At 47.9% G+C, this 69,858-nt stretch overlaps 2 protein-coding genes and 1 non-coding gene across 3 annotated transcripts; all 3 read right to left on the reverse strand.

Annotated features, from left to right (window-relative positions):
- Window positions 1-22,864: 22,864 nt before the first annotated feature.
- On the reverse strand, window positions 22,865-37,582 carry SEC11C (SEC11 homolog C, signal peptidase complex subunit). The gene is made up of 6 exons (XM_066353201.1): window positions 37,391-37,582; window positions 31,800-31,909; window positions 27,308-27,457; window positions 25,326-25,445; window positions 23,657-23,714; window positions 22,865-23,066 (listed from the first exon to the last, which is right to left on the reverse strand). Exons 1-6 carry the CDS (start codon window positions 37,475-37,477, stop codon window positions 23,013-23,015), a joined length of 579 nt encoding a protein of 192 aa, XP_066209298.1. The 5' UTR covers window positions 37,478-37,582; the 3' UTR covers window positions 22,865-23,012.
- Window positions 37,583-62,993: 25,411 nt separating this feature from the next.
- Window positions 62,994-63,069, reverse strand: TRNAT-GGU (transfer RNA threonine (anticodon GGU)). The gene has a single exon. It is a non-coding gene; the product is annotated as a tRNA-Thr (tRNA).
- Window positions 63,070-69,630, reverse strand: LOC136383430 (O-acyltransferase like protein-like). The gene is made up of 5 exons (XM_066353340.1): window positions 69,519-69,630; window positions 67,676-67,805; window positions 66,977-67,163; window positions 63,529-63,671; window positions 63,070-63,232 (listed from the first exon to the last, which is right to left on the reverse strand). The coding sequence occupies exons 1-5, from the start codon at window positions 69,599-69,601 to the stop codon at window positions 63,098-63,100; spliced, it is 678 nt and encodes a 225-aa protein (XP_066209437.1). The 5' UTR covers window positions 69,602-69,630; the 3' UTR covers window positions 63,070-63,097.
- Between the last annotated feature and the right edge of the window lie 228 nt (window positions 69,631-69,858).

Raw genomic sequence — 69,858 nt, forward strand, 5'->3', positions numbered from 1 at the left:
TTTCCCCAGTTTTGTCTTTCCCAACTCGAGTGCCAACATGCACGCAACAGGACCCGCCACATCCCGCCCCCGCCCATGTGTGCTTCCGGTCCCAGCATTTTCGCAGGTGGTCTCCTCCGCTGGACACCCTGCTTCCATCTGCCTGCCCTTCCCCGCCAAGCCCTTCTCACCCCTCGGGAAACCCATGAGTCTCCCCCCCAACCCCCCACCCCCGGCAGCCTGACTCCGAGTTGCACCCTGTCAGAACCTCCCCTCCTTGTGGTCTCAGGTGAGATTGATGTGTCCCCAGGGCCAGTGGACCTGCACCTCGTTGTGGGAGAACAGGTCTCCTCCCCACTTTATCCGGACTCCCGTGTTATTCCTGCTCCGGCATTGTTACTGCCTGGAATGTAGGGCTGCCTCAAGGGCCCATGGGTTGCCAGACCATCTTTACAGACAGGCTCTGACCCACTGGGAAGCCTGTGTGTGACTCAGAGCACCTTGTCCTGGGGGTATGAGGAAGCTTGCGTCCTTTTCCACCATCTCTCACATCTGAGACTCCCAGGCCAGCCCCCACCCCCTGCCCACTGCCTACCCACTCTGCACCCACACTTAAATCCTCCCAGAAGCTGGGTCAGAAACCAGGCCCCAAACCTTCCTTCCTTCTGCACCCAAGATTCCTGGGGACCAAATGTGCGTGTGCGTGTGTGTGCATGTGTGTGTGTCATTGCACGTGTAACGATTACTCCTGTAGTTCTGCATGTACAATCACAAGTACACTGCCCATGTCACTCCCTCTGCTCCTATCTCATTTCTGCCTTTGCCCAGGCATTTCTCAAAGGGCCGCTGCCCCGGCAGCAGAGTGGGCTCATCGGCTCATCGGCATCTCCCTGGGGTCCCCACAGCAGCACAAGGAGAGCAGAGCACAAGAATCCAGCGGTCGATAAGTGCCACCCAGCCACGTGCAGGACCGCCAGCCTGGGGACTGGCAGGTCCCTGCTTACCTGCGAGGTAAGCAGGGTTACAGAAACATAACCCTCGCACAGACAGCACTGAAGTCCACAGGGAAGCCGGGAGAAAGCCGGCAGGAAGCACATCTATTTATCCCACTTAACCTGCTACAAGCTCAATAAGGTGCTGTCCTGTCCCAGACACTGCCCGGGCCGCCTCATTGGTCCCTGCTCTCAGCGGTTTCAGAGACGGCCCACATACGGCTCCCCCCTCTGACAGCGTCTCCAGAGGGTCTATGTCTGGGTATTGATTACCAGCCTGGCAGCTCAATAACTTCCACTTCTTTCCTGTCCATAAACACCATCTGTTTGGGAGAAAACAGTAACACGAAAAGGAGAGTGTGCTCAGCATCTAAAGAAAGGCAAGGGGTGTGTGTGTGTGTGTGTGTGTGTGTGTGTGTGTGTGTGTGTGTGTGTGTGTGAAAAGAGGGGTCCACTTTGGTTCTTCGGTTAGGAACAAGCCCAGAGGGAGACAGATGAGACGGGATTTTCCAAGCAACTGAGATTCCACCAATGAGACAACACTGGGGAGAAGCAACAGCATTGAATTACCTTCAGGGTGACCTTGAGGACTGTCTGTAATCAATGAAGAGGATGATTTTATGTCCGGAGTATGTGGGGCATGCCTTCACGAGTCTCATTCCTCCCAAGCCCATCCAGCCTCCCCCGCACTGTACAGAAGGAATGTTATCTCCAGGAGGCTGCTACCCACCCAGCTGCCCCGCCCCCTGCATCCATGGTCGTACCAGTCAAAGTGCAGGGGTGGAGTTGGAACATATATTGATTTCTCTCCCCTGCCATCATATTTCTACAGGACACTGCTTGGAACACACACTCTTGGGCTCAGTCCTCAGCATTCTGCTTTTCCCAACATCACCAGCAAGCCCATGACAAGAGCAAATAGGTGCCTGTCAAGGGTGTCAGTTACCCAGTTCTAACTGGAGTAGCTACTGCCTCCGATGACAATCATATTTCAAAATACTGTCCCAGCTGGAGCTTGGGATTGAGTCCACTGGGTGTAGGAAAGAGGGATGTAACCTCAATTAGAGGCTATGATGTCACAGCAGTTTTGTAAACCAGACGAAAAGATTTGGGGGACTACTTGCCAACCATTCATGTTAGGCAGTAGTGTCGTGTGGCTTCTAAAGAGAGAAGGCCATTTTAGACTGTGTGTGAATAATGCTAATGCTTCAATTCAGAGTAAGCGGTAGGAGGCAGGGCAAACCAGTTCTTAATGCTGATGAGATTTTGGACCACCGAGAGTCATCTTGGCTCAATAGAAAGGACTGGTGATGAATGTGAAGATCTGGGTTTGCATCCCAATTCTTCCACTGCAGCGTTGGTTGATTTGGGGGGGGGGGGGCGGTCATCCATCCTATAGAGCAGGGGTCGGGAACCTTTTTGGCTGAGAGAGCCATGAACGCCACATTTTAAAGTGTAATTCCGTGAGAGCCCTACAACGACCCATGTACCTCACGCATTATCCAATAAAAATTTGGTGTTGTCCTGGAGGACAGCTGTGATTGGCTCCAGCCACCTGCAACTATGAACATGAGCAGTAGGAAATGAATGGATTGTAATACATGAGAATGTTTTATATTTTTAACGTTATTATTATTATTATTATTATTTGTATTTTTCTGAAGCTGGAAACGGGGAGACAGTCAGACTCCCGCATGCGCCCGGCCGGGATTCACCCGGCACGCCCACCAGGGGCGATGCTCTGCCCACCAAGGGGCGATGCTCTGCCCCTCTGGGGCATCGTGACCAGAGCCACTCTAGCGCCTGGGGCAGAGGCCAAGGAGCCATCCCCAGCACCCGGGCCATCTTTGCTCCAATGGAGCCTCGGCTGCGGGAGGGAAAGAGAGAGACAGAGAGGAAGGAGAGGGGGAGGGGTGGAGAAGCAGATGGGTGCTCCTGTGTGCCCTGGCCGGGAATCGAACCCGGGACCTCTGCATGCCAGGCTGACGCTCTACCACTGAGCCAACCGGCCAGGGCAACGTTATTATTTTTTTATTAAAAATTTGTCTGCGCCCTGGCTGGTTGGCTCAGCGGTAGAGCGTCGGCCTGGCGTGCGGGGGACCCGGGTTCGATTTCCGGCCAGGGCACATAGGAGAAGCGCCCATCTGCTTCTCCACCCCCCCCTCCTTCCTCTCTCTCTCTTCCCCTCCCGCAGCCAAGGCTCCATTGGAGGATAGATGGCCCAGGCGCTGGGGATGGCTCCTTGGCCTCTGCCCCAGGCGCTAGAGTGGCTCTGGTTGTGGCAGAGCGATGCCCCGGAGGGGCAGAGCATCGCCCCCTGGTGGGCAGAGCGTCGCCCCTGGTGGGCATGCCGGGTGGATCCCGGTCGGGCACATGCGGGAGTCTGTCTGACTGTCTCTCTCCGTTTCCAGCTTCAGAAAAATACAAAAATACAAAAAAAAAAAAAAAAAAAGAAAAGATTTGTCTGCGAGCCAGATGGAGCCATCAAAAGAGCCACATCTGGCTCGCGAGCCATAGGTTCCCAACACCTGCTATAGAACCTCAGTTTCCTGATTTGTAGTGCAAGAGTTCTAATGCCTTTGCTGCATGTGCGAAGGGTTGGAGAGAAGCTCAAACAAGCAAAAATATGCCAAAGGGCTATTGGGAGTCAGGATGTCAGGTCCAGTTTTCAGCAGCACGTGGGGAGTAGGAGATGGGTGGGGGGATGGGCTCCTGTGTCCTACAAAGACCACACGTCCCACAGACAGCGTGGAGTACATAAATGGCCCACGGGTTTAGTCACACTTGACTAGCTTTGCTGCTTTATTAGCCTTGCGACCTAAGACTAAGTTACTGGTATTCCCTGAGCCTTGGTTTCCCTGTGTTGTTGAAGATTATGTAAAACCCTGTATATAAAGCACTTGGTGAATATGGTAGATATTCAACAATTGCTAGGTTCTTCCCTTCAGAAGGAATTGAGGATGTGTTACTCGGAATAGGAAAATCTGAAGAGGGACCAGACTGTTGTTTTCAAACATTCCAAAGGTTGTCACGCATAAATGAGTCAACACTTGATGTATTGATTTAGAAGCTAAAAGCAGTTGGGTGAGAATCACTGGGACTTCCATGCAAGAGGAGGTGAGCACTGGCCACGCTGTTCCACAGAGCATGGTCCTGTGAAGGGGTGAGTCCTGTCACCATTAACTGTGAGAGCCAGGGCTCGATTCACTTCCTGTCGGGGACGTGGTAAAAGGCCTCCCTGCTGTGAGCGAGAGGGTGACCAGAAGCTCCCTTTCCTTAGAATTCTATGATCCCTAACATTATGCTCCTTTAATTCCCTCTTGTGTGTTTCACCTGCAGAGATAAAACGTCTAAAAGAGGTCCCTTAGAGAGTTATGAACAGCTACTTCTGTGTACATGTGGCTTTAGGGAATAAACTCCCTTAGCTCTACTTATGGGAGGATTGCAGAGCAGTTTGGGGCGTTCTTCTGCTGCGTGGTCTATGGCAAGGAGAGAAGTGTCTTGTTTCTGTTGAAAAGCTGAAGCCCAGACAGATCAAGTGCCAATGGCCAAAATCAGACTCTGCCATGAGGATCTGGAATAAAATCAACCTTGGTAAAATTGTGATCTAGGCAAAAGTATTTTTTAGTACCACCCCTCCCCCAGTATTTTAATTTACTTTTTAAAACATTTAGAAAAGTACTGAATAATATAATGTATACTTCATGTACCTACCAGGCTGATTGAACAGATATTTATTATATTCTTTATCTCTCTCTCTTTCTCTCTCTCTTTTTTTTTAGGTGAGAGGAGAGGAAACAGTGAGGCAGACTCCCTCATGCGCCCCTACCAGGATCCACCCAGCAACCTATTCTAGGGCTTATGCTCAAGTACCAAGCTATTTTTAGCACCTGAGCCTGATGTGCTCCAAAGCTATCCTCAGCACCTCAGGTCACACTTGAACCAATCAAGCCACTGGCTGTGGGAGAGGAGATACCAAGAAGGGAAAGAGGGAGGAGTAGAGAAGCAGATGGTCGCTTCTCCTGTGTGCTCTGACCAGGAATCGAACCCAGGATGTCCATACACTGGGCTGATGCTCTATCCACTGAGCCACCAGCCAGGGCCTATTATATTCTTTTTATGACAGCCTCCAAGTCATATAACATTATTTCCATTGTACCCCAGTGGCCAGGGTAGTTCCATGTCCCTTGTAAATGCTGACTAAATGCAGAAGAGGCTCTTCCTTATTTGTTCAAATTGTGTGCATGTGGGCTCTCTCTCTGTTTCTCTCTTTCTCAAAATATTAGATTGTATGTGCTCACTTTCTTATTGTGATGGTGTGAGATACCACAACATCTACGTGAGGAGATGAAGTAGGGTGAATGACATAGGCATTTTGTTCTAGTGTTAAGCTGGTATTGACCTTCTGACAATACAATTGAAGGAGGATCATCTGCTTCAGGTGATCCTGGGTCATGCAATCATGACGATGTCAATGGTTTGATGTCAGGGGCAAATGATGTCGATGGTTGGGGAAATTTAACATTTTCAAACTGTGGTTGACTATGAGTAACTAAAACCGCACAAGCAAAACGGCAGGTCAGTGGAGACTACAGGAGTGATATTTTTGGCATAAAGTTTCATAGTATTCTCTAATAATTTTTAAAATCTCTACTGTGTTTGTTTTCATTCCCTGTATTGTTCAGTTTTGTCTCAACTTTATACCTTATTACTTTTTCAGTCTTGCCAGAGATTTTCTATTCCATTGAAAAGAATCATCTTTGATTTTGTTGACCTTCCTTACTATTTCTTTGTTTCCTATTCTAATAGTTTTTTTCTCTTGATTTTTATTATCAAGTTTCTTCTATGTTCTTTGGTTTTCTATGCTCTCCTTTTTCTAGATTCTTAAATTTAAAAATTCATTTCTTTGTCTTCTTTATTTTATTAATTTGAGTATAGGCTATGAATTCATCTCCAAGTGTCATGATCTGTGGTTCTGTTATTGACATCTAAGGACCCTTCTGCCAGGGAACTATCTCTGACCCATGAGTTCTTCAGGAGTGCAGGCTTTCCTTTCCAAGTGTGCTAAAAGTTTTATTTGATTTTTTATTTAATTGCTTTTAATAATAGGAACTTGTTTAAAAATTAGGTCCTAACCTATGATCCTTTTAGGAATGCTTTCTATGTTCTTTAAAGGAGCGTGTATTATCTACTTTTACTGGGTGCAGAACTCTGTATCTCCGATGCCAATTTCTTTTTAGCATGTTGAACAAATATTGCATAGACTGTTCAATGATGCTTTACTTGATCTAGCAATTTCTAATAGAAGCGTGTTAAACCTTCCACTCTGATTGTGGTTAAGTTCATTTCCAATTCTTTTCATTTCTCCTTTATATATTTCAGGTTTGTGTTGAGTGCATACAAGATAGGCTTGCTGTGTCTCATGGATACAGGTGTTTCTTTCCTCTTAGTAATTTCTTTTCTTACGAATTAAATTCTATTTTCTTTGTCAATATTGTAAAAGCTCCAGTAGATTAATATATGCCTTCAATATCATTTCCCATACTTTTCTTTTTAACCTTTCACTGGGCTAGAAACTTTCCGGGTTTGGTTTGTGGTTGTTCATTTGTTTTCGTACAATTTGATGGTCCCTGTCCTTTAATAGACGATCGATTCAATTATATGTATTTTGATTACATTTGCACTTATTTCTACCATCTGGTTTCTCTTGCTTAGCTTTTTACTGATATCAGGTATATCAGCGAGCCAGTCACAGAATCAGACAGCAGTTGAGCTGAGGTCCTACTTGGAAGGGTGTGCCTGTACCCTCCTTCCTTCCTTCCCTCCCAGGCCTGCAGCTGTAAAAACCAGAACCTAGTCAGCTGTTGCTGCCCTGTAACTTTTCACATAGGGAGCCCCACCCCAGCTCTGCTTTAAGGCACAGACCTGGCCTCATTTCCCAGACAAATAGAACCTCCGGTTCCAGTCCCTGTGGCCCCCCAGGGTCTGCAGTCCAGCCCAGCATGGCCTGCCAGGCGCCCGGCAGGCCAAGGCCTGCTCGTGGAGAATGCGGAGGTGATGGTAACGAGTGGCCAAGTCTTCAGAGCGTGAATGATCGGTGCCGCCAATGTCCGACTGTCTCCTCGTTTGGGCAGATGCTCCTGAGACTTGGATGGTGTCACAACAGCTCCAAATAGTACTCCATACCAGGTCTTCCCTCCCTACCCTCAAAATATAGTCTCTTTTTTTCTTTTGAGAGGGAGAGAGAAAAAAGCATCAACTCATTGTTCCATTTAGTTTTGTACCCACTGATTGCTTTTCATTGGTGCCCTGACAGAGGCCCCAACCAGTACCCTAGGGGCCAAGCCAGCACCTTCGGAACCGAGCTGACGACCCAGGATCGAACCCGCTCTGGGCAGACTCTATCCACTGGATCACAGCCATGGCCAAAATATACCCTTCTTATAGATCATTTCTTAGGGCCTTGACCTTTTCTATGCAAAAGTTAATTAGGCTTCCCTAATTCTACCCACACTGCAGCTGTGACAAGTTATCCTTAGGGGAGAAGTGGTCCCAAGTGAGACTTGATGTTTGTACTTGGCTCTGGGTTCCATGAGGGAGAAAATCACTCTTCAAAACCAACTCCGACATCAACAAGACAGATACCTAAGTCGCTATCTTATTTTATTTCATTCACTTATTTCATTTAGATATTTTATTAAATGTATCATAGTTAACAACATTGGCCTTTGCCTATGACCGGGAAATTAAGGGACTGCATTCATTAATTAATGTCTCATTCAGACATTTTGACAAGGATATTCAAGCAAGAGTTTTGGCATTTATGAAAGTCATTGCTACGCCTCAGCAAGTGAAAATGTATATAAATTTCCACGTCGAGGTTTCATTTTCACATATTGCAGGGACCAGGATCAGATTCTATTGAGTACTGACCTTAAATTGTTTCACAAGATAATTATTGTTATACTCAAATTTTAGCTATCATAGATTAGCATCAAGTATGCATGCCACAGACGCCATTCAACTGAGGAGGGCACAGGAGGTTTGCTTCACCGTAGACAGCCCAGAAGTCAGGTTGGTGAGCATTCCACAGGAATTCCAACATTCTCTAGTGTTCTCAGTACTCTTTGCCAGTCACATTTTTTCCCACCAGGACCCCAAAAAAATAAACACAAACTACACTGACTTGAGTTTGGTCTCCCTTTATTTTTCTTCTTGTACCTACATCAGCCAGCAGCAGGCAGGAGAAAAACTCAGATATTTGGACCATTTGCTGACTAAATAGGCTAGTTACCCATCTTTTTACCGAATTTAAAAATGGAGTTGGAGCCAGTGTTTCCAAAGGACGATAAACTAGGGAAATGAGAAGTGTAATATGGTGACACAGCCAGTTGAAACTAACACACTTTTTGCAAATGCCAAGGGACAAATGCAACCGACTTCCGTGCCGGCTTTAAAGATGGTTTCGCAATCAACAATTTACCTCTACGCTCCAGCCTCTAATCCTTTTTATTAATGTTTCCATTTTCTCCTGGTGCAGGAACTCCACTCCATCATTCTTAATATTTCTGCTGTCCATGGGGCTGTCAGCAGTAATTTCCTGGTGGTTAGAGAGGCAAATAGCCTCAGCCTTCCTCCGAGGGTCGCCAAGGCCCCGCCTAATGCCTCTGCCAGGGGACAGGCTTAATGAAGATACGCTGGGAGAATGATGTACCTGAAAAGTCGGCAGCTGAGAAAAGGCAGCATTTGGAGAAGAGGTGAAATCAAAGGAATCCTCCTAGTGGTGACTATCATGGTGATGCTTGTAGCACGGGGGCTGCTGGCTCTTTCCTGTTCAATGACCTGCTGCGTCCAGAGGCCGGTGCTGTGGAAATGGTGAGTGGGATGGTCAAGCGAACTGTTTTGTTTCCATTCATCCAACGAATGTAATATTTACGGAGCACCCACTCTCCACTCCAGGCTTCTTATGTTCGTTGCTTCCTATGCTCTCTCCTGGAGCACTAAGGAAACAGACAGTGGGATGGGCACGTGTGGGGAAGGACAGGTGACAGCAGGTGATTCCGGTAGCTTCGGGTCAGTGTGAGTGTAGGTGGCAGTCTTACACGGGCAGGCACAGTCACAGATGGCGCGACGGCAGAGGGACTATCCTTCTGTGTTGCCCTGAGGTCCTGGTTAATTTTCTGTGGGTGAGCCACATACCTGTTACCTGGCTAGGAGAGGACACGGCATCTCACTGGACTCTAGGCTTAGTGTAGACTCGAGCCCGCAGCCTTGTCTGAGCCAGCTCAGTCTAGGGGTCACGCCCCACCCCAAGCAGGGCTCCAGGTCCCCCTCGTTCCTGGTGCGCTCGCTCACTGAAGCCTCCTAACCCAGCTAGTCTACATTTAAACCCCCCAAACTTGCCAGGGCAGGGCGGAGGGAAGCAGCATTCTAAGGCCTGGCTATGCCAGGTGCAACCAGCAGCATGAGCTCCACCTGGGAAGTTAGTAGAGGACACTCAGGCTCCACCCCAAGCCTCCTGCGTCAGAAGCTGCAGTTTCACAAGAGGCCTAGGTGAGTCCCTATGCAGTTAAGTTTTGAAAAGTACTGATTTAGGGGCATTTGTATGAGTGGAGAGCAAAGTGCCAACCCCCTGCCCTTCATAGATGCCCCCAAGTACCTTCTCAGATATTGCTACTGGCAGTGAGATTTGGTGAGATCACCCAAGGAGGTGAGCTACGAAGGGGGATCTCAGGTAAGGGCACTGCCCCCTGGGGAAGGCAGCGTGCATAGGTCAGGTTCTCAAAATCTGGCAGCTGAACGAGTGGGCTGGGGATGCAAGGATCTCTAGCCCTGGAAATGTCCTTGGCAGAGAGGAGGCTGAAGAATAGTGGACATGCTTCTCCCATGCAGGGACAGGGAAGATGCTCTGCTGTCACGAGGCACAGACCTGGCCGCCCATTAGTGTCAGCTGGGAGCTTTGCAGAACACCATGTCCAGTCCCAGCTGCAGGCTCTCTTTCAAATGGTGTGGGAGGGAGCCCAGGAACTCTGGCGAGTCAAGGTACCCAGGTGACTCTAATGGGTGGCCAGGGTTGAGAACCGCTGATGATGGGAAACTTAGAAATTAACTATAGAAAATTACATTAGAAGACCCCGTGCCTGCTCTAGCTGTTCCCTTCCCACGGCCAGTGCTCTCTTCCGCTAATTTCCCGCTTGGTGCAGGCTGGAAATAGCAGGAGTGGAGGGAGGAAGAACGGTGGCCGCAGAGGGGATGCGGGCTGGAGGAGTTTAGGTCCTGGCTACAGACAGGTTTTATCTGCTGCAAGGGAGACGCATTTCTGACCAGAAAACCCATCACAGTCCTCGGGGGAATCCCCTCCACACAGTTTGTCACTTTTCCTTTTATCTTTGGCTATTTGTTTTGTAAATTTCCTCTTCAATCCTGTGATCTCCAATTTATGTATTACCTGTCAGAGTCCCTGCTGGGAGTCTGGTTTTGGAAGGTCCTGTCAGTTGCCTGAATGATACAAATTCATTACTTTAAATTATTTATTTATTTATTTATTTATTTAACTGATTCGGACTGAAATTTTAAATTAGGCAACCCATCCCAACCCACTTACGTGCATGTGCATATGTGTGTGTACATGTATGTGTGCATTTGCATGTTTGTATCTGTGTGTGCGTATGTGTACATGTGCATGTGTTCATATGTGTGCATGTGCATGTGTGTATATTTGTGTGTGTGCGTATGCATGCACGTGCATGTGTGTACGTGTGTGCACGTGTGTATGTGTGTGCGTATGTGTGTATGCGTATGTGTGTGTGCATATGTGTGCATGTGCATGTGTGTGCACATGTGCATATGTGTATGTGTGTATGTGTATATATGCGTGTGTGTATGTGTATGTGTATGTGCATGTGTGTGCATGTGTACATGTATATGTGCATGCATGTATGTGTGTATGTGCATGTGTGTACGTGTGTGCATGTGTGTGCGTGTGTATGTGTGTATGCGTATGCGTGCATGTGTGTGCATGTGTGCACATGTGCATATGTGTATGTGTATATGTATGTGTGTATGTGTATATGTACATGTGCATGTGTGTGCGTGCATGTGTACGTGTATACGTGCGTGCATGTATGTGTGCATGTGCATGTGTGTGCACGTTTGTGCATGTGCACATGTGTGCAGGTGCATGTATGCATATGTGAGTATGTGTGCATATGTGTGCATGGCGGCAGGGTGGGTGGGTTGCCGGCATTTGCATAAGTCAATGTCCAGTGGGTATGAAAGCAGAGGTTGTGGGTGGCATGTGTCACTGCGCCGGGCACCGCAGAAACTCAGTTAACTGGACCAAGCCCTGATTAATCAAAGCAAATGTGTGATTCAATAAACTTGGGAAATTCACACTCCCCACAGCCCCATTTTTCTAGCTCAGCTCTCAGGGTATCCACCATGAACCGCTTCTATGACACTCCCGAGCACAGTGCAGGCCTGGGGCTTCTGGACAGGTCCAGCTCTCCCCAGAGGTAGACTTAAGCCCCTGTTAGTTACCCCCTTTTTGCATATTGGTTTAGCAGCTATGCCTCCAGGCAGGAGGCCCAAGGGGCTACCTGACAGAAGAGCACTGAGGAATGAAGTAGAAGGGCCCAAGGATTTTCATTTGTTTCAGTTTAGGATTGACTGGGGATAAAACATTAGCCTCCAGTCCAGGAAGTCTCTGTCCAGGGAGAGCTCTGTAAGGGAGGAAACCAGTCTGTGAATTCCTTTCCTCACAACCCCAGCAGAGTTCTAAGAACATAAAGGTCAGGAATACGTGGACACTTACACTAGACCGAGTCTGAGCAGGACCAGCAGGAGGTACACCTTTGACCCCCTCTTCCCTCGCTGTCCCCAACTGCTGTCACAGACCCCACCCCATGTAAGAAAACTTAGAGGGCTCCCTGCCACTGACCTCCGTCCTTCTACGTGGCACCCAGGCTCGTCGGGGCTGGGCACTGAGACTCCGGACCTTACCATAGAGCTTAATTATCAGGACCGGGGACTGAGGCTACTGGTCGTGGGGTCAACATGACTTTGTTTTGAGACATGCTTCTGGGAAGAGAAGGGGCAGAGGCAGCTAAGAGCCAGGGGATAGTCAGCTCTCAGACCCTCCTGCTACTTAATCAAAACTGACAGAAGGAAGCTGCTTTTGTCGGAACCAGGCCTGCTGCCAGAGACCTCAGACGTGCCGTGCCGTAGAAATAGCAAGAACAACAAAGTACAGTATGTCTGAGACTCGGGATCAGGGGTCAAGAAGAAGCTGACCTTGGCTGACCAGGCTCATATACCCAGCATCAAGAAATCTCCAAGTCTCTATAAGAGGAACAGAACTGGGCTTTGCAATCACACGTCCCTGTGACTTGCCTTCCCCTAACAGTGTGACCATCCGGGACCTGCAGGCACTGCTTTCACGGACATTGAGAGGCTTCGAGGAAAAGTTGTTTCAACCCCCTAGTAGATGGGAGAGCGATCATGTCCAGTGTAAGATAAAATGTGTGTAAAACAAGGGCTTGTGCCCTTGCACTCTCATGTCTGTTTTTTGTTGATTAGCAAGAGGGACAGAAAGACAGGAAGGGAGAGAGATGAGAAGCATCAACTTATTGTGGCACCTTAGTTGTTGTTCATTGATTGCTTCTGATACATGCCTTGACCGGGGGTGGGGGAGGGCTCCAGCAAAGCAAGTGACCCCTCACACAAGCCAGCAACCTCAGGCTCAAGCCAGCGACCATGGGGTCATGTCGAGATCCCACATTTAAGCCAGTGACCCTGCACTCCAGCTGATGAGCTCGTGCTCAAGCCAGTGATCTTGGGGTTTCAAACCTGGGACCTCCACATCCCAGCTCGACACTCCATCCACTGCACCACCCCCGGTCAGGCAGCACTCTCGCACTTGAAGAGCTGTCTCAGGAGCAGGCCTGAGTGTGAGTGAGGCTGCTGAGAACTCACCACTGTGGACGTTGATCATGAGCTAAGGGACCTGGCTGTCACCTAAGGAGGAGGCTTGAGGGGCTACCCTTGCCCAGACCTAGTAACAGAGGGTACAAGCGGGCAGCCCAAGCTGCCCCCGAGTCTGCCAGTCGAGAGCATTTCTCTGCAGCACCCAAACTGTGGGCGGCCTGAGAGAAAAGGGGGAGGTGACACTGCCTCTTTCCTGGAGCCTCTCCATGTTGCAACTTTGTCCCTAGGTCCCTGGGCCAATGTCCAAAGGGCCTCTGGGCATTGCTATTCTGGAGTCATTCCAAGCCACTGACTGAAGGGTGAAGCATCCCCCAGAATATCCAGCCAAGTCACACAAACGTCCTGAAGGCCACCCTATCCCTGGCCTATGCCCTTCCCATCTGAGCAAACAGGCAGAGTCTGCATGGTCAGCACAGTCAGTGTGTCCATCGGGCAGTGACTGAGCATGGCAGCAGAGCTCTGGGCTGTCCTCAGGGAACACAAAACATGACCCTGTCATGTGCTCTGACCTTAGCAGCTAATAGTTTTGCAAGAGGAAGAAAGCCACTGAAAAGGAAGTCAGGTGCAGGTACATGAATGCGTAGGGACCACCAGCATTCAGAAGACAGTAGGATGAGAAGCAGCATTCTTTTGTATGTACAGAGTCTATCAAATGTGTTCATCCGCATCATCTCGTTGTGTCCTCATCACACCCCTATCATCTGGAAGAACAGGGTGTGCAATGATGGTAATAACCGATGTCTCTTGTGTTTTGCTATGAGTGTTGGTGGAAAGTAGAGCCCTCCTCCCAAAGATAGAAGCTGAAAATGGAGAAATTCACTTTCTCGGCCTCCCTTGCAGCAGGGCACAATCATGAGACCTAAACTCAGTCAATTGCATGTGATCTATCTGGATACTTTGCCTGTGGAGAAGCAGAGACGGAGAGAGTGGCCAAGTCAGCCACTGTCATGTCCAGAGCTGCTGTGGCAGCATCCATCATCCAGGGTCTTGGTTACTGGCGAGAGTAGCTGAGTCTGCGAGCCAAGGTGGTTGACCTCGTATACTCAGAGGTCTGTTCTGTTCTGGGGTTTGTTTTTCCTTTGAGGTCCTTGAAAGTTAACCTCCCTTTGCTCGTCACTGTCTGAGCCTGGATCTCCAGCTTCCGTGGTAGTTTCATGAGCTACCAAACTATGCCCCAGAGAACTGCTTTTCTGCTGGAAGGAGAATCAGTCTGTATTTGCAGTGTAGACTGGACAGATACATTGCGTAACATTTGACAAGTGAAAAAGATATTAAATGGCAATAAAAGTAGGATTAAAAAATAATATGTACTTTGAGCCTAAATGGGACAAGATTTATCTTCCCGCTTTAAGCAAGTGGAAAACTGGATAAAACGGAGCGAAGGATGACTTTCACACAGCAGACAGTGGGCCATGTGAGCCGAGTCCCCGAGAGAAGAGTGCCCGCGAGCCCGGCGGCTGCTGGCTGCTGGAGGGCACCCTTTCCAGGCCACGGAGAACACTTTTTCAGGAGAACCACCTTATTCAACTTAGTTTTTAAATAGCCAAGATGACTCATGATGACTTCTAAGGCGGTGGCCGCCTCACTCCTGGTGGCTGGGGGGGGGGCTAACAAGCAAGCACTTTAAACACTGGAACTTTCTGTGTACATGTAAGGAAGCTCTTTCATGGGTCTTTGCTCAGTTTTAAAACGTTTCACAGAGGTTTATTCACTTAGCCATGAAAAATCAGAAAGGATAAAACATATCCAGTATGAAAAGGTGAAAAATGATCTTTTAATGCAGTTTTTTCATTTTTAGGTCCTTTTGGGTTGAGTTGGCAAGGCATCTATCTGGCCTGTGTGCAGTGCATGAAGCAAGACTGTGGGCCAAAGCTCTGCCCTGGCAGGGCTCAAAGCGTCCCACTGTAGGATGATTTGTGAAGCTGGAGACTCAGCAGGCTCTGCATGGGTCTTTAATCCACTGCCGAGATCCAGCTGACGGCTCTCCGTGTTCCCAGGTAGGAGCTCTAAATGACAGCCTGATTCTGTTATGATCGGTTTCTTCCTTAGTGAGAAGTCAAAGTCAATCTCTCTGCCTTTAAACCCCCTGATCTAATCCAGAGCCCTCGAAATTGATAACAAGGAGGGAGGGGGAGGTACGCCCAAGCACAGCAGAGAGACCGGATGCTATGCAGGATATCAAGCATGTCAGCACAAAACAGAAAAATAACAGCAGAGGCTCCCGGCGACTCTCAGGGGAGGCAGAGGCGGTGCAGACGTTTCTGAGCCAGTGCACAGACCAGAGGACGTAAGAAATCACCCTGAGAGTTCAGAGAAGGCAAAAGAATTCTTCCTCAGAGATAGGCGTGAGGAATAAAAGTTAGAAAGGAATATGACAATGGAAGGTTGTATGTTGTTTTCCAAATATAAATATCTGGTAGAAATCCTGTAGTATGGATATTAATAAAATAATTTAAAATATTATATGGAGAGGCAAAAAAGAAAAAAAAATCTAGAATAGCGAAGTCAGTATTGAAGCAGAACAAAGTTAAAGGACTGACACTCCCGATTTCAAGAGTGACTGTAAAGCCCTGGCCGGGTAGGTCAGTTGGTTGGAATGTCACCCCGACATGCCAAGGTTGCAGGTTCGATCCCCTGTCAGGGCACATACAAGAGTCAGCCAATGGACGCACAGATACGAACAACAAGAAATTGACGTGTCTTTCCCTTCCTCTCTCTCTCTCTAAAAAATTAAAATAATTTTTTTAAAGAAAGACTTACTATAAAGTTACAGTAATCAAGCCATGGAGCGCTGATGAGAGAACAGCCAAACAGACCAATGGAGAGAGTGGACAGCCCAGACACAGGCTCCTGATGAGAGGACAGCCAAACAGACCAATGGAGAGAGTGGGCAGCCCAGAAGCAGGCTCCTGATGAGAGGACAGCCAAACAGACCAATGGAGAGAGTGGGCAGCCCAGACACAGGCTCCTGATGAGAGGACAGCCAAACAGACCAGTGGAGAGAGTGGACAGCCCAGCAACAGGCTCCTGATGAGAGGACAGCCAAACAGACCAATGGAGAGAGTGAATAGCCAGACACAGGCTCCTGATGAGAGGACAGCCAGACAGACCAATGGAGCAGAGTGGACAGCCCAGACACAGGCTCCTGATGAGAGGACAGCCAAACAGACCAATGGAGAGAGTGGGCAGCCCAGACACAGGCTCCTGATGAGAGGACAGCCAAACAGACCAATGGAGAGAATGGACAGCCAGAAACAGGCTCCTGATGAGAGGACAGCCAAACAGACCAATGGAGAGAGTGGGCAGCCCAGACACAGGCTCCTGATGAGAGGACAGCCAAACAGACCAGTGGAGAGAGTGGACAGCCCAGAAACAGGCTCCTGATGAGAGGACAGCCAGACAGACCAATGGAGCAGAGTGAATAGCCCAGCAACAGGCTCCTGATGAGAGGACAGCCAAACAGACCAGTGGAGAGAGTGGACAGCCCAGACACAGGCTCCTGATGAGAGGACAGCCAAACAGACCAATGGAGAGAGTGGACAGCCCAGACACAGGCTCCTGATGAGAGGACAGCCAAACAGACCAGTGGAGCAGAGTGGACAGCCCAGACACAGGCTCCTGATGAGAGGACAGCCAAACAGACCAGTGGAGAGAGTGGGCAGCCCAGAAGCAGGCTCCTGATCAGAGGACAGCCAGACAGACCAATGGAGAGAGTGGACAGCCCAGACACAGGCTCCTGATGAGAGGACAGCCAAACAGACCAATGGAGAGAGTGGACAGCCCAGAAACAGGCTCCTGATGAGAGGACAGCCAGACAGACCAATGGAGCAGAGTGAATAGCCCAGCAACAGGCTCCTGATGAGAGGACAGCCAAACAGACCAGTGGAGCAGAGTGGACAGCCCAGACACAGGCTCCTGATGAGAGGACAGCCAAACAGACCAGTGGAGAAAGTGGACAGCCCAGACACAGGCTCCTGATGAGAGGACAGCCAAACAGACCAATGGAGAGAGTGGACAGCCCAGACACAGGCTCCTGATGAGAGGACAGCCAAACAGACCAGTGGAGCAGAGTGGACAGCCCAGACACAGGCTCCTGATGAGAGGACAGCCAAACAGACCAGTGGAGAGAGTGGGCAGCCCAGAAGCAGGCTCCTGATGAGAGGACAGCCAAACAGACCAGTGGAGAGAGTGGGCAGCCCAGACACAGGCCCCTGATGAGAGGACAGCCAAACAGACCAATGGAGAGAGTGAACAGCCCAGACACAGGCTCCTGATGAGAGGACAGCCAAACAGACCAATGGAGAGTGTGGGCAGCCCAGAAACAGGCTCCTGATGAGAGGACAGCCAAACAGACCAATGGAGAGAGTGGGCAGCCCAGACACAGGCTCCTGATGAGAGGACAGCCAAACAGACCAGTGGAGCAGAGTGGGCAGCCCAGACACAGGCTCCTGATGAGAGGACAGTCAAACAGACCAGTGGAGAGAGTGGGCAGCCCAGAAACAGGCTCCTGATCAGAGGACAGCCAAACAGACCAATGGAGAGAGTGGGCAGCCCAGAAACAGGCTCCTGATGAGAGGACAGCCAAACAGACCAATGGAGAGAGTGGGCAGCCCAGACACAGGCTCCTGATGAGAGGACAGCCAAACAGACCAGTGGAGCAGAGTGGGCAGCCCAGACACAGGCTCCTGATGAGAGGACAAACAGACCAGTGGAGAGAGTGGGCAGCCCAGAAACAGGCTCCGTAAATACAGTCTGCTGATCTTTGACCAGGGAGCAAAGGCAATATAATGGAGTGAAGACAATGTTTTCAAGACAACTGGTGTTAAAACAACTGAACAGCCACATGTAAAAATGTAAATCTAGACATAGGCCTTTCATCCTCTATAAAAATTAACTCAAAACGGAGCAGAAGCCTAAATGTAAAATGCAAAACTATAAAAGTCCTAGAAGATACCATAGGAGAAAAGTCTAGATGACCTTGGGTATGGCAATGTCCTTTTTAGATACAACAACAAAGGCATAATTCATGAAAGGAATAATTGATAAACAGGCTTAACATTTAAAACTTCTGCTCAGTGAAAGATAAGGTCAAGAGAAATGGACAAGCCACACTGGGAGAAAATATTTGCAAAAGATATATCTGATAAGGAGCTGTTGTAAAATAAACAAAGAACTTTTAAAACTCAATAATAAAAACATAAACAACCTGATTTTAAAATGGGCCAAAGACCCTGACAGACTCCTCACCAAAGAAGATATATAAATGACAAATAAGTTATGAAAAGGTGTTCCACACTGTGTCATCGGGAAACACAAATGAAAACAACAGTAAGATGCTGCTATCCATGTACTAAAATGGCCACAATCTGGGCCACCAACAACCCCAAGTGCTGACAAGGAGGTGGGGCTACAGGAGCTTTCACTGCTGGTGGGAGTGCACCGTGCGTGGTGCAGCCACTTTGGGGGACACTGTGGTGGTTTTGTACAGAGCTAAATGTACCTTTACCATATGACCCTTAGTGTTTACCCAAATGAATTGAAAATTTGTCCACACAAAAACTGCACATGGATGTTTATAGAAGCTTTATGCATTAGCAAAAACTTGGAAGCAACCAAAATATTCTTCAGTAGGTGAATATGATATATTCGTATAATGGAGTATTAATTAAGTGCTAACAAGAAATAGAGGGACCGTAAAGGCACACCACTAACTGAGAGAAAGCATCTGCAGAGGCTGCGTGTTGGGTGGTTCCCGGTATATGACATTCTAGAAGAGACAAATCTGTGGAGAAGTCATTGCCAGACATGGGTGTAGGGGGTGAACAGACAGAGGAGATTCTTAGGGCAGTGAAACGACTCTGTGTGATACTATGATGGTGGGTACATGTCATTATTCATTTGTCCAAACCCATAGAGCGTACAATACCGAGAGGGAACCCTGACGTAAACTAGGGACTTTGGGTGGTAATGATGTGTTATTAAGGCCCCTAAATTGTAACACATATGCTGTGGTGCTGCAAGGTGTTGACAGTGGGGAATATCAGGGTTGATACATGTCCTTCTGGTGACGGGGAGTGTGTGGGTGCTTCTGGTACTTTAAATTCGATTTTGCTGTGAATGTGAAACTGCTCTAAAAAATAGTCTATTAAAAAAAATCCCTTGCCATTTGGCTAAAGCTAACCACATGCGGGGGAACCATCACCCTGACAAGAAGCACGTGGTGCACAGTGTCAGGCTGGGAGAGGCAGCCCCGGGACAAGCCCACAACAGGCTTCAGCGCAGATAGCGCGGAGAGGATGCTTCCCGGGCCCACGCCGGCACAGAGCCCACGCAGAGGCGAGGCCAAGTGTAAAGGGATTTCCGCTTTCTGACATCACCCCGAAGCTTCATGTGATGGAAAGCAGACTCTCAGGGGGGAAATGTCCCTGTCATCGATATGACTGCAACAACGTAGGGTAGCAGATTGAAAATTCAGAGAAAACTTAAGTACAATATATCTTCATGGCCAAAGAATGTTCCAGAGGATTGACAGGTTTGAAAAATAAATTCTAAGTATTCAAACTCAAGTGCTCTTGGGGAAGAAAGGGTAACACTCTTTGATTAAAACTGAGCACCTAATACATTCTTGACCTGCCTTGACACTAATTATGAAGCCAAGGCAATGGTGTTGAGTTAGCTAGAGACATTTCTGGTAGGTGTGTGGCGCGGGGGGGGTTGCTTACACCTCGGCGTGATTCCCGATTCCTGCTGGACCCCTGTGCCAGCGTGGGCCCGGAGCAGCTCTCCGGGCTGTGTGGGAAAGCCTTCTGTGGAAGGGTTTTCTCGGGGCTTCCTCTCCCTCTGCCGTGGGAACAGGAAACCTGCCAAACCAAGACTGGGGCTGGGTGGGTCTCTGCCTGGAATCGCAGGGTGAGAGTTAGCTGAGCATCACATGACGAGGCAGGTCCCCCAGCAGAAACCAGACGGCCATCAGTGGAGATGTTAGCATCAGTTCCGTGTGTGGAAAAGGGTGGAGAGGGGGCGGCACCTGGATGCGGCGTGTTTGTCATTCTTTTCTCTTGGGCCATCTGAAAATGATTTCAGGAAAAGGAGAAAAAAGATACGAACACTCAAGCATCCTAATCAATTTACTCCCGACCAATTCAGATGTAGCTGTTTCTTGGTGGTTGGCCACCCTGGTGGCCTTGTCACCTGGGGAGTTCTGACAGGGTGCAGGTGTTCAGTTAGGGGGCCCGCTGTCCCTGACTGAAAGGTTCTCAGACCTTGCTTACTTGAACCAGTCAGATCTCCTTTTCTTTACAATGCTTCGTTCACCGGGCTTAGCTAGGGACAGTGGCAGATCCCAGCAGTCTGGCAGTTGTAGAGAGAGAGAGAGAGAGAGAGAGAGAAAGAGAGAGAGAGAGAGTGTGTGTGTGTGTGTGTGTGTGTGTGTGTGTGTGTGTGTTGAAGCTGTGCTTGTCCATGTTTGTCTAGTATTTGCATAAGACCCACACATTCATTGTCAAAGGGCAAAGGGCAGCACTCCGACCTGTAGGCTGGAAGTTGGAGGCTCCAGCACCAACCCTTTAAAAAAACTGAAGTCGATTCCCTCAGTAGAAACTTCCCAGTTTTTGATGGAACCCTAACCCGACCTTGAACACAGTACAGCCAACACCGCTGACCTCCTCCCTAAGTGTCCTGCCCTAACACGGTGCAGCCTTCGCAAGCTGGAATGCGGGCTGTCTGTCCCTACACGGGAGGGTCTTGACATCCTTGCCTCATCCTTACCCTTTATCTTCTCGCTCCTCCGTGGGTATCGCACGTTCAGCCAGTGCTCACCAAACACCATCTGCTCCGAGGCTTCTCAGCCGCTGTGCAGGGGAAGGGTGGCCACCCTGCCACGGGAGGAATGTCACAGGCGCCCCCGGGAGCGCCCAGGGAGAGGGGCCACCCGATGAGGGGACAGCAGCAGCTGGCTGTGTGGTGCTGACGGTCCGCCCAGGTTAAGTGAGGCCTGGTTTTCAATCTGTCCAGGCACCAAGGCTACAGCTGGGCGCCCAGCTGAGCGAGGTCTGGCGCAGCGTGAACACCCGTCACTCACTGCGTAGGGACCTCCAGGACCAAGGAGCCTAAGGAGCAGGCGCTTCCAAAGCAGCCACCATTAAATAGCACCAGCTGAGCCACATTAGGGCTAACAGGAGTCTCTGTAAAGGTTATTTCAGGATGTTAGGCATGTAAAAAAAAATGTTAGGCACATTGACAGAATTACCAAGAAGCTTCACCATGTTAAGAGCTTCTTAGATGTTTACCTTAACCAACGACAGAACCCCAGGAGGATGATAAAATAATCGTTTTGACCCAAGATTTTTAAACTCCGTTTTTAGTGAAGGGAAGAAAAATCTGTTTTTCTTAAGAAAAGCGTTTATTAAAGGGCACAAGAGAATTATGTTTTTAGAAGTATCCTGTCAATTTTTTCCTTTCACTTTGCTGATTTCAACAGGATGAGGGCCATTATTGTTGCAATAGCCTGTCTTAGGAGAGAGAAAGGATGACCCGGCAAGCCGCCTCCCGCGGGTCACTCCTGCTGGTCCTTAACCAAATCAGGAGCTCCCTCCTGAAGCCCCCACACAGGTGTTTAAGGGGCGCAGTTCACACTGGAAACGAAAACACGCAACAATGAGTAATGTTTATGGAGCATGTCCTACACGCATGTCAAGCACCGTGCTATGAGGACTCAGTGAGTTACCTACTTCTTACTCAGGACAACCAGGCAGGAAGTGTCCTTCTTGTCCTCCATCTGAGCCTGCGGGAAGCCACTACTTGCTCAAGGCCCCATAGGTGATTAAGTGACATTTAGGGATTCTAAACTTCTTAGATCAGGATTGCACAAACCCCAAAGAGGGAGGCAGATCTGTAAGTTCTGACTGAAAGGATGTTGCCACCACATTGTTCAGTGACAAGGGACTATTTCTGTACAACTGAAGAGTGTGTCTGGAGCACGGCGGCCTCCTCCGTGGTCCTCTAATGCTCTGCTATGCACGGCATGGTCTGGGACAGCAGCCCGACATTCCCTGGGCACGCGTCAGGAACAGAACTGCGTCAGGAACAGAATGCAGCCCGGCCCGCCTCTGAGTCCCCACTGCCTGAGGCTCAAGGACATCCCCTTCGTGGGGGGCCTCACCCCTGCTGGACGGTTCTTCCCCAAGGTTTCCACGCCTCCTTCCTCTCAATTCTCTGAGCCTTGCTTAACGTCCCACCCCCCGCAGGGCCTTCCCTGAACCCTGGGAAAAGCCTCTATCCACTCACTCTGTTTTATCTTCCCTCAAAGCAACTCCTGAAATCATGGGTCAGTTTATTAGCTGCTCCACCCACTTGGCTGCAAACTCCATCCATCAGGGCTGGGCCTTTGCAGCCTTAGCCCCGCAGCAGAGGCTGGGACGTAAGTGCCTGACACATACTTTAATGAAGGACTATGTGTGAGGCAAATCCATCAGACGCGGAGAGGCCTGGGAGCCCGGGGAAAGGGACAAGCCCCTTCTACCTTTCTGCAACTGTCCAAAGGAGTGTGCACTGTTTTATAAATTACTAAACACTTTCAAATAATGTATCCAACCATTTCAATTGATATCAACCCACAAAAACAAAGCAGATTACACCTTTCCTTCTAAAAGCAGTTTCAGGCTTTACTAATGATCAGAGTCTGCCTGAATAAATAAGAAACCACTCTTTTCGAGGGCCTGTTCATTTCCCCATGAAATGCTACTATATCATTGCAAAGAACTTTATTTTAGAACTTCAGATATCACAACTCCATCGCGGGAACAGTGCACCGTCCCCACTAGCAGACCTCCCCCTCGGTTTAGAGTGACAACCACAAGTGGCAGGTAGACTGAGCAGATTCAAATCAGAGCCCACAAAAGAAAACAGTCTTTACTGATGAATCATTTATTGTGACAAGACACAAACGTCGCCACATTGTTTCCCTTGTACACAGAAAGTGGAACATTTCAAATATATTAGTTTTCCTCTCTTTCAATAGAATTCATTTCAACCTGGTCCCGGGAACTGCTTCTCACCTTAGGATTCACGCTTTAGTAGCACATAGGCGCCCATTACAGCCAAAAGGGCATACTGTAAAGAAAACAGAATGGAAAATTACCGCGAGGTCTACAGGCAAATCTGGTTTGTAAATGTGTTCAGATGACGTCTGTTCAGTCCTGGACCGAGGACAGAATCAAAAGGTGACCTCTTCCCCCATGCCTTGTTCTCCACGTTGCTGTTTAATGCCACACTGTGGTTAAAATCCCAAAAGTACATCAAAGGACTAAGGACCAAACCCCAGCAAACACTGCTAATGCACACTGCTCAGTCCTGTGTGGGCTGCCTATTGTTTTTCAAGTGGTTTTTAAAAAATAACGCCATTTTCACTGACATTGGGAAATTAGCATTACTGCATTGTACCACTTTCTTTGTTTCTTTACATACTTCTGTAATAAAAAGCAGCAAACATATGTGCCGTCTTAGAACATAACACTATGAACATAAAAGATAAAAGTAGCTGCTTTAACTATACAATTGAAATGATTATGTTCATTTGCAGTTATTGACAAATACGCTGCAGAAAAAGGAGCTAGCAAACCGTTTTAAACAAGCTGTGTCTTTATAGCTGCAATTAAAAGCTACAATTAAAAAAAAATACAGACACACATATAAATTCTTACCTTGAATTTTGGGTAGTCATTCATTATTATGGTGACCATGCCAACATACGGTAAAAACCTAAATTGTGAGATAAAAATCCAGAAATATCAGGATTGTGTGTCACATGATAGCAACCTTTGAAAACACTACACATCAGCCTTAGGAAGCAGGTCTTCCTGGGGCTGTCAGGGCAGGCGTCACTCCTGTCTCAAAGGCTTCCTGAGGTAACAGCGTCCGAGCGGACAGCAGGACCAGGTCTGAAGCAGGCACGTGGCTTCGGCTACAAGCACTACTTGTCTCCACCTGCTGCGTTCACCATAACAGGATTCAGACAGCTGAGCCACTGGTACAAATGGAATGGGCAAGTTCCATCAACCTACTTCTTCATTTTTTTAGTGCCAAAGTGAGATTCAGTGGTCTCTCTAAAAGGTATTGTTATAGAAAGCATTTAAAGCACACAGTAATTAGCTTCATCTAGAATCACCATACTTTTCATTCCACAGTGCTTTTCAGATGTAACAAATGTCTGAAAGTATACTAGGCAGTGAATACAAATAAATGGGAATCTCAGAACTTACACCCAAACACGATTACGATCCCAGACAGAGAAGGGTCAGAGCACAGGCTAGCAGATGGTTAGGCTGACAAAATTAACGTCACTAATGGGGAACAAGGTAACACGGCCTTAGCGCCACCCCACACCCTGTCTTCTTTAAATCAGTGGCTTCAACCTCCCACTTAGACAAAGCCTTCACCAGAGTTTCTAAAAATACAGAACTGATGACCAGCTGGAAGCCTCTCATCTCCCTGCACATATTCAAGTGAAATTCAATAGAGTAAAAATGGTTAAAGGTGAGCAGAGAGAAAAAGGGGTAGAAAGAGGCCTTCAGCTACAGTCTGATGAATAACCAGTGCGCTCAGCCTTACCCAGCTGGAGGGATTTAGAAATGATTTTTTAAAAGGCATTTCTAACAAGGGTTAAACATAGAAGGGTCACCAAGAGAGGAAGAGTTGCCTCTTTTTGGTTCTCTGATAAAAGGATATAATCTCTGCTGTCAATCAGAAGCAGAACTCGTTGCTGGAACAATTATGCAAAGATAAATATTAAAAGACTTATCACGGAACTGTTTTTAATAGTGAAAAACAGGAAATCATTTCAATATCAACCACAAGAGGATTAGTTAAATAAGTCATGATTTTCAGGGGAATAGCATATAGCCATTTAAAAAGATACAGATGTAGCTTTGATACTGAAAGCTATTTCCAACTTCCTGTTAGGTAAAAAATAAAATTCTTCTATGTAAAGTTATCTATTACATGTGCCTATACATCTGCATAGGTACAGGAAATATCTAGAATATTCACCAAAGTGTTAAACAGTGGTTATCTCTGAAAGGATTTCTTGTCATTGTTATTTAAGACCTGCAAATAACTAATCTCCAGGTGAGGATTTATTTCAAAAGTAGACTCAAACGCGTGCCACAGATAATATACTTGCATTCAGCTCTAGATCTCAGGTCCTTGGTCAGTTCTGAGCTTTACTGCATTATCACAATATAAACTAGAACTACTCACTGCTCTCCTGACAGACACTCTTTATAATGTATGATTCTATTATCTCAGTTTCTTTGTTTCTAATTATGTTTCTGGTTTCCGAATCTTCTATGTAACTTAGAAATGAGTGCTCACCCTCTGGCTCTTCCCACCACATCCTTCTTCTCCAGCCAGTTCTGGCCTTCTTTGTACAAGCCTCTGTCGTCAACTTCATTATTATCTCCTTTGGTCAGGAATTTGATGTCTCCATTATCTCTGGAAATAAAAGAATGTCTTTTCAAAAATTATTTTCAGCACAGCACCCTGAGAAAAAGATTAGTTTATCTAACACTTTATAACCAGAGATGGGCATTTAGAAAAGCAGTCTAAGATAACCTGATCTTTCCTGGTCTAAGATGATTGCTTTCAGATAATCATTCAACTAAAGCACAAGTCTAATGACAATTTTATAGACTTAAATTCTAAAACACTCAAGTTACCCTGACAACCAAAAAGCACAGCAAAGCACAAGGGCAGCAGTAAAACAGCCATTAGCTTCCAGCATTTCCCTCCTTCTCAGTCCAGCTTGTTAACATGGATTACATTCCTCTCCACTCGAGACATGAACTTGATCGCAGATCACACATTTGAGCACAAGGTAAGTCAAATGCAAGTGTTCTTTGATCTCCCCTCAGCTAACTTTGCCTTGTTAAATGCAGAATGTGTTCATGCATTTTTCCTTCACCAGGAGGTAAGTGGTAAAAGCCAGTTTGCAGAGAAACAGCAATCCCAAATGGCATGACACCAGCGTGTTGAAGAGACATGAGGGATCCATCTCAAACATTCTAAACTGGTGCTTACGGAGCCTTGACACTAGAAAAACAACATTACAGCATTACAAAGCTATTAAAGAACGTCTTCTTTCAATAGACAAATGAAAAAAATGCACTATAATCATCTGATAAAAGCTTAAAAGTCTACAAAGATTTGAAACCATGCCAAAAGGACTAAGCTGATTTGCAGGCACAGTTATAAAGGTAACCAAGAGGATAAAAATCTGGGTGGTCTCACAATTCATGCAAATTATAGCAAGTCATTATTTCCTCCACTCTGAACAGCCACTCATCTTCAGAAATTATTTTTAAATCAGGTGAGAGCGCTGTCACATTATGACAGCTTATTTCTTCATCAGTAAGTTAACAAGTAGACATCAAATAATATTAGTGTATTAACAAATTGAAACAGAGTAATTCTCCTGTTTAGAGTAAAAAGAAGTGAATATTTCTAAGTGTGAACCTCTTTGGGAAACCTGGAAGCAGAGAATGGAATGGGACGCTAAATACCAGAAATGTACAAAGAATTACGGAGCACATACACCCAAGATGAGTAGTAATGTCCTATTAAAAACACAAATATACAAACTAAATTTAATTCCATAACTGGTGCAAGTATAAATGCTACACTAAGCCTGCATAAGAGTAAATGAATAACCACATATAGAAAATGTAACAGTTCCACTAACCACATGACTGTAGTATCTCATGGGAACTTAATGCATTTGAGCTACAAGTAATTGTTCCAGGTGCTCAAAGAGTGTCTTTACAAGTCATCATGGGAGTTTAAAGGCGAGGCAAGGCCAGGCCATCTGTGGGGTGGGGTAGAATAGAATTAATGCAGAGTATGCAAGGACCCCATCATGAGATGAGTTGGGAAAAGGAATTTTCATCCATCCAAGGCTAATACTACTGTTGAGAATGCCACTTGATCCAAAGTGACATAAACAAACAGGTAGCTTTCTATATTTCAGAAAATAATTGTCATATCAAAATAATCCTCAATTATAATGGGATTAGATTTTCTTTGGAACCCCTTCAAATAATATTATGTCATAGTACATTCCACCTCACTATTTTCAAGTTCTTTAACGAATGTCAGTTCATTTAATTCTCATAATTTCAGTGGGTAAAGTATTATCATTCCCATCTTACAGACTAAGTTAAGTAGCAGGTCCAACGTCACCCCACTAACCAGTGCCAAAACTAGACACATAAGCCAGTGCTTCTGTACTTTCTAATCAACAATTAAAACAGTCTTCCAAAAAGTTTACAAACACCAAAACAGAAGTAAAACCTCTTTACTTTTCATGAACTTTGATGACTCTGTGAACTATTGGAATGTCTCGTCCTTCGACCTTAAACACAACGATTTCACCGGCTCTAATAGGGTCTTCCCGGAAATTAGTGAGGAACAGAAGGTCGCCCCTGTGAAAGGCTGGCTCCATACTGCCACTAGAAGGAGACACAAAGACACATCCAAATTACCCTAGGGTCACAAGGTGAGCATTACAATTCATAGTAAATATAATAACTAACACATAAGTTAGAGTTTCCACTTTCATCAATAGGTCTATGATGTATAACAGGTCTATGAACAATAGGCCCACTAGATCTACAAACTATAAAACAAGCCACCGTGTTTCCTTCTGACTGTGCAAGGTGTTGCCATTAAGTGAGAAAGGGGACGATTTCTTCTTAGATTTAAGTCTGAGAAAGGCAGAAGCAGGCCATTCTGTAGTATGTGTTAGATGGAAAAAGAACCAAGAATAATGTGGACCCCTTGACATAAAAGCTGCTGATTTAGCCTTTAGAGTCCATATCTACAAACACATTGCTATTTTCATTCAGAACTGCAGACTGCAAGCTGGTTAAGAGTCAAGAGGAATTAGTCCGTTTTATGATGCATCCCCAGCACCTAGGACATGATGTACTTGCTCAAGGAATGAGACAAACAAATGAATGCACTTAGGAGGATGAGCTTTCACCAGCCAAGCTGAGAGTTGGGACAAATTCAAATCCAAGTCTTTTGACTCCTGCAGCATCTCCTTTGACCATATTCTATAGAATGCCCAAATGCCCAATTCTCACCAATATTTTTGGAGGTCAATAAATGATCCCACAATACCAGTTTAAACCCATGCCAAACATCTTTGCTGGCTTCAAAATCAATTGTAAGCTAGTGGAAGCTGGAATTATCAAAATAGAATTCATTGTATATATGCTCATGCTTTGTTTAATGAATGAGAAAATGAATCAGACCTAGACATATGGCTATCCAGGGGTTGTGCAACCAATGAGGAATGAGTTTGCTGAGGGCTGGAAGGGAGAGAATGAACCACGTTGGTGAAGAAATCAGGAGTTTTTAAGGAAAGTGTGGGTTCACAATGAAAGCATCTCATGAAGCTGGTCCCTGTCACACCTTTACACTGAATGCAGCATGGAGAAGTGCACTGAAGACTGGCCTGTCATTAAGTACCTGCTAATGGGTTCATTTTTTTTTTCTTTTGTATTTTTCTGAAGCTAGAAACGGGGAGAGACAGTCAGACAGACTCCCGCATGCACCCGACCGGGATCCACCTGGTACGCCCACCAGGGGACGACGCTCTGCCCACCAGGGGGCGATGCTCTGCCCCTTCGGGGCGTCACTCCTTCGTGACCAGAGCCACTCCAGCGCCCGGGGCAGAGGCCAAGGAGCCATCCCCAGCGCCTGGGCCATCTTTGCTCCAATAGAGCCTCGGCTGCGGGAGGGGAAGAGAGAGACAGAGAGGAAGGAGAGGGGGAGGGGTGGAGAAGCAGATGGGCGCTTCCCCTATGTGCCCTGGCCGGGAATCGAACCCGGGACCTCTGCACGCCAGGCCGACGCTCTACCACTGAGCCAACCGGCCAGGGCCTAATGGGTTCATTTTTAAGTGACACTGACTGTGGTAATAGATCTAGCAATCAAAAAGATCTGAAAAAAAGGTAGAAAGGACTAGAAATATAAATGACTATGGGGTAAGAGAAAAAAATCATCTAGTACAAACAGATCTGGGTTGTTTTTGTGCCCCAGCATTGAAGTTTATTTTGTCTTCTGAAAATAAAACATAACGGCTTGAGGGTTTTGTCTTCTTTTAAAGAATAATGACTATGCTCGCTTCAGCAGCATATATTAAAGAATAATGACTAAAATGCTTAAGATAATTTCTTCATCTACTGCTTCATCTTCCCTCTTTCAACAGAATTCATGGAGATACACCACAGGGAGATGTTTTTAGAAAGCCACCTCCGTCTGCAATAACAATGAAGAGTTGCATCTAGAGAAAGGGCACCCAGACAGGTCAGAGGATGGGCCTCAGAGGCAGGGCGAGTGCTCTGCAGTCTCATGTCATTATAGTGTCCCAAAAGAAAAGCAGGTCTTTGAAATGCCTCATTAATATCAACTCACATGTGCTTTCCTCAGCGGCCAGGCATTCCCCCAAGGTCAGTGTTCCCCAAGGTCACACGTCTCTCGTGATGCCAGCAGCTTATGTTAACAAACTACATTGCTTTAGAATTGTAAGGGATGCTTTTTTTAAAAGTCCCTACATACGGCCATTTCACAATTTCTGCGTACAAGTGTGCAGGTGTTTGATTTAAGAAGGGCCACAACATCTCGAATCTATCCCTGGCTCTGCCAAAGTGACTGAGATGCAAGTGACCCAGCCTCTCTGGGCCTCAGGCTCCCCATCTGTTAAGTGAGAGGGCCTCTCTAAATCTGAGGCTTTTAGTCAAAGCAAGTACCACATGATTTCACTTAAATGTGCAATCTAATGAATAAAATAAACAAACCAACAAAATAGAAACAGGCTCATAGATATGAAGAACAGACTGAGAGCTCTTAAAGGGAAGGTTGGGGAAGAGGGGTGAAATTTATGAAGAGGCCCTGGCCAGGTGGCTCAGTTGGTTAGAGCGTCGTCCCAACATGCTGAGGTTGTGGATTTGAACACAGCTAAGAGCACATACAATAATCAACCAATGACAGCATGAATAAGTGGAACAACAAATCAATGTTTTTCTCTCTGTGTCTGTCTCTCTCTTCCTTCCTCTCTCTCTAAAATTCAATTTAAAAAAAAGTGGAGGCCCTGGCCAGCTGGCTCTGGCGTAGAGCATTGGCCCAGCGTGTGGAAGTCCCAAGTTTGATTCCCGGCCAGGGCAGACAGGAGAAGCGCCCATCTGCTTCTCCACCCCCTTCTCCTTCCTCTCTATCTCTCTCTTCCCCTCCCACAGCCAAGGCTCCATTGGAGCAAAGTTGGCCTGGGCACTGAGGATGGCTCTATGGCCTCCACCTTAGGCACTAGAATGGCTTGGATTGCAATGGAGCAATGCCCCAGATGGACAGAGCATCACCCCCTAGTGGGCATGCTGGGTGGATCCTGGTCCGGCGCATGCAGAAGTCTGTCTCTCTACCTCCCCACTTCTTACTTCAGAAAAAATACAAAAAAAAAGTGGAGATTAAGGAAAATCAGAAAACCTCATAGGCAGACAACAGAGGATGACCAGAGGAAAATGGGGTGGAAGGAAGTACAAGAGGGTACAGGCAGATAAATGGTGACAGAAAGAAACCTGACTTCGGGTGGTGACCACACAATACAATACACAGATGATGTATTATAGAATTGTACCTCTGAAACCTACATAATTTTATTAAGCAATGTCATCCCAATAAATTCAACTGAGATAAATAAAATTTGAGGTTTTTAATTTCTTCTTTCTTTTAAAAGCCATAAAATCCATCCTTCCAATGAAATCTTACCAGGAATTCTAACATGACACGTAAAGTACAGCTATCAAAACAGAAGCAAGGCCAAGGGGCCCCTGTTCCCTCCTAACCTACCCCCAGACCCTAGGGCACTCCTGGAGCACAGCGTGAATGCCAGTGGCTCAGGGGTCCCTACACTTTCCTAAGGCCCCTGAGTCTATGAAATGCCGTATCCCTGGAAGAGGGCCCCTGGGCCAGCCACAAAAGGGCAGCCGGGTGAAGCTGGGGCCACAGGGGAAACCCATGACATGGGGTGGGGACCCGTAGAAGGAAGGGCACTGGCTTAGGGGCCCAGAACCTGCATGCTGGTCTCAGCCGCTGCAAGGGCCAGCTGTGACCCTGCCCAAGTCACAGCTGTGACCCGCCATGCCTGGACAACAGCGGGGCTCCATTCCCACCCACCGGAAGGCTGTGATCTTGGACACATCGCACAAACAGCGTCCAGAACCGACACACCCGAGGGCTCCCAAACCTGGGTATTCAGTTTCAGATTGATTGTTAATTTCCCCCCTTGGATGATTTTATGGCTATATAACTTAACTAAAGTGTGAACCCTTCTAAAATAAACACGTGCTCTATGAGAGCCATAGCCTGGGACCAGAGCAGCCCCTACAACAGTACTGCAGAAGCCGCTCAAGAACATCCCAGCCACCGAGCTAGGCACTGGGCTGCTCACCTATCTGGCACAAGGAAAACCAAGTGCCCACTTCAGATGGCCTCTGTTTAAAGATCAGCTTGTACACAAACAGTGCATTGACAGCATTTCGTTAAACTCGTTCAGGTGGATGAGAACCCTAAGATACAAAAGCACAATGTTTGCACGGGAACATTCGCATCAACAGGATAACAGCTCTAAAATGGCTGTCGGAAAACAGGAGATTTTCAACAAAAGCCAGAAAAGGAAAAATATTCTCAAACATATAGCAATAAAGACGCATGCGCTTCCAGCACTGAGTCCTGGCGGCCGCGCAGGCCTCGCCGGCAGCGACACCGGGCAGCAGCAGCCCGCGGACCCACCTCAGCACCACCACGATCGGGCTCTCGCTGCCGGTGAGGACGATCAGGCCCTTCCAGATCATCAGCGCCGAAGACACGATCATGGCGAAATTCAGGACCTGGTAATAGAGCTGGAACGAGAAGGCCAGACAGGAAGTGAAAACCAATGGCGGGGCGGACACTAAGCCTAACTTTAAGATAAAAAATGCAAAGCTGTGATGACATGAGCCTTATTCACACAAACCACCAAACTGGGTAGCACTGCCACTTTGGTCCCTGGGATAAGCCTTCCATGCCCGCCTCTCCCTCAGTGAGAGAAAGGGAAAGAAGCCAGAGCACGCAGGGGACCTGTTCTGCTAAGGCCTCGCTAAGACTCGGCTTCCTTCTCCAGGGTTTCCTTCGACCCCGGCAGGGCCCGGCCACTCAGGCCCAGCGCCTGGGACTCGACTCGAGCGGAGCGCAGGGCTGACCCGCGCGCCCAGCGCGCAGTGGGGGGCCACCCGGAACCACTCCGCAGCCCGGGCGAGGAGCCCCCAGAGGAGGCATCGGAGCCCCACAGGACCTAGCAGTGCGGCTCTTCTCTATCTCAAAGCACGCTTGAAAACTCAACAAAAACTTCACACACATGGATGCTTAGATGTTCCAAGAATGGAAAGTCACGTAAATCAATATATAATCCTAAACTGACCTCGCTCTACCTTAGACCTCTTGAGTTATGAGCCACAGGACTTGTCCTTGTCCTCACATGCTTTAGCACCAGGCTCTTCCTTGCTGACAAATGCCTGCCACGCCACCCACGCCTGGGGACTATGGGGAAGTGCAACACGTGCCCCTGTCACGAAACCGTGGAGCTGTGGATGCATTGACCGAGATGTCACCATCCTCCAAGGATCTACAGGGACAAAAGCCACTGTGGCTAGTACTGCCAGAAATGCAAGCCCCTTAGGGCATCTGCGCTTACTGTCCTCTGGATGGCTCCTCGCTCCAGTACCGGCGCTGGTACCGGCCTCAAACTTCCTCTTCACAATGCCTGCGGCTGCCCAGGGCAATGTGAACAGCCACGTGGACGGCCCACCCGACAGTCTGGCCTCTGGACTCCGGGGCCTCCTAATCTCCAACGACCTTTTCCCTCCACCTGAGCCACCCACTCTCAGCAACATACCTGCTCCATCTCCGGGTCCCTAACCCCTCTACCTGGCCACATGTGCCTGTCCAAGGGCTCACCTGCACAGCAGGGCTAGGGTTCTTTCCGGACCCCTCCCTTCACTGTGGCTCTCCACCACGAGCATGCAGGCCCTCGCAGCCGCAGCTGTCTGCACGCCCCTCCGAGAGGCCTGGCAGCCCTACTCTGGTACTTCCAGGAAATAAACCCCCACACCCCCACCCGGGAGAGAAAGTCCTCTGAGCAGAGTGGGGAGGACGCCCAGGGACCTGTTTCTCAGCCTTTTCACCGACTGAACTGATTTCAGCTCCGCTTCCCTTCACCCTCAGTTCCAGAGACATAGGTACTGCCAATGTGTGAGCCCTCGAGGATGCGGTGGCGCAAACTCTGACGTTATTCCTCAGTTTCCCCCACTGCTGACTTAGGATCCTGGCTTTTTCTGGCTGTCAGTTACCATTCTTTCATCTGTGTCCTAGCTTCTACTTGTTGATTGATCTGGTTTCCTTTCCTGGTTACTTATCTTGGAGCAAAAAAAAAAAAAAAAGTAAAAGCTTAAAACTATTAATTTTCCAGAGAAGAAATACAAGTGGTGAATAAACATTTAAAGGGTTCAAACCAAATCCTGCCCCGCCCCCTTTTTCATGCTAAGACTCAGTTCTTGAGAGGCGGGGATACTGGGTTGACCTAACCATTCAGAAAGCAATTGAGTATCAAGAAGTTTCTCTTGGCCCAGTAATTCTACTCCTCTGAATTCAGTGTAAGAGGAAGGCAGATAGCGGACTATGGCCCAAGGTATTTGTCGCAGGCTTATTTCTCACAACAGGGAAAAGGAAATAAATGAGCAACAACAGAGAAATGATGAGTAAATAACTGCAGGTGACTGCACTACTTAAATCAACGCACAGCAACTTTTAAGGACAAGACAAATACTTAAGATATGTTAAGTGAAAAATGTAGGCTGTAGTGGGATCGCCACAAACTATAAAACAGTTTAGAAAATGCACACATGCAGATGCCCCAAGATGCTAACAGGGCTATCTCGGCGCAGTGCAATTATAAACGATTAGAGTTGAGTTTCTTCTTTCAACTATTCTCTATTTTTTTAAAATTCCTATCATGATCATGGATTAATTCCAAAACTGGGTGGGAGGGGGTGTTTAAAGGAAGTGCAATTTGACCAGATATTATACAGTATTGAAATAATCATTTTGAAAAGTATGACACAGCATAGACACGCATTTGATGTGATGCTGAGCTCAAACCTGTCTCCTGCTAACATTACACCTATGTGGAATGATGCAATTCGAGGTGATTAGGAAGGATATGACTGAAGGAGGAGACATAAAAAGTGAATTAAAATAACTGAAGATATTTTGATGTAATAAATGAAAACAGGAAAATAAATGTAATTCAAACTTAAAGTTGCACACCGTCTTTAAAAACACTGGCTATTGTGTCAAGAGAAAATTATGAAACTATCATTAAGTTCCCAGGAGAGCAGAAGAGGAAACGGGGGTCCTAAGCGGATATGTTAAAGTATTGGGCAAAGTGCTGATTTTAAAGTAAACTCGGTCTAGTCACATCAAACTGAAGCTGTTCTTCACTGTGGTTCACTCAAAAACTTCTCCACCAGCTCTGTGTGACTTGAAGGATTTGATAAATAAACTTTGTTTCACTATGAAGTTGCAGATCTGATTAGAAAAGCCCCAAGCTGTGGTTTTAAACAAAGACTGTCATTTTTAGAGAGGTTTTCAAACCATCAGGCTGCACCCTGAAAAGAGCACATTATAAAACTTTGCTTTTACTTAATAAAGACTGGATACTAAGTATGTGTTTTCCACTATGATTTCCTATGCTAGAAATATTCATTGACGGGAAGTAAAACCAACTTTAAAAAAAACTTCCTTTAAGATATCTATTTGCTAAAGAAATGGGCAATCATACAAAAACCTAAAAAGCTAACTGCAAAAGCACAGATCACACTTCCAACAGCCTGTCTCTAAGGGACCTGCCAATCTGAGTCTGGGATCAGAATCCTGGAACCTAGAAACATAATTTTGATTGAACTACTGACAAGCTGACTTGAATAAGAAGGTGCTTTTGCTATTCATCTTTGCCTACCAACTTTGTATGCTCGGCACTTAATAACCCAGCAGAGTTTAGAAGCAAGCCCACACTCAGTCTTTGTCAACCAAAGATGAAATAAACAATGTCTGAGGGTTTTAAACAAACATTTGAGACCAGATATTCTGGCTGACAGAGCAGCAGAAATGCCAGTAGCTGTATTTCTTCCTCTCTTCCTCACTGCAGAAACAAAGAGTCCTTGTGTTTGCAATGTGGCTCTTGCCTTAATTAAGAGCAAGCAGGGGCAGCAGAAAAAGCAGATCTCACTTCCAGGACTGGTGGAGCATGCCTGCCTGACAAGGTGTCACAGCACACTATTTTGGAGAGAAAGAGAAAAAGAAACAGTCAAAAAGACAAAGCTTAAAAAGTAAAAAAGTACCATGAGGCAGCAGATTTGAGCTCCCGAATATTAATTAGGTTAGAAGACTAGCAAAACATAGGCAATGCAACAGCTACTAATAGGCCTTATCATGGACAGTGCAAATACACAGAGCTTTCAAAATGGCTTAGGAATTGATACATTCAAGCCTTCTCTGAGAGTCTGCAGTTATGACCATCAGTCATAATTTAGAGACACTTTTAAAACCAGGCCAATTAAGTCTAGATGTTTAAATAAAGCTCTGTTTCCTGGAGGATTTTCTTGAGGACAGTATCAATGCCCAGACATTAGCTGTCTGTTTTTCAAGCCCGTGATAATCACTGCCACAACTCATCTGAATCACAGACACTCCTAGGAGCTCATCAGCTATGCACACCTAGAAACAACCTGATTTTCCTAAACACAGTTCTTGAAATTCAAGTCACCAAGCTCTCCCATGTTACTGCACTAGTCTGGAATTCCACGTGGGGAAAAACAAACAAACAAATCATATGCCTAAAGGATTAAGCTATGCCCTGCCATGGGCACTGCCTCACTCCTCAATACAATAGGGCAAATGAAACAGGATGCCATCAAAATCATGAGAATTAATACCATTTCCAAAGACAATCACAAGTTCCTACTAGGAAAGTTGCATTTTTCTTAGCACACTTTATTATTAGTATCAATAGAAGCATTAGCATCCATTAATATCCATCATGGTGTTTGTGCCCTACAGGTCTTCTAGATCAGTGGTCCCCAACCCCCGGGCCGCAGACCGGTACCGGTCCAGAGAAAGAATAAATAACTTACATTATTTCCATTTTATTTATATTTAAGTCTGAACGATGTTTTATTTTTAAAAAATGACCAGATTTCCTCTGTTACATCCGTCTAAGACTCACTCTTGATGTTTGTCTCGGTCACGTGATACATTTATCCGTCCCACCCTAAAGGCCGGTCAGTGAAAATATTTTCTGACATTAAACCGGCCTGTGGCCCAAAAAAGGTTGGAGACCACTGCTCTAGATTCTCTATCTAGAAACTTACAAAATCTCATTTTGCTTCCCTTCTAGTCCCTACTCCTTTTGCTTTATATTGAAAAGAAGACCCAAAAGAGTGAGCTAGACCAAGAGCTGACTAAGAAGAGGGCGAGAAGGAATTTTTCCTCTGAGGTCACAGAATAATGAGGAATCAGCCCCAGCTGCGAAAGACCCCACACTAACTGCCTCCTACATTCAAGATGCAACCAGACGGCAAATTCTGAGAAAGAAGTTAGAGGTACCCGACACTAAGATAATACTGTAAGTCAACTGTACTTCCATTTTTAAAAAATAAAGAAGTTACAGACTCCCTTCTGGAGCACTGATTCAGTCCACGATGATGAACACCAACCACCACTTAGCTCTCCGGGCACAAGGGACTTTGTTTAGTCCCATCGCATGGGCAGAAACCACTTTCCAGGATGGGCAGTAGTTGCTCAGGGAGGCACTACCGTGCAGCTCCCCTGTTAGAAAGCCTCTCCTTCCGCGTGCCTTCCATCGGCAAGCTGCACTCCTCTGGGCGTCAGGCCTCAGGAGCCCCGCCAGAAAACCGGTTCCCCCTTCCGCCGGGTGGCCCTTTAAATACTTGAGGACAGCTGTCACTCACAACCGAGTCAACTTTCCTCGCTTTCTCAACCACGTCTGACATCCATAGGACTGGATTCCGTTCTCTTTCCTCTCCCAGCCACCCTCCCCTAATTGGACTCTTGTCAGTGCAAGAGAGCACACCCAAGTGCCCACACGTGGGTCGGTGCGGACTCGAACCCAGGGCCTATGAGAACGTGGCGCGGGAGTCGCGTGGCGCTGTCCATGCCGCAGCCCCAACCCGAATGACTCCCCCTAATCACAGCCAGCCGGGGTCTCGGTCCCGGTCCCGGTCCCGGTCCCGGCCCCCGGGCGCGCCCCCCACGCGAGCCACCGTTACCTGGCGCTTGTTCATCTTTCTCAAGTCCCCGAAGATGTCCAAGCCGGACGTGGGGAGACGCGTCCCCACAGCGCCCCCACGCACCATGCCGGGGTCTCGGGGCCAAGGGGGGCCCGCGAGCTCGTGGAGTCACTGACAGCTGCGGAGCACCGGACGGGCCCCCGCCCACCAGCCCCGCGTCCTTGCCGGACACGTGAGCAGCGATTCGCTCAGGCATCTGGGAATCGCAGTCTCGCGAGTCTTGGCCACCAGTGAATCTGGAAGGAACCGTGAGGAAGAAAACTACGACTCCCAGAACTCCGCGGGGCAAGAGCCTCGTCCAGTGAAGACCCACTGCTCCTGGGGAGGGCAGCGATGGGGCTTAGGAGCTTGTCCGGCCCTTCTAAGGGATTCTAGGGGAGCAGGTGATCCTGTATTTCTCAGAGGTAACTCGGGGAAGTGACTACTCAAGAGGAACAGAATTCCCCAAGACTCTGGTCAGGCGCCAAGAGGACACCTAAAGATTCCTCGCGTTTACCTAGCCGTGTATCTTGGCCATTGGATGACTGCACAAGGAAGGCGGGGCTTCTACCCTGGGGCGGGCTCTGCTTAATTAGGGAGGAGCCTAAAGATGGGCATGGTGGGTGGGCAGAGCTTGAAAGAGGTGGGACTTTTGTAGCCTCTGGGTTCTGTGCTCTTCAAGGATAGTAGGATTTGAATGTAAGGGAGCAGGAGGATACAAAGATGTAGCCCAGGGGTCAGGAACCTTTTTTACTGAGAGAGCCATGAACGCCACAAATTTTAAAATGTAATTCCGTGAGAGCCATACAATGACCCGTGTACGTTAGGCATTATCCAATAAAAATTTGGTGTTGTCCTGGAGGACAGCTGTGATTGGCTCCAGCCACCTGCAACCATGAACGTGAGTGGTAGGAAATGAATGTATTGTAATACACGAGAATGTTTTATATTTTTAACATTATTTTTTTTATTAAATATTTGTGAGCCAGATGCAGCCATCAAAAGAGCCACATCTGGCTCGTGAGCCATAGGTTCCCGACTCCTGATGTAGCCTCTTGATCATAGCTGTGTCACATAGGATATTAACTGAATGAAGAAAAATCAATTAATTTCATACACGAGGAAATAGAGACCCAGAAAAATTAAATGACATGGCCAAGGTTAAGTGGCAGAGTCTGGAATAAAATTCAAATTTTAAAATTTGTAAATCATAGATTATTACAATCCTGATGCTAGATTATCTTTAGTTCATTCATTCACTCATTTTGCATTATTTATGTACAAATCTTTTTGGATCATCTATTATGCACCTGGCCCTGTTCTAGGCACCTGAGAAACATCAGTGAACAAAACATGCAAAGACCCTTGCCCTCAGAAAGCTTACATCCTAGCAGGAGGAGACACAGTAAATTATACACTACCTATAGGAAATAAGAAAAGGCAGGTAAGAGAAATAAGGAGCTCTGGAGAAGGGGGCAGGTTGCAAGTTAAAATAACCCAGAAGCTGACTTACCATGAAGCTAATGAAAAGTGATATTTGAGATGCTTCATTTCCAAAGGCCCCTTACAAAGGCTTGAAGAAAAACGGTCATGTGGTTTTGCAAAACTTTAAAACAAGATATTTGAATCACAATTGGTTGAGTCCTGTTTCTTTGCATTCCAACTTCCTTTCCATCATACATACCTTCCCTCATGTTGGACGGACAGGGGGCATTTTGAAAACTCAGCTAAATGAAATTTGAGTTTAGGGGTACATTTCGATGGTTTACTGGATATATGTATGTGGTTCATGATTGTTTCCTGACATCCGTGTAGGAATAGCTTCTGAGAATACTGTCACCCACTGTGCCCATTTACCGGATATCCTGGCAGGAAGTTACACTGGGGGTGGTTTCCTGATATGAGGGTGCCCTAGAGCACCTGGCCTAGCAAGTATGTGGGTAATGAAGGAAAAAAAAGGTTTTAAAATTATGGAGCCAAAAGCTAATCTATGTAAGAATTCTTTCAAACCTGAGATGTATAAAATCAAAAGTGGAAGACACGTTCTCTTCAGTCCTTCAAAATAAACACAGTGATAATTAAAATTAACACTAATAGTTGCTTGAATTATTACAGGCAGTAGTGAAGGTGTGTTCAGATTCTGGATATATTTTGAAGATTGAGTCCTTGAGATTTTTGAAGGATGCATATAGGGATGAGTGAAGAAAGGAACTTAAAGCTGACTCCAGGGTTTTTAGCCTGAGAAACTAGAAAGATAGAGTCGTCTCCTCAGCTGAGACAAGGAAAGCTAGGGGCGGGGCAGGTTTGTGGGAGAAAGTAAGAGTCCACATTGCCGTGGCCAGAAAGCCAGGGTCCCACGTGTTCACAGCCCAGTATCCTCAGGTCACATCCTTCAGACTGCCTCCGTGCTCCTGCTTAGGCTGAGCACTGTGTAAGGGGGGATGCAGAAAGATGTAGGGTGGGAATCCCCATGAACTGTCCAGCGTGGAATGGTTGATTAACTTGCATGAGCCCTTCTCCTCATCCATAAACTAAACTATTTTGGTGACAGCCCTTTTGGAAGACAGTTTGTCTGTTTCTTACCAAAGAAAGCCTACTTGTACCATACGATCCGGCAGTCATGCTCCATTGTATGCACCCAGAGGAGCTGGAAACTTATGTCCACAAACCTGCACATAATGTTTATAGCAGTTCTCTTCATATTTGCCAAAACTTGAAAGCAGCCAAGGTGTCATTCAGTAGCTGAATGGACAAACTCTGGCACAACCAGACCATGGAACATTATTCAGTGCTAAAAAGAAATGAGCTGTCACTGTTCACAGTGGCCAAGACATGGAAACAACCAAAAAGCCCTTCAATAGAAGACTGGATAAAGAAGATGTGGCACATATACACTATGGAATACTACTCAGCCATAAGAAACGATGACATCAGATCATTTACAGCAAAATGGTGGGATCTTGATAACATTATAAGGAGTGAAATAAGTAAATCAGAAAAAAACAAGAACTACATGATTCCATACATTGGTGGAACATAAAAATGAGACTAAGAGACATGGACAAGAGTGTGGTGGTTACCAGGGGTGGGGGGAGGGAGGACAGGGGGAGAGTTAGGGGGAGGGGGAGGGGCACAGAGAACTAGATAGAGGGTGGCGAAGGACAATCTGACTTTGGGCGAGGGGTATGCAACATAATTTAATGACAAAATAACCTAGACATGTTTTCTTTGAATATATGTACCCTGATTTATTAATGTCATCCCATTACCATTAATAAAAATTTATTTAAAAAAAAATAAAAATAAAAATAAAAAAATAAAAGGAAAAAAAAAAAAAGAAATGAGCTGTCAAAATATGAAAAAATATGAAGAAAACTTTAAAGCATATTACTAAATGAGAGGAACCAATTTGAAAGGCTAGATGCTGCATTACTCCAACTCTGTGACATCCTGGAAAAGACAACTGTGGGAATAGTAAAAACTTCAGTGGTTGCCAGGGGTACTGGGAGGGATGAACGGGCAGGGCGCAGAGGATTTTTAGGGCAGTGACACTACTCTGGGTGGAAACATGTCAGAACCTACGGAATCTACAACACCAGCAGTGAACCCTAATGTGCACTAAGGGTTACAATAATGTGTTCATTTAGGCTCATCAGTGATAACAAATGTACCACTCTGGTAGGGGATGCTGATTATAAGAAGCCTATACCTGGCTAGGGCAGGGGGTATATGAGAAATCTCTATTTTCCACTCAGTTTTGCTGTGAACCAAACCTCCTCTAAAGAATAATAAAATAAAGATTATTTTAAATTAAAAAAAACTATATTGGCAGTATCTGACCTGTTTGTCATAACAACCACCACTATAACTGTGCCCACCAAAGTAGGGGCTGACAGTGGTCAAGGAGTAGATGAAGTCTTAGCTCAAGCCTGACTCACAGCGGACGAGTAGGCATATGGACTCATCTGTGGTTTTATCTCAGTTCTTGGATATCTATTTCGAATAGAAATACTTGTCATACTCAGAATCCCCACATTCTCTCTCTCATCTGTAAGTAAGAGCCATTAGAGTAGAAGGAGCTAACTAGAAGTCCTTACAATGCACCTCCTTACCTAGGGAGTACACCAGAAGCAATAGCCCTCACTGGGAGAATGACAGAGAAATAACTTTTCAGTGTTACACAATTAACGAAAGCTGGAGGCGGCAAAGAAAAACCCTTAAATTGTTTTTTATTATTGCACTAGGTTTTAAGGCATTACATTTAAAATAATGGTCAGATATTTAAATCTTGTCAACCCAAAGTAAAGTGGAGAATTTGTCCCACGTTTCCAACAAAATCATCTGTGTGTTTCAGTCGTGGGTGATTTTAGAGCCTGAATCACCAGCTATTGGGCAATTTCTCTATTTAGAATCATAACAGCTAATACTTCAAAGGGATCCAGAACCCACCTGGGCCAAATTTCTACCCATGGCTGGCATCTCTGCGGAAAGATTGGACGATCAGAAAGCCTCTGTTGAAACATTACTGAATGGCTCCTAGATTTTCCAGCAAAAATAGAGCAGGGACACCACTTATCAAAATTTATGCTCAACAACTGTTTAAATTGCACTTCCTTCACATTAGTCCCTTAAAAACCAGAAAAGGGGCTTATTTTATGGAGAAAAAACAAAAGCAGAAGCCGCCACACACCATCTGCCATCCTTCCAGCCTCACACCCCAGCCGCAGGGCAGGCTCCTCTCAGCAGCCACACATCCCCTCCGACGAGGCGAGGCGGCATGGCCGGTGTGATCTCGGAGATTCCTTGCGCACCAGTTGTGGATGCTGCTGGGTCCCCAGTTTTGTCCGTTTGACTTGTTCTTTCAGAGGAAGTCATTAAAGTTAAGTCTTAATGGACCACCAAGCACCCCAAGAGTCGCCAGCCCCACCCTTGACAGAGGCTCAGCCTTCCTCTGTTCTCATCTCTCCATCTCAAATCTGTGATCTCAAACACAGAGTCTGAGCTCCTATTGGCCTGTTTCCACCAAAGACCTAGGCACAGGGTTTAATGAGTATTGGTTCTACTACCAACATCTAGGGAGACCCAGTTTAGCTAGCACCATAAATCAAGCCTTTCTCTGCCTAGGTCTTGATCAGTCCGCAATTGTCTTTGATTTATTGTGTATCTTGAACCAAAAGACAGTATTGCATTATTTCTCCTTTTTCGTGGAGAAATAAACATATTAATCTCCCAAATGTAATTCCCTAAACACAGGTTGACACCGCGTACCCTATCTTCATAATTCCCAGGCAATCCCGCTCCCTTCAAGTGAGATAATCAGTAAGAAAACTTTAAGAAATCATCCACAGGACAATTGCCTTGCTTATTGATTGACTTACATGCTCCACAGTTGAAGCTGTAAGCAGGCAGCCATGATGACCATACAGTATAACAGGTGGATGGAGTAGTCCGTAATGAAAGGTATACGCTCTGGTTTAGAAACCCCACCTGGGTAGCCTCTGTTAGTAGGGAGAGGAATTGCTCAGAGCTGATACCAGCTAACATCTTTGCATGCTTATTTTATATCAGTTAAGTGCCCTTTTCTATTTATTATCAATCTCATTCTTACAAAAAATCAATTTTAAAGACAAAGAGAAATGAGTCTCAGAGCTGCTAAGTAGCTTGTCTAATGTCACAGAGCTAACGGGAGCCAGAGCCGGAACTTGAACGCAGCTCTGCCGAAGCCAATGTCACACTCTCACCCACTACCCTGCAGTCTCCCCTGGGTTCTTTTCTGCCCTTCGAACCCCCCCCCAAAAAAAAAACAACAACTGCATGAGCAGACACGAGGCCAGGTGGGAGTTTCAACTTCCACTTTCTAAGCTCAAGTTGCTGCCTGCAGACGGATGGTGTTAGAAATGGTCAGGTCACAGACACTGTGGAGTCTCAGGGATCCTCGTCACTTGTGCTTGATGAAGAGGGTAGGACTCATTCTTACACGGAGCACAGACAGGAAGACATCTGATGGATGAGTCGGAATTCGGTCAGTCTTCGTAGGAACGCTGGAACCTGGCTCCCTGGGTAGGAGTCAGTCGTGCAGGCTCAGATCTGAGTCATCAGCACCTGCCTAATGCTGCCAGACACCAGCTTTCTGAGTCACTCTCTGCCTTCGCTGTCTTTTGCATCTGTGGCAGGCTATGCCTCAGGAGAACTGCATTCTTACCCAGGGTGGAAATTGGGGCTGCCTCCCCTGCCCCCTCAGTCTGTGTCCCGCTGCCTAAGTGCTCTTGTCAAAATAAGCCATTTCTCCAACTAGCACCCTCTTCTATTTCAGCTGGCTCTAATCACCTCACTTTGTCTTACAGTTGTGACAAGCAGCCACATGGAGTCTTATGCTAAGGAAAGTGTCAAGAATAGGAGAAAGAGAGAGAGAGAGAGAGAAGAGAGAGAGAGAAGGAGGAAGAAAGGAAGGAAAGGAAGGAGTGAGGAAGAGAGGGAGGGAAGGAGGGAAGGAGGGAGGGAAGGAGGGAGGGAGGGAGGGAGGGAGGGAGGGAGGGAGGGAGGGGACATTTATTGACCAAAGACATTCATTTCATTGTATGTCCTATCATGAGACAGTCAAGAGCTTTTAAAATTCGGCTTCTAAGTTTAACTGAATGCTCTACTTGAAAAAAAAAAGGCTAGGGAGACATTTCTTACATTTGCTATAAGCTGTGGCTCAATACTTTCTTCAAGAGTTTGATAGAGCCTGACCAGGCAGTGGCGCAGTGGATAGAGTGTCAGACTGGGACATGAAGGACCCAGGTTCAAAACCCCAAAGTCACCAGCTTGAGCGGAGGTTCATCAGCTTGAGCGCCAGGTTGAGCATGGGATCATAGACATAGACGTGACCCCATGGTCGCTGGCTTGAGCCCAGGGTTGCTGGCTTGAGCAAGGGGTCACTCAGTCTGCTGTAGCCGCTCTAGTCAAGGCACATATGACAAAGCAATCAATGAACAACTAAGGAGACTAAGGAGCCGCAACAAAGAATTGATGCCTCTCATCTCTCTCCCTTCCTGTCTGTCTGTCCCTATCCCTCTCTCTGTCTCTCTCTCTCTCTCTGTCTCTCTCTCTCTGTCTCTCTCACAAAAAAAAAAGAGTTTGATAGACAAAAAAAGGAGCCCCTGTGGCGCTGGGTACCCTGGAACAAGACTCCTCCTGGCTGTGCCCCCACATAGCAGTGTCACCTTGAACTACCTTTTCCTTGAGCCTCAGTTTCCTCTTCTGTAGAAACAAAATCGTGACCTGGAATGTTCTGTGGCAAGAATAAATTTTATAGTCACGGCAAAAATGTAAACCATACTGTTGTATAATTTAAAACAGTGATGTTAGAGCCCCTCCTGCCTGGTTTGCCACAACTTAATATATTCAATTCCAGTTTTAAAACTGGGTCAACTTGAGATTATTTAAAAGCTCTCTCACCCCCTCCTTCTCCTCCCCAGATCCCCGATGGCAGCCCAGTTGAGGGGGGCACATCCTGACTTCCCCGGCCACGTCGGCATCTGCTTTTCCTTCTTGGTCCGCCTCACTCGGGCTCCATCCAGCATCCTTGGAAAGGTAGCCTCTCTGATCTGGTCCTGAGATGTGGCCTCATCCACTGCTCCATCATTGGCTCTGTCCTCACTGCCCACAGGGAAGTACCTTGAGTCCTGCTATGGCCCCCGGTCTGCACAGCCACATGCACCGCTGGCCGTCCAACCTCAAGTCCCAGATTCTGTGAGTCTACCAGTCCTCCCTCTTTCCGTCATTTCTTGGACCAAAATTTCCTGAGTGTTCTATTCCCAGGTGAGTTTTGGTGCGGTCACCTCATATTATTTGTCTTTAAAACCCTCCACTCATCTCTATTCCATGGTCCTACCACCCCTGTGGCCCCGGGGACACTGGCAAGGCACTCAGGGGTCCAGATGATGCATCTCTGCTCTGAAGCAGTCAACCTTAAAAAGAATGTATCTTTACATCTGGCTCTACCTTCAAGACCCAGCTCAAAGGAAGGATGCAAAGACAGCCCTTGTAATCTCCACCAATTCTCTTCTAACTGTCCTCTCCACACCCTAGCTTAGAGTGTCGAAGGGAGATCAAAGATAACTTGGTAATGCCAGATAGTGTCCCCTTCAGATCTTTGGTTTTACATCTGAACAGTACCTTTGATCTTAGAAATCAAAAATGTATCACCATAGTCTGAGACTCTGAAGTGACCCCTTATTCTGCTAAGTGGGTAATTCGTGTTTGGTTGTCTATGCTGGGGCAAGGACAGAAGCTTGGGCACAAAGGAAGAGGTTAAAAAGTAGGACATAGGGAGGTGGAGCAACTCTATTAGTACTATATATGCCCATGCTATGGCTGAATGACTTGACCCTGCTAAATGCAAATGCTAAGTTTAAAATCAAGGGTTTGCTGTTCTTAAAGAAACTACATATATATATATATTGAATTCTCACTACTTGCATTGTTCTAGGACCTGAGAGACTTCAACAGTGCACAAAACAGATAAGGTTCTTGCTTATATGAGATTTTATTCTAGTAGGAAGAAAGACAATAATCAAATAAACAAATAAATAATTAGAAATGTTTTAGAAATTGTTAATACTATTTATAATGATGAGGAGCCACCTGTGCCATCTAAATCTTGGGAAGATTTAGAACCTGAGTTCATGTCTACAGCTACCCCACAGGATAGCTGTAGGGTCCTCAGACCCTATGGCAGGTCCTGGGAGACAGTACAGGACAGGAGAGACCTGTCCAGAGTCCCACATGGTGAAGGAGAGAGCTATGGTACAAGCAAGCCCTCAGCTTCAGGGCCAACGTCTAAGAACGGGGTATGGAGACAGGTAGGAGCTAAGGAAGGCAGGAGCAGGTTGGCCAACCATGTACAAGAGCAGCCGCCATGTTCCAACAGGATCCTGATCGCAGTCACGGGTCCTGGCAAAGAAGCCCAACCACACAGGGCCAATCAAACCATCCAGTCCAGGGGTGGGCACCTAATGCAGCTTGCATGGTGAGTCTTTCCCTCAGCGTCTGTGGCTGCCTGCAGTTACATGTCGCCGTAACCAGAGAAGAGACCACGTGTTTGTAGAAAAGAGGGAGAGGAGAACCAGATGGGACGCAGAGAGCCGAACAGAGACAGGAGCTGGAGAGGGAGCCCTGACCATGCTGGAGCTCCAGTTCCAGAGGGTCCAGGAATGACCCGCTCCTGTCCTGAGTTCCATCGGACCCCTGGCATCTTTATAGTCAAGTCCCCTTCGGGTTTAAGCTGGATAAAGCTAGGTTTCTGTCACCGGCTACCGGTAAAGTCTCAGTCAGTGCAGAACACCCTTCAGCAGCATAGGTGGACTTGATGGGGGGCTAGGGGGCTGGCTTCAGCTACAGGAGAAATTCACAGGCTGCAGCCCTTCTTCTGTCCTTACCGCCCTGACCCTTCCCCACACAGAGGCCATCTGCGCCTAGGTAAGAGGAGCCTAGGCTGCTGCCGACAAAGGCTCAAGCGCCAACTTGCTCAGAGGCTAGTAAATTGGTCACAGAACAGATGTTGCACAAAATGTAACTTAACTTCATTAGCAATTTTGATTTGCCAAGATTTGTCTTTGCCAGCCCATTGGGGTTTTCTGTTTGTTAGAATTGAACAAGACCCCGGGGAGTCCTGGCACCAGTCACAGGGCACCTGGCACATTGCTGCTTCAAGTCCCGCTGGTAGGGAGGAAGCACAGTGAGCCCCACAGCACTGGGCCCCTCCCTGTCCTCACGGGGCGGGCTCTGCACAGGTGCGGCTGATTAATGAGCAGCAGCCCTTCCAGACCGGGCTACTCACCCCTCCCTCCTGCAGAACCCGTCCTCCCCCTCCTACCCCATCCTGGCCCCCCTTTGGGCCCTGCAAGAAGCCACAAGTGCAGGTGACAGGAGCACACAGGCATTGCCCTGGTCCAGCAAGGCCCTGGGTAGCAAAACGTAATGAATATGCAACTGCTGAAAAAGTCAGTTGGAAGGACTTCCATTTTAATCAATATGGCAAAATAGATATTCAGAGATGTCTCTTTCACTTCAGCCTACTGAGCTTTTTTTCTTTTTCTTTTTCTTTTTTTTAATTTAAAGCACAGTTGACCATCATGAAAATAAAGGAATTCCTCAGAGACCAGAAATGGCAATAGAGCTTGAACTCAGGGGGCAAGCAATACTACTCTGCTGGTGTTTTTTCATGCCTGCTAGTCTACCAACCTGGATTTTAATGGGCCACATGCACAGGAGATGGGAATACCCAATATGCTCTTCCAAAGGTTTAAAAAAACACAATCTTGTTCAAATTCGTAGGGAGCATGTGTCAAAGTTTTATGTAACTCGTTAATGAGAGAACCCGCAGAATGATGCAGACAGTTTAAGGGAAAATAACCAGAAACTTGATTAGATACAAAGAGAGATAGAAAAAATTTTGGATTATGGTTCCTAAATGATATATTTTTAAATGGCTTAATATTCTGCAGGAGGAAAAAAAAGACATAACTTTTAGAATTGTCTTTTCTACCAACAAAAATCATTTGCATTCTGTATCTCACCAGCAACTGTTTTCTACAAACTATTATCTAACGTTCTAGATCATAGGTTTCTGGGCACTAATCAATAGGAAACAATGTTCCCTTCCTCTTAGCTAGAGTCACATCACCTGTCGGAAGTCTATTAGAGCGTCCTTTAAAATGACAATGAAGTTAGGCCTTTAACTGGTGGGTTTGTCATACCAGACAAAGTGACACCGATTCTCAAATACATCTCTAACTGTGTGTCCGGCCATTGACAAGGACGAGGTAGAAGTCATCAGAAAAGCCTCTCCTATCCTAAGACAGCAGCCTCGCTCTTAGACCGGCATCTGCGGGCGTAGGGCGCCTTCCTCTGAACAAGGGAGACCCTCTGTACTGGGAGCAAGGACCTACGCCCACTCATGCTCTCAGAATTTGATGAGCAGATCTTCCTGGGTGCCTCTGATCAGCTGAACTTTATTTTCATTTGCAAAATAATATATATTCCATCATTTCATTTGCCTTGCTGGTGAGAGGTCTCTGTACCGAGACGGCCTTCCAGCTACTCACCCAGCATATGCAGCAAGCCTGTTCTAGGTCTGGTTGCCTTCACGAGCCTGCCGGGATCGGCAGCAGTGTGTTCCTGAACTGACGCACTGCGGTTCATCGGGATCGAAGTTCGTAATCAGCCAAGTCCAGCAGGTGAAAAGTGGGGACGGAGCCCTATTTGCAATTACCTGTTTGTGCAGAAACCCTGTGGGCGTGTGTGCAGAGCACTGGTCTTGGAGACAGTCCCCAAGCACCCACTGCACTTCCTGCTGGGTCTCGGCACACGCGGCAGCCACTGGGTGTCTTCTTCCCGCCTCTTCTACCTCCTGCGCCAGGAAGACAGAAGGTACAGAAAACAAAGCCTTGAGGACAATGAACCCAGGACTGTCTCCCCCCATTCCCAGTGCTGCCTCTGAAACACTCAGAATCACATTATTTTTTTAAGTGAGAGAGAAAGATAGAGAGTCAGAGAGGAAATAGATAGGGACAGATGGGAAAGGAGAAATGAGAGGCATCAATTCTTCATTGCAGCTCCTTAGTTGTTCATTGATTGCTTTCTCATATGTGCCTTGATGGGGGGGGGGGCTACAGCAGAGCAAGTGACCCCTTGCTCAAGCCAGCGACCTTGGGGTCAAGCCAGCAACCATGGGTCATGTTTATGGTCCTACACTCAACCCAGTGACCCATCACTCAAGCTGGTGAGACTCCGCTCAAGTGAGATTGAGCCCTTGTTCAAGCCAGCAACCTCAGAGCTTGAACCTGGTCCCTCTGTGTCCCAGTTCGATACTCTATCCACTGCGCCACCGCCTGGTCAGGCCAAACTCTCAGTCTTATATGTGTGCTTAGAACTTTCCTGCCCAGCAGGCTGGTGGCATACCCTGGCCTCACAGTCTAAAGCAGGGGCATTGGAGTCAGCCAATGGCAGGTGTATTGGTCGGCCGGAGTGACCTTACCCAAGTACCACAAACTGGGGTACATTTATTGTCACACCGTTCTGGAGGCTAGAAGTCCAAGATCAAAGTGTTGGCAGGGTTGGCTCCTCTGAGGACTCTGGGAGAATCTGCCCATGCCTCTCTCCTGGCTCCTGGAGGTTCGCTGGCCATCTTTGGTGTTCCTCGGCTTCTCTCTTGTGCCTATCTGTGTCCAAATTTGCCTTTTTTTGTAAGGACACCAGTCCTGTCGGATTCAGTGACCCACCCAAATTCAGCATGACTTCATCCTAACTAATTACATCTGTGATGTCAAAATAAAGTCACATTCTGCGGTACTGGGGTTAAGACTTCAAGATACGAAATTTGGGCCTGACCCGTGGTGGCACAGTGGATAAAGTGTTGACCTGGAACGCTGAGGTCGTCAGCTTGAAACCCTGCACTTATCTGGTCAAGGCACATATGGGAGTTGATGCTTCCTGTTCTTCTGCCCCCCTTCTCTTTCTCTCTTCGTCTAAAAATGAATAAATAAATAAATCTGAAGTTGAAGAACCACCACTATATTTATATTAAAAAATATGAAATTTGGAGGGGACACAACTTAGCCCAGGCGAGTGACTGGACAAGTATCTCTACCTCTCAGATCCTCAGCGTTTTATCTCTAAAGTTAGGAGAATAAGCTTACCTTGCGGGGACCTGTGAGAAGTGAACCAGCGTTGTGCCCGTCACACAAAGGTCAGTCGAGTTTTCTTCAAATAATAGCAGGACTCCAAATGTCCTATGCCATTGCATCCAGGTCAGTTTGGCCCTTAATGGTTTTATCAACCAGGTTATACTTCTGTTTAGAAAAAAAGGTCTACTTTAAAAATAAAGACACACTGAAGTAAGCCAAGCAGCACATTGGACTGTGAAGAGTCCTACACAGAGATCAGAAGCACAGGGCCCGACCTCATGCTGGGCGGGGTACTCGCGGTGGTACTCACTGGCAGGAAACCCCTGAACTCCAGTGCGCTCAAGTGAGAAATGGGATAGCCACCCACAAGCAAAATAATTGATGCAAAAGCCTTCTATGAAATGTATACTGTGAAAAAGAATGTAACAGGCTGTCTAGCCACACTCTGCGTTCAGAAATAGGAGAGGGATTCAGTCTACGTTCACACCGGTTCTCTCCCATTCGTCAGCTGCATGTCTTATTGATCCTAACACTCTTCTGCTCCCTTGTTTCATGCTGATTTACAGGGCAGGGCTAGACCTGAGTTGCCTGTCTCTCTCATTATACCTCATGCCACCAAGAAATCAATATAACTGTTTCAGGAAAGATCAAAAGTTTTTAGAGTCTGCCCCACAGCAATAAACCAAGCCAAGTGCTGGGGACCTGCTGTTCAACTCGGCTGTAAGTCTCAGGAAAAGTGAGAACAGGAGGCCGAGGGAGAGAGAAATCAATATCAGGAGAGGTCAGGACCCCTAATACAGGCTTTGTGACTCGTTCAGCAGGGGTTCCGGGGGCTGTTAGATTTGTGACCGCCAATCATTCAAACTTCTTCCTGCCCAGAGCATCCATGAAACCCCAAAGACCCTCCAGGGATAAACTCTTTTGGTCAGAAACACCAACCCAGTTCCATCCATCAGATGTGTTTTTAGTGATGCCCCAGGTGAAGCGGGACCTACAGGAGCCTGGGGAGGAAGGGGCCGAGGCAGATCGGTCTTCCGGACCCCACGGTCCGGCATCGGAGGGACGCGCTTGTACAAGAAATCGGCTGGGCTGATGAGAAGCCGGACTGCGAATCCCTCTTAGGCCTTCAGAGTCCCCTGCCACCCACAGATGTCTCTCCCCACGCCACGTCTGCACTGGCTCGCAGGCACTAGACCTGGCTCCTTCCAGGACGGGATTCGCCACTGCTGGGGCTCCAGCTCCCCGCCGATTGCTGACGTGTCCTTCCCGACCACGCCCCCCCCTTCACTCTCCACTCTCTGTCAGCCTGTCTACACGTTTGACCTCAGCTCTGTGCCTGTCCCTAGCGTCAGCATTCCGGGTCAGTGCAGAGATTCTGGAGAGACTGTTTCCTGAGCAATGCGGTGACCCAGCGCAGATGAACAACCAGGACTCCACAGGAATGAGGAGCTGTGAGGCCAACTGGGCGGAAAGCGGAGATAAGCCCAGAGAAGAATGTGGACTTGGACAGGAGGGCCGGGCAGCCAGGGCTTGAGACATATACAGTGGGAATCGTGGATAAGCAGGGGGCCAGCCAGAGTTCCCTGAGGCTTCGGGAGACGCAGGGCAGGAAACCAGGGAGTAGTCTGGTCACACTCCAACACGATGTCACGCACACTGTCCTAGACTAGACACATGACCCTGGAAGCGAAAATCAAGAGGACCTTGATCCTAAGGCAAATGTCTAGCCCAAGAGAAGAACTTTCTAGAATTCTTTCTCAGGGATGGGTCAAGACAATGGAGACAGGAGGTGGGTAACTGCACCCTCCCTGGACAAGAAGACCTGGGAAAGGTGTGGACACCAGCCTTCACCTGCTGCCCTCCATTCTGGACCGTTCAGCCAGGCCACGTGGGTGGGGAGGGGAACAGTCTCATGTGTGCCCTGAGCCTTGCTCCGAATGGGACCTCTCAGCCACCCAGGGGCCCCAGCCACTTCTGTGTCATCTCTCTCTGGCCCCCCACAGCTCACTGGCTGGCTTTTTAGGAAGAGGCTTTGCCGGCACATGTCAGTGATGAGAAGTGTGCAAAAGAGACCCCGGGACCTGATGGGCAGGATGAACGAAGGGAAGTATCATCACCCTCAAGAAGCAGGTCACACACTGACCCTCCCAACTGAAAACACAAGCCCAGGGACGGCTCACCCTGGAACAGTGCCTTCTCCTGTCCCAGCCGCACGCCCAGGCCGAGTCCCGCTGGCCTGGCATCTGGGCTGCCCACAGCGGCTGCCCCCACGTGGCCCTCGGCTCTTCTGTCCCACAGGCGTGCCTGGTGGGTTCAACTGCAGCCACCCACAGTGTTGGGGGCCATCCAACAACAGAGTGTCAGAAATCTGCCTGCGACCCAGGGGGGGCTGCGGGCCCAACAGGAACTGCCCTCCACAGCCCCGCGCTTAGACCCTGAGACCGGGCCCTCATGTGGGAGAGGGGCCGGCGCAGCCCTTCTGTGTCTGAGCCCACAGCGGAGCTGTAGTGGGGGCGGGAAGGCGAATTCACAATGTGGCAGCTGTTTCTGCCTCCCCTTTCAAAGTGCACTGCAAAAACAATAGACTTCGTGGATGCAACATGTTCTGTTTCGATGCCAAGGCTTGCTGTCGACTCATGGAGAGACAGGAATGGTGTCCACAGAGCCAACTTTGCGTTTCCGTGTTCTGAATAGCAGCCATCTCCTGGACAGCGATTTCACTTTCATTTTTAAGTTTGTTCAACACAGCGCCTCTTTCGGTCTCAGAGAGCCGAGCCGTTGGACAATGTTATGTATTGAATTGTGTCCCTTCTTCCCCCCATCCCCCAGATTCCTATGTTGAAGCCTTAACCCCAATACCTCCAAGTGTGGACTTATTTGGAAAGAGAGACCTTAGAAAAATAATTAGTTAAGCCTGACCAGTGTTGGCACAGTGGATAAAGCATTGACCTGGGACGCTGGGGACTCAGGTTCAAAACCCTGAAGTTGCTGGCTTGAGCACGGGCTCATCCAACTTGAGCTTGAGTGTGGGATCATCAGCATGATCTCATTGTCACTGGCTTGAGCCTAAGGGTCGCTGGCTTGAAGCCCAAGGTCACTGGCTTAAGTCCTGGGATAGCTGGCTTGAAGGGGGCAAGGGTCACCAGCTCAGCTGGAGCCCCAGGTCAAGTCACATATGAGAGGCAATAATGAACAATGGAAGTGGCGCAACTACAAGTTGATGCTTCTCATCTCTCTCCCTTCCTGTCTGTCTCTGACTCTCTCTGTCTCTCTCATTAAAAATAATAACAACAATAATAATAATAATAATTAGTTAAGATAAATCACACTGGAATTGGGTGGGCCCCTTATCCAACAGGACTGCAGTCCTCATAGACAGGAGAAACTCACACACAGACACACATAGGAAGAGCATGTGAGAAGGCAGAGGTCACGATGAGACAGCGGAAGCCCAGGAACACCGGAGACGGCCAATGGACCTCAGAATCCAGGTGAGAGTCGTGAGTCAATTCTCCCTCGCAGCCTTCATAGGGAAGCAACCCTCCCAACACCTTGATCTTGAACTTCTAGCCTCCAGAGCTGTGAAAGAACAAATGTCTATTCTAAGAGACATGGACAAGTGTGTGGTGGTTACCAGGGGTGGGGGGAGGGAGGACAGGGGGAGAGTTAGGGGGAGGGGGAGGGGCACAGAGAACTAGATAGAGGGTGGCGAAGGACAATCTGACTTTGGGCGAGGGGTATGCAACATAATTTAATGACAAGGTAACCTAGACATGTTTTCTTTGAATATATGTACCCTGATTTATTAATGTCATCCCATTACCATTAATAAAAATTTATTTAAAAAAAAAAAAAAAGAACAAATGTCTATTGTATAAGCCTCCCAGTCTGTGGGAGTTAGTTAGAGTGGCCCCACAAAGCTAATACAAAAGGCACTGACATATGCAGGAACAATGAAAGTCTAGTTGAAGGAAGCTCTTCAGTGCCATCTGATGCGTTATAGATTCTGGGTATTGAGAGGGGGTGAAGAGTCCGTGATTCAGGAGAAGAATATTTCACCTTCCTGAAATGTACTGTGTCCCTGGAGAAACAAGGTAGGCATTCAGGGGTCAAGGCTTGGGGCTTTAACCAAATTCCAATCTCCGGTCTTTTTTTAAAAAAAAAAAATAGCATCATAGATATGGTGATCTCAAGTCTCACAATTCTGGTTCCCAATTCCTTCCTACCGGCAGGCTAAATCCCCTGGCCCAAGAACCAATGGTCAGCCGTCTGAGATCAGGGAGGGTCCCCAGGGCTGCTCTCTGACAGCCTTCCCTTATTCCCACTCTCCTTAGGGACCTTCGCAGGGAAGGGACAGTTTAAGTGCATTTAGCATGTCTACAGCAGGGCAAGCCCCAAGAGCCTGGTCACCCACTGGGCGCTGGCACTGAGCCCTGGAGAGCTCTCTGCAGGAGGAAGTGAGGGTGGGTGACGTTCCTGTAGCCAGGGGCAGGTAGCAAGTGGAGTACAGCTGCCCTATGGGCCACAAGCTCTGCTCTTCTGTTGCACCACTGCCTTGAGCATCTTTGTTCTCAGAGCCTACACTTTACTGCCCTCAGGACTGCCTTCTGCTCTGTGCTTGAGTACTGAGTAGGGCCCAGGAGCAGCTGGCCTTGGTTCAAACCCTTCTCTATCAGTACTAGCTGTGTGACCTTCGGCAAGTTACTTAACCTCTCTGAGTCTCACTTTCCCCAGCCATATTATGGAAATAAGAGTAGTGACTCTGGGTTGGGTTAAGTAAAATAAACCATCTAAAGGAATTAGCCCATCTTCAGGTCCCTGGCCGGTCCTTAGTCCATGTTAACTCCTTCGTAAGCTCACTTCCACAACTGAGAAAGGTATCACCCTGTTTGTTCCTCTCCCCTCTGGGAATCGCCGCCATCTTGTTTAACCAAACCCACTCCCCCTGTTCACAGCAGCAAGCAAAGCTTTCTCTTGTTGCTGTGATGGACCACAGCAAACCGCATTAGAAGTGGGTCATTAGATACTGACGACACCCATTCCTAAATAAATTGTGCGTCCCTGTCCCCCACCGAAGGGAACCGCGCAGGTCCCTGCAGTTGGAGAACTGCGTGGCTTGTTCCCCTGCATGTGCAGAGAGCACTGTCACACTTTAACAAGATATGGCATACCCGTAATGAGAGGACACTGGTTGACCGGGAAACACTGGGAAATTGTATTCTTCCAAAGCTAGTTTGCATCTGAATTTGGGAGATACAGAGTTAACTGAGACAGATGAAATCAGTGTTACTGAATTCATAAGCAGCCAGCATATCTCTGCCCACACGGCCAGCTGTCGGCTGGCTCGGCCTCAGCTGTATGTAACAAACACGTCTGTCTCTCCCGGCGGAATTGGGAGATACCAAGCACTTACGTATATTGGCATATAAGTTAAATAAATAGATGTGGGTTTCTTGTCAACTATTTTAAAGGACTTTTTTTTAGGTAGCAACTTTAATTGAATTTCCCCAAACAAACACGTTTCTGTTGCTCACAGGTGACTGGCTGCAGGACGGTTCCCTTCCACACCTGTGAGGGCACCATCAAGTGTCTCGGCCATGTCCCACCCCAGGCTGCAGGGACAGGGGAGAGCATCCCCGGTGGTGGCACGCACCACTCCTGCTCACTCTCTATTGGACGGAGCCTGGTCACATGGCTACACCTGCAAGGGAGGCCGGGAAATGGCATCCAGCTGGGTGGCCATGCGCCTATCAGGATGAATGACGCTGGTGGACATATAGCAGTCTCTCTCACAAAGAAGGAAAAGGTAACAAGATGGGGAGGGAAGAGGATTAAAGAGTGAGAAAGAAATGAGAATAGAGAAGAGAGAATTATGGGTGGAAGAAAAAACTCCACGTGCCAAGGGAGAGCCCAGGGCTTGGACTCCGGGCCGTGCCTGCAGCATTGGAGCCTGTCACTGGTTGTTATTCCGGGGTTTGGGGGGCGGAGTGTCTGTGACTGCGGGGGGGAAGGGCCCTTCTTGGGTTCCCTGGCCTTACCAGTCCGCACGGCAGGTTCACCTTGCAGCTTCCGAGTGTGAGTTCATGCTTCAGACTTTTAAAAATGGTTTTCCTTTTGTTCCCTCTCATTTGACCTATCTGATGAAATAATTTGGCCGGACAGCCTGAACGGAAACAGTGAGGGGACAGGCGTGAAGGACGCGGGGTCTCCTGAGAGCTTGACAGTATAATGCTCACTCCCTTCCCTTGATGCGGTGGCTGAATGTCTTCACAAGGTTCTTAGAGATGTCACCTGTCCTTTATGACAGAATACCGAGGCAGGAAGAGCCACATTAACAGGCAGTAGCAGTGAGGCCCAGCCACGAGGACCACAGGCCGGAATGGAGCCCAGCTCCACTGCTGACTGGCTGTGTGACCAGAGGGGTTCAGGCCACTCCTCTGAACCCTGTGTCCCCCTTCACTGCTGACTGGCTGTGTGACCAGAGGGGTTCAGGCCACTCCTCTGAACCCTGTGTCCCCCAACTACAAAGTGGGGACATCAGTACTATGGACTTCCGCAGGTTGTTTAGTACCCACTTCAGAGGGTTGCTATAAGGATTAAATGAGAGAATCCTGTCTGGCCCGTGGTAAGCACTTTATAAATAGGGAAACTGAGGCTCGACTGGCTTGTTTCACGATTCAAAATCAGGACTTCAGCTTCCAACTCTACTGCAGCTCGAGGCGTAGGTTTTGTGGACTCCCACGAGACAGGCAAGTGGCTTGCTGGATGAAACGAAGATTAACTCAAGCTTCTGAAACAGCACAAACTCTGCGAGTTGGAGAAGGAAACTCAAGGCGTGGCGACAGCGGACCACCAGGAAGATCGCGGAGGGCTGAGAGAAGAGAGCGGAGCGGAGGGAGACGGAGGACTGGCAAACCCGCCCAGGCCCCGAGGCTCTCCTCTCCCAGGCAAGGAAACCGAGGCCGAGGCAGTCACATGCAACCCCAGCAGCGAGAGCTGCGGGAATCTGGCAGGACCCCCGTGTGAAGGAGAACGTGCTCGTTGTGGGGGAGGGGCCGATGGGACACACCTGCGACAGCTGGAGCCTCCCGAGCTCGCGGTGACATTTTCAGGAAGCACTCCGGACTCTGGCCTCCAGCTGCCCCCTGTCAGATGGGCACCCCTCCTCTCTTTCGTTTTGTTTTCATCTTTCTAGGTCCAGGAGACAGATAACCTTTCAATAATCTGAAATCCCAATAAAAAGCAACTCTCTCCGTAAAGTACACAGTGTTGGGGAAGGCTTTCATACCGAGTAGACGTGGATGATTTTCACCAGTCCTGCATTTCTCTGTGTGCTCTGGACGCAGGGAGCGGACTGGCGTCCGCTAAGAGAAAGATCACACCATGAGAGATGGTATTAAGTTGCTGATAACACCCACAGTTCCCTCACACACCAGGCAGGGGAGGGGAAGCTCTTCCACACTATGTATGCTCTCTGTTTTTACTGTTTTCTATAGTCTTGCTCTCATCATCTCCCTAATTCACGTCAAGCTTCAGCTGGCTTTGCAACCATGAACATTTCCACTTAGATACCAATTGATACATCTGACACTTGAGCCTGCACTGGAATTATCTGAGGGCCACTGAAACAGAGAGATGGCTGGGTCCCCCTGCCCCCACCCCCACCCCTGAGTTTCTGATGCTGGAGTTCTGGGGTAGAAACTGAGAGTCCGCATTTCCAACAAGGTCCAGGGGCTGCTGCTGGTCAAGGGGCCACCCTGGAGAGAAGGACTTGCTCAGATAAACTCCGCGGGCTCTGTCTCAGCCAGTGTCTCCCAGTCCCTCTGCGCTGGTGTCTCCCTGTGGTTCCAGCATCACCGATGTTGCGGCATTCCATGCGACACCCAAAGAAGCACCGAGGAAGCTTCCAAAGAGACTGTGGCAGCCAGCCCAGAGAGCAGAGCCATGCCAGGTGGCACGGGGTCTTGAGCACTGAGTCCCAAAGTGACCCCAGGAGGCACTCAGACCTTCCCTCACTCCCGGAGGGGGTGTGGGTCCCATGTCTTTCCTGAGGTCTGTGCTGTCTCTGGCTCCCCACAGCCGGAGACCCCCAGAGCAGCCTAGAGCTGGCCTTTCTCCTGGCTGTCCTCTGACCCAGGGATTCCAGCACACTCCAAAGAGATCTCCGTCGCCAAGGACGGAGGTCCAGCGTTGTCCCTCAACTTGGGTGCGGGTGGCATTTGTCCCGTGCATTGGGTGTTAAAGATCCAAGAACTTTGAGGTCAAATCCGACAGGTAGTCCTCATCTTAACAACTGAAAAATAAATGAAACATAAGATTCGTTTCAAGTTCCTCAGAAAGAAGGCAGTGAGAATTACTGCAAAGATGTTGTTTTCAGTTGAAAATAACATACTCGATGAGAAATCATAGTTATATTTCCAAAAGAATTAAGTGGAAACCTGTTCTGGTCCTCATGACCATCCAAATTTCCTCGTGGGCTGGCCATTTAAGAGGAGGGAACCATGAATCCTTTGACTCTTGTAATTCACAGTTCAACAAGTGCACAGTTTTTCTAGGAAGCTTCAGGGGCATTTCAACAAGGCAATGGAGACCTGCACTGGCCTGGCAAGTGCTGCCCTCTTGTGGCCACCTGAATATATGCAGCTAACACTTTCTGGAGTCTGTACATCTTTTCGTTCAGATCAAAGGGAACCGAGCCCAGAAACTGACTTCTCCCAGCCAAAGGGGAAAGGTGAGGGAGGTTTGCCACACTCACATGTTTCCACAGGATAGAAACTGTTGCTTTGATGGCTGTCTGCTTCAGCGATGTTCTGCGCACAGAGGAAGTAAGAGAAACTGTCCAGACAGGTAATATTGATATTTCTAGACTTTGTTAAAGAGAAAACTTGGGAAGAAAGAAAGAGAACAGGTTTGTATATATGAATATGTATTTATGCATGCATGTATGCATGTATAGATGGACACATATGCCTACATACGTTGCACGTGCCTAAGCACATGCATTGTATTTTGCTCCTCTGTCCTGCCCAGACAGACGAGCAGGAAGAACAGGCTCTGGTCCTGGCTCCCTGGTGACTGGAGTGTGAACTTGGATAGGTAACGATCTTCCAGGGCCTCAGCCACCTCACTGCAAAATGATGCCATTGACACTAATACAAAATAATATGAAATGCAAACTGTAATTGAAAAAATAAGACAAAAAATCAGCAATCACATACACAAAGATCACATTGAATGCATCATCTGTAAAGTCCCTGTCCGTTCCAAATTCTGACTCCACTTAAAACAAAATCAAAGAGAAACCCTTTTCTGTCGCCCATGTCACATTCCTGAGCTGGCACACCTTGCTTTCCTTCTTCCTCTTGCTGCTCTTGGCGTATTCCCTAACAAACAACTCTATCATTTTGGGTTATTTAGCTGCTACTCACTTTTTGCACCCATTGAGATTTTCATATCATATAGTGAAAATTTCCATGTTTCTTTTTTGAATCCTCAGCCAAGGGCCACCCTCTGTCCCAGTGCCCATAGGCTCCCAGTGCCTCCAAGAAAGAAGGACTTATCTTAGGTGAGGAGACAAGAGCAGTTTTTATGAGGCCACGGTGAGCACCCAAAGCCTGAATGAGGGGGCACAAGTGTGGGAAGAGGGGACGTCTCTGCGTGTGACATCTGTGGAACCCACTGTGCTCTGAGTGGACACAGTGGCCTGAGCACCAAGCCAGCCCAGCCCACACCCTGTGCGGAGAAGTCACGGGAGAAGGCGGTGTGCTTGGCAGGGTGGCGTTGGGACGGCGGAGGGGGTAGGAGACACTGGCCCTGCCAGCAGCTCTCAGCAGCTCCGATGGCAGAGCAGGTGCGGGTGGAGGAGGACCAGCTCCATCAAAGGGAAACAGCAGAGTCCACCTGTTCACAGACAAGCGAAGATGCCCCAGGCTCTCCCAGACCCGCTGGGAGGAATGTGAGGAGGACTGGTGTTCAGCCCCCACCTGCTGGGGGGATTCTGTACTGCTGACATGACCTATTTTTACCCACAGGCTGGTTGTGAAGAGGGAACATGGGTTTCAGAATTTAGGAAGAATCAGAGGATGCTTACTCTATGCTGGTCCTGCTGTCTCCAGATATTTGTTTGACTGTATTCTTATACAAACTTCAAGCATATAAAAGAAATAGAGAAAATCCTATAATGAGGTCCTATGTACTTAAAAAATTATACATCACCACTCTTGTTTTCTCCATCTCACTTCCTCTCAATGTTACTTTTAGGGAAATACCAGATTTTTATTTCATCTTGTTCATAAATACTTCAGTATGCATCTAACAGATAAAGACTCTAAAAAAGAAAAACATAACCACAATGCCATTATCCTATTAAAAAATTAATAAGTCCTTAATATCATCAAATGCCTAGGCAGGGCTCGAGTGCCCAATTGTCTCATAAATGTTACATGCTTTTTTGCAGCTTTAGAATCCAAATAAGGTCCACACAGTCTATAAGTCTTCAACCTCTGTATTGAACTCTATATTGAAACAAAATCTAGAACAAAACTGATCTTCTCTTTATGTTTTATGAAATTGCAGTAGTGAGGAGGGTATATATTGTTTTCCTTATTTTTTTTATTTTTATTTTTTATTTATTTTAGAGGAGACAGAGAGAGAGAGAGAGAGAAGGGGGGAGGAGTAGAAAGCATCAACTCCCTCCCATATGTGCCTTGACCGGGCAAGCTGAGGGTTTTGAACCAGCAACCTCAGCGTTCCAGGTCGATGCTGGATCCACTGCGCCACCACAGGTCAGGCCATGTTTTCCTTATTAAAACAAAAACAAAAACAAAAACAAAAACTTCCCGATGTGTTAATCATCGGGAAGCTATTTCCAAGGGCCCCAGGTTTCTAGCCTCATCACCGGAAGCACTTGGCAATTGGTGGGCCCAGCCACGTTGGCAGGAGAGTCGTTTCCCGCTGGGAACCATCTGGGTTTGTAGTGTTCCTCCTTCCTGTAAATGCCACCCGCCCTCAAGGTCTCCTCGGAGGCCTCATTAAATCAGAGGGTTCGTGTGTCGAATCAGCCACCAGGGGGCTCCCGAGGAACTTGACGACCTTCCGCGTTCCCCACAAACCCTACTTGGTGTGCTTTATTACAGGACATGCCATGGTGGGTCTCCTCACTCAGGACAAAGTCTGCCAGCAGAAAAAGACCAGATCTTGGGGAGATGTGGCTTGTTCCCCAAAGCCAGCTATCCATCGCTCTGACAAAGAATGTAAGCCCCCACTCCCTTGGTGGTCTTGCCTGAATAACCACTTGATGGCAAAGAGAGCGTGCGCAGATAGGGGGCGTTCCCAGCTAATCAGTTCCGTGTAGCCCTGTGATTATGCATACATTTTTCTATTCATACATACACAAAGAGGGTGTTGTTATAAGCAATGCTAGACACGTAAGTAGGGATAGTCAGCGTGAAATTACACACTCAGGAAGAAACTGGACCTCCAGACTCTCCATTGGCCTCACCAGTCTCTCCCCATCTCTAAATCTCATGGCTGGAAACTGAAGGGTGGGAACAGAAGCCACGTGCGGGGCTCTCCTTCCTCTCCACGGGGAGTTTTTGTTGGAGGACTGTATTAGTTTGCTAGGACTGCTGTAACAAGGAACCACAGACTGGCTGGTTTAAAACAGCAGAAATGTCTCACCTCACTATTTCAGGAGGCTGGAAGTCCTCAGCCAAGGTGTTGGCAGACCCATGCTCTCTTGGAGGGCTCTGGGGAGAGTCCTTCCCTGCTTCTTCTGGCGTCTGCTGTTTGCCGGCCACCCGGGGGCTCCTTGGCTTGTAGATGACCACCTTCTGTCTTTACATCATCTTCCTTTGGTGCATATCTACCTCTGGGTCCAAATGTCCCCTTTTTGGAAGGGCACAAGTCATATTGAATTAGGGCCACACACACACACACACACACACACACACACACACACACACCCCATGGCTTCATTTACCATGATCACCTCTGCAAAGACCCTATCTCCAAATAAGGCCACATCCTAATATATTAGGGGGATTAGAACTTCATATCTTTTGGGTGGAGATACAATTTAAACCATCGCAGGGACCACATTGTAGAACAGATAATATTTAGAAGACTTATAACAACAAACACAGGAATTGTGCACCCTAGTGAGTCACATCATCCTGAGGGTCCAAGAAAAAGTTACGAGTCTACAAAGGCGTTACAGTAACACAGAGACCATTATAATGAGGAAAACTACATACTGTGATTTTAATAAGAAAGGTGAGTGTTTTTAACCCAAATTACATTCAATTCACTGCAGTTGATGTTCTTCTACAGTCACTGATATAGAAAATAAATACAGAATGAGACCAAAAATATTCAGAATATTTTTTTTGGCTAAAAATATACATCAAAAGATAATTATTATGCTACTAAAAAGATTATCATAGAACTCTTGTATATAGTTAACACTTAGAATTCTTCTATAGATTAAACATAGAGGACTTGTGTTCTGTAAACATTCATAAAATCAGGTTCACACCCACTTTCAGGAACACAGGCTTTTGTCACATAAACAAGGCCACCCTTGCATTTGTCCTTCACTGCCAATAAAGGGCCATCCATTCTTTTTTTTTTTTTTCTTCTTTTTTTTTTTTTTGTATTTTTCTGAAGCTGGAAACAGGGAGGCAGTCAGACTCCCGCATGCGCCCGACCGGGATCCACCCGGCACGCCCACCACGGGGCGATGCTCTGCCCATCCAGGGCATCGCTCTGTTGCGACCAGAGCCACTCTAGTGCCTGGGGCAGAGGCCACGGAGCCATCCCCAGCGCCCGGGCCATCTTTGCTCCAATGGAGCCTTGGCTGCGGGAGGGGAAGAGAGAGACAGAGAGGAAGGAGAGGGGGAGGGGTGGAGAAGCAGATGGGCGCTTCCCCTGTGTGCCCTGGCTGGGAATCGAACCCAGGACTTCCGCACACCAGGCCGACGCTCTACCACTGAGCCAACTGGCCAGGGCCTAGGCCATCCATTCTTTAGGGGTTTTACTATAACATCCCTGGCCCTGCAGGCATCGATCCCAGAAGGCACTGCTTCAGGTCCTGGCATGGTCTCTCAATGAACAGCGTCAGGGCCAGCCCAGCGATGAAGGTCAGCAAACAGTGTCCGAAGAAGAGATAGAACTGGAGAGAAAGAGGGCACAGCGGACACAGTCTCACTATAGGAGCTCTCTTGTGTTTGGATCTTAAAGTTGTACCGTCCCGGTGTGTGAAATGGCTCTGTGGACAAACAGCCCTACACATTAAAAATAAAATAAAGCAAAGATATCATCCAGCACTGAAGCCCGCCCTTGAATAAAACAAAGAACAATGGGCTCCCAACAACAACAACACCAGGCTTCTAACAAAGCCAATGGGTTGCTTTGTTGGCCAAGAAGAGACCAGCTGGGTGGCCACAGTGCAGAGAGCTACTGACTCACCATGGTGGCGTCCGTGTAGTGAATGAGTGTTTCCTGAAGCCCGTTGTAGAGGATGATGAGGACGGGGTGCACCAAGTAGCAAGCGTAACTGATGCTGGCCAGGAAGCCCCAGACACGGCAAGAAAGCAGCTGGTTGACCAGACCTGGAGAGGACAGCACCGATTCATGGAGCCATGAGCCCCTCTGGGGCCTGTGAAGACACTGTGTCATTGCCACTCCTTCTGGGAGCCACACCTGAGTCTGTGGGCTTCTTCTAAGAAGGCCTTCATTCATTATCATTTTAAGAGAATGGACCATCCCCCCAAAACACCCCTCTCCCCATTGCAGGAAGATGGAAAAATAAGAGATGCTAGTATTGAGTTTACAGTTAGTTTACTTCCTTAGTGTGCTTTTGACCTCTGAGCACAAAATCTTCCACCGATAAAACAAGGTGCAAAGTCTTTCCGGTGGCCTGGGTTCTGGCTCAGAACCACATGAGCTTCTGGGCCTGAGGACGAGGCAGTTAACAGCCGGGCCTCAGATTGTTCATCCATTATTGGGCGGCTTGCCTGCGATCAACCTCTAGGTCCCTTTCAGAACAAACGTTCCACTGCTCGGATCCCAAAGACCTCTTACTCTTTTAGAATGGGCCCATCTATTATTGAAGTTTGAGGACCACTGTTGTGGGGGACAGGGCCTCACAGAAAGATTTTAACTGGAGGAGTACATGGGCACCTCAACAGAGTAAGACCTTGAACGGAACCGGACCAGCATGGGCTGCATTGGCTTTGACTGACAATGGCGGGAAGGGTGATTTGAGCCCTCAGGGTCCTTCTCGTCCTGAGAGTCTCAGTTAAACACTTCTTCCAATGTCCTTTGATGGATATGCTTTTCTAAAGGTCATCACGTGGACACATATTTTCTCCAAATTTATCTAACCCATCACCTCCCACATTCACCTATTAATCAACCGTGATATCTTCAAAAAGTGCTGGAGACACAAATTTGGGATATCAGTAACACCTCTCACTGTGACTGGCTAATAACAACACACTTTGCAAAGATAAATCACTCACGAATGAACCAAAGGGCTTGCTGGTGCCCTGGGTTAACAGAGGCATCATTCGTCCTTAGGCTGATGATGGGTAATAGCAGCTACTAGTCCCTCTGTAATGACACAACCGCAAAACTGTTTCATCTTCAGACAACCTTAGTCCCTCTTCTCTAATCAGGATAGGCACGAGCCCCTATTCTTCCTCCAGCAGGACTTTTGTGACATTTGCCACCACACTGTGGGTAGCTCTGTGGACAGCTCAGGGTCATTGTCATCAGCAGGGAGCAGTGTTAGGGAGGGTCACGGGATCCAAACAACTGCCCATCAATGCAAGTACATGTCAGAGGAAAGACAGCCCGTCTTCCCTTTAACGTCATTTCTCCATAGAAGACAACACTTTGAAAACTAAAATATTAAATTTAAAAAAAAATCCTCATCATTATATAATCCTAAAACTCAAGAACAATTTGAATAACCAAACATCTAGGAGGGGAAACTATGGCAAAGACACAAAGAACAAAGGTCTTAGGCTTCGCACCTGGTCCCTGGTTCACTTTCCAGCTCAGCCACGGCCCAGCCATGTGACCGTCCCACATGGCTTCATCACCAGACATCGTCCTCACTGAGAAGCAGGGCTAGTTAGAGCCCTACCTATACGGGTGTGGCCAGTGTCACCTGGGACCATGCAGCCCAGTCTCCCCGGGGCCTGGCATGACCCTGTGCTCCGACCATGGAATGGTATGATCATTGTATCATTTTTCTCCTTAAACCATGATTTCCAACAATCTCTGCTGACTGGATGAGGTTCACAGGTCAAAATTTAAACCCATCCTCATTATTTCCCAAGGGTATAAAGCAGGAGTCCCCAAACTACGGCCTGCAGGCCGCATGTGGCCCCCTGAGGCCATTTATCCGGCCCCCCACCGCACTTCCGGAAGGGGCACCTCTTTCATTGGTGGTCAGTGAGAGGAGCATAGTTCCCATTGAAATACTGGTCAGTTTGTTTATTTAAATTTACTTGTTCTTTATTTTAAATATTGTATTTGTTCCCATTTTGTTTTGTTTTTTTACTTTAAAATAAGATATGTACAGTGTGCATAGGGATTGGTTCATAGTTTTTTTTATAGTCCGGCCCTCCAACGGGACAGTGAACTAGCCCCCTGTGTAAAAAGTTTGGGGGCCCCTGGTATAAAGGTTAAAAATGGACGACAATTGCCGGGACGCAGAATCTCAAGGGATTGAGGAGATGTTCTGGACAGTGGCAGTTTCTCCGGGATTGTAAACATTGGAGTCAGAGGGGAGGGCGAAGGCGTTGTGGAAACCATGAAATCCCCTGGTCGGAGGCGGGAGACCAAGCGGGAAACCCTGGGATGGGATCGGAAGGAAACCAGTAGACACAGACTTCTTTTACAGACCCGGTATAGGATGGTTAAGTTAGCCACGAACGGGATAACTATCACAATGAGGGGACGTGAGGTCTCTGTTCTGGTGCCCCAGTTGGGCTGTGATATTCCAGAGATATGCTATCAGGTATGATCCTTTAGATATAAAAAAAGACCATAGACAGGCTCAGTGCAGGTGAAGACTGACCTTTGTTAGGGAAAAATACCACCCTAGGACATGACTGCCTGCCATGACTTGCTGTTAGAAAGTTGTGATCTCAGATCATCCTGTGTGGTTACTTCAGATCTCTGAATGTGAAGGGTCGCCATGCAGGCCCCCCTTGAGCTTGTCGGGCTCGGTGTGTGGCCCCTTTTTTGTCCACACGGGCCTCCACCTGGCTCTAGGGCCACCGCTTCGGGGCCCCAGGGCAGTGAGGGGCTGGCGGCTTTTCTGAGTGTCTCCTGCCAGCCTTTGTCACCTGCTTACTGACACCTCAGTGCCCTGGCTCCTACCGCGTGCCACACTGAGGGGTAAGGGGAGAGAGCATCAGGGGAGTTGCACAAACATTTCTAATCTGGAGAACATTCCTTTCTTTCCATTTAAGCCCCCCTTTTTCTGCCTGATTTCCTGCACGGTGACGGCCAGGCTCAACAGGAGCCGTGTCCCTGGTTATCAAAGGGCTGGAGGGGACCTTGGTGGCTATTCAGTCTCTACCCCCTGACAAGTGAACCAAGGCCAGGGTGGGTGTCCCCAGAATCTTGTTCCCTGCCCTGGGGTTTTCTGTTGACCTGCCTATTCACTTCCATCTTCCAAACCGCCTCCATCAGGGGCTGCGTCCGATCCTCCGAGGACCTGCATTTGCACATAAACCAGTGTAAAAATCCAGAACAGAATCTGGGGCCGTTCACCCTCAAAATATAAAGAAACGGATGTAGCTGAGTCATTCCCCAGCAGATAAAAGCCCCTCTGTGCACACTATTTTCACACCCGTCACCTTTGAAGGGGGGGGGTGGGGAGACACGCGCACCCTACCTCCATAGCCCTCGCGGCACGCGAGCAGGACCCAGCCCACGGCCGCCGCCCACAGGGTCCGGTGCAGCGCCTGGTAGAGGGCGGCGGCGGCGGAGGGCGTGGCAGAGGTGTCGTCCAGTGCGTAGGCCACGGCGACCACCGCCAGCAGGGCGGACAGAGAGCACGCCCACCCCAGCAGGGCCTGCACCTGCAGGGCGAGGGAAGGTGCCACTCACAGCCCGTCCTGGCCACTGCACAGTCACTACCCTGTCATGTAGTCTCACTTGTCACGTCAGGTGTGTATGTATAAACCTTCACCGGCACCCAGATTGGGCTAAAATGGAAGGCTCAGATTAGGGGTTAGGAGGGTTAGGGCGGGGTGGGGGTGGGGTAGGGCTGAGGCCATGGAGGCAGCACTGAGGAGCTCTTTGTGGTGACAGAGGAGTTCTGTGCCTTGGCTGTGCCGGTTACACAAGTCAACACACGTGACAAAGCCACACCCAACTGTCCACCCACACGTAAATGAGTACACGCAACACTAGCGGGCCTAAGGTCCCTTACTGTCCAGTGTCACTTTCCTGCTTGTGACTGTGAACCGTAGTCAGGTCACACGTTACCGGGGTTGGGGGGGAGCCTGGGTCACGGGGACACAAGACCTGAACTGTTTGTGCCACAGCTCTCGAATCATTTTTAAATGGAGAAAAAGAAAAGAAGGCTTACCTTGGTTTTGAGAAGGTTTGCCGGGTTTTGGTGCACGAAAAGGCTCAGCAGGAGGCCCACAAGGAAGGGCCCAAAGCGGCAGTAGGGCTTGGTGTAGTACTCCGAGAAGTACAGCGCAGCTGCCTTTTCCCTGCCACACACAAGGGAGTAAGACAGAAGGTTATGTAGGCCCTGGACACAGAAAAGGGGGTCTCTCAGATGCCCACGAGTCACTCAGCACATGCAAAGTGAAATCTGGGGTGCATTTGCTCCTTTCCTCAGTAACGATCCATGAACAGTGACCTCATGACCCTGCCATAGCCCACAGCTGGCTTGCTAAAATTCCAAATTCCCCTGGGCCCTCCACCCCAGATCCCAGGAAATGAGATGCTTCCATTCATTTTCAGTAGTTGTTTCTGGTGGCTGGTATGTCCGAATGGCTTGAAAAACATGGTTCTCAGAAGCGAACCTCTCCTGCAGAAGTGACTCTCTTCCTGGATGCTTGCACAAAAGTCGGTTGCCTGGGCCACACCCAGTGGTTCCCCCAGAGGACCCTCACGTGCATCAGAGTTGGGTGAGGCAGAGGTGACCCCTCTCAGTCACCTGGCCATGCCCACAGAGGCCAACGACAAGGAGAGAGGGCATGATGTTCTTCTGGTTAAAAGTCTTAGAGTGTAGTCATTCATTCATTCATCCTGCTCACGAGTACATATTAGGCACTTATATACCAGGGATGGTCCTGGGCTATTTTATTTTACATCAGGTGGTCAGTGAAGGCCACTCTGAGAAGGTGACATTTCCATAGACACCTGTAGGAGCAAGCCCTGCCAAAATCTAGATTCTAAAGGAAAAGCATTCTAGCCTGACATGTGGTGGTACAGTGGATAAAGTGTCAACCTGGGATGCTGAGTTCAGCAGTTTGAAACCCTGGGCTTGCCTGGTCAAGGCACATACATACAAGAGGCAACTGCTGAGGATTGATGCTTCTCTCTCCTTCCCCCTGCCCTTCCCCTCTCTCTCTAGAATCAATAAATAAAATTTTTTTTTAAAAAAAAGGAAAAGCCTTCGAGTGTAAGGGAACAGCAAGTGCAAAGGCCCTGAGGAGGGAGCATGGCTGATGTGTTTAGACTCAAGGAGGCTGGTGTGGTTGGTCTAGGAGTCAGCAAGTAGGGGAGTGATGAATAAGGTCAGACAGGGATCCTGCTTTGAGATGAGTGGATGGCCACTGGGGGAATTTGAGCAGATGACTAACAGGATTTGAATTTCATTTGCCTCACTGACGGCCACACTGAGAATAGATTAGCAGGTAATTGTACCAGTTTTATCCTGTATAATAATACACAGGGTGGTTATAAGGAAGAATTGTTATACACATCTCACTGGGGAGGCAAAACAGCATAGTGCGTAAGGTCCTAGGTTCAACTCACACCTATGCCACTTACTAGCCGTGTGACGTTGATCAGGTAACCCCCAGCTTCCTCAACATTCAGTCTCCCCATCCAACACCAGAGCCTCACAGCCGGGTTGCCACTGAAGGAGAAACGCAATGCAGCCACACGGGGGCGCTCCTCTCCTCCGAGTAGCATTTCAGTGGCAAGAGGACCCCCCCCACACACACACACACACACACACGCCACCCTCCCACACACACGCCACCCCCCAATGCAAGCTGAAAGATTCATAAGTTTGGAAATAAAAGTGCAATCAACTTTTTCATCTGGGACAAATATTTCCCACCCAGTTTTCCCACCAGTTGTGCACAGTGCGAAACGCCTGCCATTCATTCCCCAGCCCTCCCTGGGAGATCCTGACCATTCTCAGAGCAGACGAGGGACAGAGTCGGCGGGCTGGGGACCGCGGTTACCTTGCTTCTGATGGCGCCACCACGGGAAGGTTATAAGCCAGTGTGAGCGAAGCAGCGGCAGTGAAAGATGCCAAGAACAGCATGGCCCCGAGGAGGACAAGGACATGTTTACTTCTGCAAAGAAGAGAGGACATTGACAAGAGAGCTCATTCTCTTTCACCGCAAAACGTGTGGACATGGGAGGCTTGAAACCTTGGCAAAGGCGGGGGGGTGGGGGGGGGGGGGGGCTTCCGTCCAGCCAGGCTGAGGGGGGGGCGGTGTGGCTGAGGCAGCGCGAGCTGGGCTGCAGGTGGAGAGCCGAGTTAGGCTTCAGAGCTCACCGTGCACTAGCTGCGCGACC

The sequence above is a fragment of the Saccopteryx leptura genome, chromosome 11 (genome assembly GCF_036850995.1).
Source record: "Saccopteryx leptura isolate mSacLep1 chromosome 11, mSacLep1_pri_phased_curated, whole genome shotgun sequence".
NCBI classification, from domain to species: Eukaryota; Metazoa; Chordata; class Mammalia; order Chiroptera; family Emballonuridae; genus Saccopteryx; species Saccopteryx leptura.

Excerpts from the sequence above, each read along its gene's own strand:
- SEC11C (XM_066353201.1), bottom strand. The coding sequence starts at position 37,477 with ATGGTGCGTGGGGGCGCTGTGGGGACGCGTCTCCCCACGTCCGGCTTG. Across the intron at positions 31,910-37,390 it reads GAAAGATGAACAAGCGCCAG|CTCTATTACCAGGTCCTGAA; the intron begins GTAACGGTGGCT and ends TTCTCGTTCCAG. Across the intron at positions 23,067-23,656 it reads ATGACTACCCAAAATTCAAG|TATGCCCTTTTGGCTGTAAT; the intron begins GTAAGAATTTAT and ends TTTTCTTTACAG.
- LOC136383430 (XM_066353340.1), bottom strand. The coding sequence starts at position 69,601 with ATGCTGTTCTTGGCATCTTTCACTGCCGCTGCTTCGCTCACACTGGCT. Across the intron at positions 67,806-69,518 it reads GTGGCGCCATCAGAAGCAAG|GGAAAAGGCAGCTGCGCTGT; the intron begins GTAACCGCGGTC and ends TGTGTGTGGCAG. Across the intron at positions 63,672-66,976 it reads GTGCCGCGAGGGCTATGGAG|GTCTGGTCAACCAGCTGCTT; the intron begins GTAGGGTGCGCG and ends TGTCCTCTCCAG.